The sequence below is a fragment of the Mugil cephalus genome, chromosome 7 (assembly GCF_022458985.1).
Source record: "Mugil cephalus isolate CIBA_MC_2020 chromosome 7, CIBA_Mcephalus_1.1, whole genome shotgun sequence".
NCBI lineage: Eukaryota > Metazoa > Chordata > Actinopteri > Mugiliformes > Mugilidae > Mugil > Mugil cephalus.
The window spans coordinates 13,324,783-13,394,636 of NC_061776.1; the positions used below are offsets into that span (position 1 = coordinate 13,324,783).

Here is a 69,854-nt window from a genome sequence, read left to right on the forward strand (position 1 = left end):
CATGCTCTGGGGAACATATGGGTGACTACAGTGGGAGTCTGTGCGGCTCGAGTCCGCATCCATTTACAACCACTATTCCCATGTAGCTGGTTTCAAGTCAAAAATGATTTATATTTAATCAGAACATTGAAAGCGACCCTAACTGGGGTGATCGCTACCACTTATGTTCCAATTTTTGGGGACAAAGAAAATTAAAGAAACCTGGTCATAGCCACGAAGCAAACAATCAATTAAAAAACATTTGGTGAAGGTTTCTACGGATTAATTTGGTGTAACCTGCAATGCACTTGAGCTTAACTGCAGAGAAAAGGACAAACAAAATGTGACTGCGACATTCACAAAGCAAGAGGAAAAGATATGAAGGATTAACGAGACATCCTATCAGCCTCAAAAAAAAAAAAAAGAAGTCTGCAATCAGTGGGAACACTCTTCCGATGCCATCAGGACTGAAAGCTACTTAAGTCGTCGAACCCTTGAGGAACCATCATGAACCGACTTCGAGGATTCATATTGCGAGGAAGCCATGGATCCATATGTTTGACAGAGGAGTGGCGCTCATTTCCTGCAGGCTGGCGTTTGCCACATGTGACAGGAGAAGGTAGGGCTCAGCTGGAAGTGAGGTTGAGCGGGAACCAGCCACTTCCCCTGGTTAGTGTCTTGTCCGTGCTGTCACAAGGCCTGCAGGAAAACATGCTTGGCTTGTCTCATCATGTCACCGTGAAGCTGGACGTCATGGTGGAGAGTGCTCTTTAGGGAAGCCCTCAGCGCCTCCGCTTCCTACAGGCCGAGACAACATGCAAGAGCGGCGTGAACATCTCAGCGGCACAAACGCGACGGGTAAAAAAAGAGAACTCTCCACGGACACTACACGCTGTTGCCACACATCATTATTTTTGTCATTTTTACAAGCGTCGGAAGAACAAAATTCTTGTTGGTCTTTACCACTGGTGCAAGACGTGTTGTCAATGTTAGAAATTAAATGTTTACAAATGTCGACTGGATTGTTGGACAGTTTGTCTCTGGGCAGTTGGTGTAGCTCAAAGACTCCTGCCATCCTGGTGTTGGGGGACACTGCTCCTGAGGAACAGAAACATCACAGCCACTATAAGGGAAAAATTGATGAATCAGCATTTGAAAAAGTCTTCTTGACAATATCATATCATGCTGTCACTGAGCCTTGGCATGCCGATCCAAGCCACGCTGTATGTACTGTCCTCACTTCGTATCTAATTTTGTCGTCTCCAACTGCTGCTCCAGGATCACTGTCCTGCGGCGCTCCTCTTGGTACTTCTGCTCTGCCTCCGAACACATCTGGTTTATCTCTTTCTCTCTGGAAGATTCAAATTGGGTCGTTTGTTTTAGAATCAAATATTAAGTACAAGACAAGCTTGTAAAGCTTTGGCAAACGCAGTAGATGCAGTATAAACAGGTATGGTGTATGAAAATGCAAATACAAAATCAACAATAAATGTCCCCACTGTATATGTAATATACAATATCTATAAAGTGGCTGATACAACCCTAAGTGTAACAGAGCAGAAAGAATGGGTGGAGTGAATGAAATTATACATATATACACAATGTAACATAGTAATTAGTAAATGTCCAGAGAGTAGTGACCAGTGATGTCCAATGGTGCAGCATTAAAAAATCCCTTTATACCTTAACAGAAAAGGGAACGGCAAGAATGATTTTCATTGTGGTTGTAGCTGATTTGTTATATGGCATAACATAAGTCTTTATATGAGGACCAAAAAAGACTAACAATGGATAATTTTCACACAATAAAAGCCCTTCATCGTTGATGAGCGCATCACATATAGATAATAGTAGCTGCAATCTCAGAGTCTGTACTCTGATATGGGTTTTTTGAATAACGTGTGAATTGTGCTGTTACGTATAAAGTTATATAAGTGGTGTTTTTCTGTGCTTTTCTGAGAAACGCGCAGAGAAAAAAAGAGAGAAATAAGATGGTAAATTATATATACACACACACACAAACACACACACACACACACATATATAAATATATATGTACATAGATATATATATGTACTTAGCTTACTTTGTCTGTAGTGTTTTAACCAGCTCTAGCAGTCTGTCCTTCTCCACGCAGAGGATTTTGTACTCATTACACTGGGTCATCAGTGCGCTCACATCTGCTGAACATTGTGGACATTTTGAGGAACTTAGATCCCTGAGAACAAAAGATACAAAGTTAAACATTATTTATTTATTTGTTCTTCATTAAAAAGTGGTGCACATTTGTACGATGACTTGATGTGAGGTACCAGTATAGTTCTTCACGGTATACAGTATACAGCACGGTATACAGGAATGGTAGAAAATAGAGAATCATTCTGTCCACTTACTTGAATTCTATACTACTCCCCACTGCAGGCAACACCAGTTTATGACCAAATTTAGATGCGGAACTGGAAAGAAGGTTGACAGGCAGTCACATTTACAGAAACCCCGGCGGAATACATTGACAAAACTGTACGACACCACACGTGGTCAATAATCTGATTACAAAGAGCCGCCCATTAGCCAGAGTAAATTATTAACCCACATTTGCAAGATAAGACATATGAAATCTGTGTTCCTTCAACAGATGTTTTAAGATGCACACAAGAATACAAGTTTGAAAGGAGTATTTGAGCAAACTAACAATATACCAACTTAAATTATTGTTTGGCATCAAGAGACTCAGCACACACACCCTGAAGATGGTTTTCTCTTGCTAATGTCGCCCTCTTCAGGGGAAACTTCTGAACTGCAGTTTGTTGTCTTGTGGCTGGTCTCTCCGTGCACGCCGTCTTCCTCCAAACACTGTTAACACACATTTAATAGTTTGGCAGATTTTTAAGCCGATCATGGTGAATCTCAAAGACAACACAGAACTTTTGTTTATTTTTTATTTTTTTACCTTGTCAGAGGTTTGATCTTTGAGCTTGGCCTCTTTCTCAGCAACTATCTGCCTAAGCTTCTGGATGAGAGCGTTGTGCTCCGAAGGCTTACTGCTCGACTGTTGTCTGAGGCTCTGATGGGACTCCGTGCTCTTTACATTCTGCTGTTGGCTGAGCCGTTTCAACACCGTCTGCATCTGGGTCTGCTGCTTCTGCCAGGGCCGAAAAGATAGGCAGCGGATAGGATAATCATCAGGAATTATCATAGTAAATCCTCCATTCTGTCATCTGTGGCTCATTTCAGCTCGTAAATATAAAGGTAGATCTCTGATTACTCATGTACTGTGACTGAGTTTAATGAGTGTCATTGTGACACCATAAATGAAAAGGTGGACAGGAATCATCAGTACACCTTATACTACTTTGAACATGAGATATAGAGACAGCACAAGACATAGGACGTTGAAGAACATGAATATAATTGGGTGTATCTCATCTAATGCCTTACCAACAGCGCATCCACAAGCTCGTCATCATGTTTGCCCTTCTCCAGCAGTGTGGAGATCTGTGCCTTCAGAGTCTTCACTTCACTAGACAGAGACTTGTTCCTGGCCTTAGAGGCTTCCAGCTTTTTCTTCACATCCTCGTGTTCTTTCACGAGGGCCTCGTAGTCCAGTGAGATCCTCTGTTGCGGAAGGACAGTGTTGCAGATGGGCAACGTCTAGTCTATAGTGACAAATAATACTTCCTGTAGTTATGTACACACCTCAAACGCCTCCCTCTTCTCCTTCTCCCTGGCACGGATGAAGCTGAGGTTTCTGTCTTGTGGAGGCGTTTTCTGAAAGAAACCTAGGAACTCCTCATCTTCACTCACGACACTTGACTGTCTCTGTGCGGTCGACTGGTTGAGCTGCTGCTCGAGGTCCCGCACCTGTTGAATGATTCCAAATGTTGTTCGGGCTAAATTCAGGTAAGTGTCTGCGCTTATATCTGCACTGTTGTCTTTTTGCAAAGCACATTATAAACTTTAATTACCTTTAAGAAGCATTTTATGTTTGATGTGTCTCATTTTATATTCAGCTTACCCGTGCCTGAAGAGCCAGTATCTGCTGTGACCGACCTCTAAAGTTCCCGGGGCAGCTCAGTAATTGCTGAAGGTTGACCTCCTCTCCAACCTCACTCATCAACACCTGTGGATGAGAGTCCAGAACTCACTGCGATATGTCACAGAACTATGAGACTTGGAGAAATTAAGACACCAGGAAGGAACAGAAAAGACAAGCGTTACCTTCTGAGCTACTTTCAGCTCCTGTTTTGCGGACTGAACCTGGTTGCGATATTCAGTCACTTTCAGCTGGGCAGCTGCTAATTTTTCCTGCAGAGATCTGACCACTGGACTTTCCTGCTTTTGGGAGTATGTTATGAATGAGTCTGACTGGACTGTCATCACTTGGGTTAGGGAGACAAAATATTATTTTGATTATTTTCAGGCCAGTTTACCTCGCAGTCTTCAGATGATTTCTTATCCAGAGATTTTGTGTCAATCTTCTGCCCAGATACAGAGTGAAGCGAAGAAGCCTGTAGCTACCAAAAGAAGCATAATATCACAATTAATGTGCTATTTTCTCAGAAGATATATATGTCAAACATACGTCGCGCAGGCAAAGTGTGAATATTACATAGAAGACTGCTAATTTTTGATGAAAATAGCTGCTAGTCTTAATTTGTCCAGTGTTTTAATAAGAAGTGGACAGAACACAACACTGAAACCTGGGACTAAACAGTAGACAGCAACGTGCCTCCAAATTTAGTTGTTCTTCTTCTGCACTAAAACAAATGGAGTCTGGGTTATTATTCTTACTGCAGTTACTGGTCCAACCCACTCGAGATCAAACTGGGCTGAATGTGGCCCCCAAACTAAAATGAGTTTGACACCCCAGACTTAAATTCAGCAAATCAAATGAAGCAAAATGCAAAACCTTACCTCTTTCTCTAGCTCTTTGATTCTGTTACTATTTTGCTTGGATTTGATCTTCTCTTGCTCGATTTCAGCAGTTAGCTCTCTGTTCTTCTTGGACAGCTCAACAATCTTTGTGGCAGCTACAGCTCCCGCCAAACCTGACGTGCCTGAGTGAATGAAACGAAGAGGCTGTGACGCACCTGCAACATTGCTGGACATAAAAATAAAATGTACGCCATTGTACCTGCTAATGCCAGCCTTTCCTCGTCTCTTTTCTTCTTCAGGTGTTTAATTTCAAAATCCTTTTCTCTCAGGAGTTTAAAGAGTCGCCCATTTTCATCCTTTAGCTCTCTCAGCTGGTCTAGTAACGTCTGATTTTCATTCTGCAACAGCCTATAAGGAGGCAGTTAAAATTAACACAAAAGTGCAGCACATGACTGCCAGACCATCAGAGGCTTATACAAGGAAGATAACAAAGGTTTCCAACATTAAATACTGTCCTTGTCATATTATGCTTTTATCTAATGGTTGAAGTCGACTCACCTGTCTTGTTCAGCCTGAATACCTTGCATAGATAGATCCATGTCATCCTGGGTATTAATGTCATCAGCCTTGTCCGGCGCTTTCTCCTTTTTCCTATCCAGTTTTCTTTTCTCTTGCTGCTTTTGTAGTTCTTGAAACTGAAGCCTCAAGTCATTTATTTGTTCGTCTTGCTCCATGGCCTGTGGTTTATAGAATGGAGAGAAAAATAATGATCTTACAAATGAGGGGCATTGACATAGGAAATCAGTTGATACTGGGACAAAATATTGTGTTATATCATACGTACTCATTTGGGATTTGTGCCCAGTAGCCTAATTGAGTGAAGTGCAGTTTAAAGTAACTCAGTGCTTGTGACAGCCAAGACAGAGGCCGTTTTTTTTATAACCACATTGTTATTGTTAATTTGGGCAGAAGTCCAAGCAGAGTGAAGCCACCAGTTATATAAAGCCCCGAGGAGTCATCGAGATCCGGATGTTTATGATCATGTGAGTGATTATAAATAAGTATGGGTCTCTCTGAAATCTTCGTACTACTACTACTAAGGCTTGTAGATAGAGCAATGACTCACCTGTCATTTATCCAATTGCCGTCCTTGTCCATAAAGTAGTTACGAAAGGCACTTCATCGTTTTGTGTACCAGGTGAACGAACTCCTTCCTCCTTGATTGCGACGCTTTAGTATCCATAGCAACATCCGGCCTGAGATCTGGGAAGAAGATCTCGCGGGAGTAGTAGGGACGCTGTCAAGGGAACCGATCGGAACGAGGGGATGATGTTAGCTGCTGCTACGCCACGAGTTCACCAGTGTGTAACGTTTTCTGTCCGTTTGTTTGTTTGTTTGTTTGTTTGTTTGATTGACTTGCACAGAAGACATGGGTGTCAGCTGTCAAGTAGTTTAAGGGAATTAAAAGAGGCAGGATTTTTTGAAAGAAAGCGAGCTAGCAGCAACAGGTGGACAGTTTTAATTGCCCTTAGCGGTAACTTAAATTTAAAGCATTCCTTGCTAAGACTACCTTGTTTTGTTTCGTATATGCCAACTTAATTCGCTGTAGCCTCTCGGTATTATCTTGAATATGAAATATACATATACAGTGCTGCTTCAAAGTATTTGCATCCCTCAGAATTTTTTGACATTTCTGCACAAACACCTTAGAAACGTCAACAGGTTTTCGTGACAGTAGAAGAGGAGAACACAATCAAACAAATGAAACAAAAATAGTACGTCTTAGTATTTTGCTAATTCAGAAAAATTAGTCATTGGACCATATACTGGTCAGGACCTTATCTTCCCATTTCAAAACATTAACTTTGTCCTTTTTTTTTTTCAACCATTCCTTTGCAGAATGACTTGTGCTTTGGGGCTCATATCTTGCAGCATAGCTATTTTCATTTTATCAGCTTTTTTTTTTTATTATTTTATTTTTTTTTCAGAATTCGTTTGGGTTATTAATGATAACAAGTTGTCCAGACCCAAACGGGGCATGTTTCACCGACAGGATGAGGTTCTGAGGCTGGAATGCAGCGTTGTTTTGTCTCAAAACACGACTCCTCGCATTTAAACCAAACAATTCTGCTTTGGTCACATCTGTTCTATTGAACATTTTTCCCAGTAGTGTTCTGGCTTGTGCACGTGACGTTTAGCAAATTGCAGAAAGGCAGAAATGTCCTTTTTGGAGAGCAGTGGCTTTGTCCTCAGGCTCCACTCGGCAACGCACACCATGTTTCTTCCGCTTTCTCCTGATGGTTAAGTTACCCCTGGGTTCCTCTGTGAGCTTTCAGTCTAGTAAGTGTTTTGCTTTTGGATTGATCTTTTTCGGTTGACCACTCCTCTCCTGTGCAGGGTAACAGTCACTCTCCTCCATTTGTTTACCATCCATCAACAATTTGGCCTCGAAATGACATTTTAATCCTATAAGTGCACTTACTCCTCAAAGACATGTAATATAGGGTCATTTTCCTGAATAAATACCAAATAATTCTGTTTCACTTGCTTGATTAAACTCTCCTTGGCCCGTTGTGACTTGAAACTGAAGTTTTGAGTCCTTTTATGCAGAAATATTGAAAATTCTGAGGGATGCGATGTTTTAAGTGACACTGTAAACATCAGTTTTTGTAACTGCTACAGGTAAATAGAGTCAGTCTGGATACATACTGTCTAACAGCTAAATACACAATAGTATTTTTGTTAGTGGCTTTAGCTGCATCTTGTTCGTGTGTAAAACTCAGTATTTTAAGTGAAATATTTTCCCACAGGCACTCCCAGAGGAGCTTCACATATGAAGTAAGGGTCCCCCTTGTGGATGCACACAGGAACACCAGACAGGACATTGATGCCGTACAAGGTGAAAACTGGTACATGGTAGCTGCACAGTATTTACTAAATCTCGGGTAGACTCTACAGGAGTGCAGACGGTATAATGACACAGCATTTTAATATTACAGCGCAAAGGGGGGATAGAAATGTGCCATTATAGTAATACCTGAAATCTGCAAATGCATATGAAAACTGAACTCAAAATGATTGAACAATACAATAGGGCGCTACAAAAGCTAATGAGCTTGCACTGTAGTACAGATACACCAATCAGGCATCACATTATAACTCTCCCACCGACGCTGTTGCTCGTCCATCTGAGTCCGCATGAGAGCCAGTGCAGCTTTAACTTAAGCGGTCTCCTCTGCTGGTTGTTGAAGACAGGCCTCGGCTTCCTTCCTTTTTTTCCTCTTCTGCATGGACAGCCTCTTGTAGCTTTTTACCCTGCAGGGAAACATTTCCATGCATCTCTGTGATGAAGAAGAGCCATCTCTTCTTTTGCCTCTTTTCCTTGGGCTGTGAGCTGTTCTTTCAGTTGCTCCAACTCTTTTCTCAGAGCAGCCTTTTCTTTCTCCAGTGAAGAGATCTTGTCTGTCTCTTCACCCAGAATTCTGTGAAACTCCAGCTCCGAGATCTGAAGTAAAGTGTCGTTCTTGATCCCAGTGCTGGTGAGTTCAAGCTTGACAGCAGGCTGTGGTTTCTCAGTTGTGTTTCCATGCAGCATTTGGAGAATTGGATGTTCTTTAGTTGCTGCAGGCTGCTGTGTGGCCTCTGTAGTAGAATGCAGTTTTTGCAAGGTGAAAGTTGTGCGAGGCAGCATTGACAGGTATTTATTGACACTGACAGGGCAATTTAGGTGTCGGCTCCATCAGTTTCGGCAATGCCAAAGGTTGCACTTTGATACTCATGGCATTCTGTGCAGGCTTTGGTGCAGCTGCTACGTTGAGAGCAGCAACAGTAATCTGTTGAGCTGTCCAAAGTACAAGCTGAACTGTGGCAGGCACCTCTGGAGCTGCACATTGCATTGAAAAACTTTTACCGCTGCACCATAGAGAACGTGCTAACCTATGGATGTACGGTGTGGTACACCAGAAGCACCGCGGAAGAGAAACGGCTGCAGAGGGTCATCAAGACAGCCGAGTGGATTGTGGGCTTCCCACTTCCATATTTGGACAAGATCTATTTGAGCCGTCTCCTCCGACGAGCCTCAAAGATCCATAGGGGCCCCCACTCTCCCAGGATCGCTCACGACTCATCAGCGGCCTCCCCTCTGGCAGACTCAGTCATGAGGGCACCAACAAACTCAAGCACAGTTTTTCCCCATGACTGTAAAAAGGCTGCTGAAGGACTTGATGCAGGAGAGATCTGTTTTATATTTCTGTATGTATATATATATATATATATATATATATATTTTTTTTTTTTTAAAATATACAGCTCATCTATCTTTTAAATATCTGACATCAACCTGCTACTAAAGTGTCACCCCAGGATCTTTGGAAAGGATAGTCCAGCTATGCACAAATCTTCAAGGTACCCCTAAATAGACTTCAGCCTAGCCACCTTAAGGGTAGGACAGGGACAAAAAGCCCCGAGTCTATTATTTCCACTACTATTTCCATTTAATACTGGTTTTAAAGGAATGTGACAACTATGGTGACTATATGAGTGTGCAAAGCTGTTATAGCTGAAAAAAAAGAAGAGGAAATATACACCTCAAGATAACTAAAATCCTAACAAAAGATTGCTGCCAAACTAAATTTCGTTGTAACTTGTGTGCAGTGACCATTAAATTTCTTCTCCTTTATCGGCAAAGGAAACATAAAGAAAGGTAATAAGCTGAAAATCTTGCTGGCAAAGTTTGGCAGCGAAACGTCTCCATAACTCTTGAGATGTCTTCATGCCTCAGCTAAAAAGATCTAACAGATTATCAGATTTCTGTATATTTTCAGTTCAGTTACAGTATGTTTTATGACCTACTTCCAGTTCTTTTCCGTTGTTTTGAATGATAAAGCTGATGCCGTGTTGTGAGCGAGAATGATGGGACAATACATGTGGTGACAATAGTTGTTCCTTAGTTTTTTCTTGTGATAAAAAGACGTCAGAGACCTTGTATATGTATGCTGATTACATCAACGTCAACTCCCTCACTTGGATGAGAGTGATATACATACAGAATCAGAGGGTTTACATCATGTCCTTGCAGAAAATTGTATTGTCACAAGATGTTCAATCCTATTTACTTGACCTGTCCTTGGTTTAAATGTTGTGACTGATCTGCATCAGTTGTTACTGTCTATACACGTTGTCGTATTGTCTATCCACACAGTCACGCTTACACACACCACTGATATATCCTCTCAGGTGCCGTTGTGAACTGAACAGGCGTGGCCTGCAGTACGTGCGGGACCTGGTATACCTGATAGCCAGTTGCGTAACATTAACTGCATCTCCGGTACACACTTTGGGAATTATAAAGTCACAATGACAGGGCATTTTTGAGTTTGCAAGCATTGGATACACTGCATTTCAGGTTCAATGGATAAGTCTTTCAAAGAATTATAACAAATAGAGAGGGTGAAGTGGTTTTATTTGAGCAAAGAATGAAAGTAATGTTTAGAATATGTCTATTGCTGATAGAAGAGTGGAGTTTGACACACACGAAAAGTATTTTGTACACAAAACTGGCATCTTATTCAGAACGCCAAAAAATAAAAACGAATGTGCAAGTTAACGTGCAACGACTTTTTAGAACCTCATGGCCATGAGGTTTCTGTACAGTACTGTGGAGTTGATGTCATTATACCACTAAATACAGTATCTGAAGACTAAACCGTTGACTTTAGCTGCTGTAGGTTTACTGAATAAACTGGTAGCTGGGTGTACAATGGTATAGTGCACGATGCAAAACATAAACAGTCACATACTCAGAGCTTTGGAAACAACACCATTGTGGGATGACATGAGTGGTAACAAGGCATCACAGGACTGCTGAGTAGCATGGTACAATTACTATTAAAAGAAAGACACAAGCAAAAAAACAAAAAAAAAAAAAACAATGGGGAAAGGCTAATCAATAAAATCACTTGTTTATTTTTTAACAAGAGACCCTCGATGGTTGTGGTAAAGAAACATTATTTTCCAGTTTCCATATGATGCTTTACAAGTTTGTTTTTTGTGATAAGCTAATGGAACAGTGAGGAGCTCAGGCTGTAAGCTAGCGGTTTGTCAAGATGTTTAATACCATAAATGAGCTGATGTGCAAACATGTTGACCCTGTAAATATTTATAGAGTTGTGTCTTTCCTCTATTCTTTATTTTTTATCCGACTCTCTGAACGACTGCACAAGAATTCCTATGTGTATACGCACAAATGGCAAATAAATTTTGTTTGAATCTTGAATATTATAGCTGGTATGAGACAATAAAATAATGGTAAATAAATATAAATGGCATACAATTGGTGCTCATACTACATCCAGGCTTGGCTCAATCACACTTATTATCTTTAACTTCTATACAAAATATTCCATCTTTATTATTTTCTGTATATATTTCACTTGCATCATATGAAACAAGATGATGTAAAGGAAAACCTCCTGTGCACACAGATATACAACCATCTGGGTTTACAAGCGCAAACAAAACAATTGTACAAAGTATTAAAACAGCTGAGATCAGTACATCTCCTTCTCTTCTCAATACAGCAGAGGTAGAGGGTAGGAAGTGTAGTTACCGCTATTTATTCAAACAGCACTACCGACTGAATGTGTGTGTACAAGTTAAAACACATCCGCGAGGAACATGTTCTGCACACCTTAAATCAAGGCACTATCATTTTCACTTTTGTGCCGCCAATTGCTTTGCTTCCCTGGGTTTGACAACGTAGTCTTTGTACATGGAATATATGACACCTAAAAAAGAAATTAGAGTTACATGATTGTTGTTGAGACTACAAAATCCAGAACAGTATTATATTTTTAATTATGACCAATATGTCAGTTAAAACCACTTCATGATACACACCCATAGTGATGGCTCCAACCACAAAGCCTTGTGCAGCTACACGCATGTGGATCAGGTGCACTGACATTTTTGTATCCCCTCGATGCTTCAGTTTCATCAGTCTGTAACCAACAATGGCGAAGAATCCGGCCATTCCTGCAACGAGCGACAACAACATCTCTTAACCTCAATGTCTAACTGAAACAAGATCCAGATAAGATGCGACTGAAAACAAGAGTTGCAGGCACTAAAAGTGCGATGCCAATAACAAACTGGAGTGAACAATTCAAAGAAAGAAGTACTGACCCACTGGGACGAATGGATTCTCCTTTGCCTTTCGCCAGAACTTGGACTCACCCTCTTCATAATCAGACATCTTGACTATATATATAAAACAGACAGATTAATGAACAACTTGGTATTTGCGGGTAATTGTTCTTATTTAGAGATCAGAAACAGGGAGTTCCCAGTTGACAGCGAACGCATCACGGTGATGCTAGCTCGTTCAGTTTAGTCGCCGGTTTTTTTTAACAAAATCCATTGTGTTCGTTTAATTAAACCTCCAGTACTAATCAACACAAATGATTACCAATATGCTTTAAAACCATGTATAAGTCGTTGCTCGGAGCTGACTTGAATAGCCTCTGAACTGTCCAGAGGTGACACATGAAGGGCAGACAGACGTAGCCATGCTATAACTTACATCGTAAGCTACAGTGCAGCCCTACGCTAGGATATTTTGAAGCCGGTTACATTTTAGACCTGTCAGCAAAACCACTGAAAATGAAAATAAAACCAAACAAACTGTTAAAATAAAACAACTGACAGCTACGATTAGTTACCATTAAAAATAAATAAATAAAAAATCGGATAAAACTTTAATTTTACAAATGTACAACAGGTTGGTTCTTACCTGTTTAAAGAGTACGCTTCCTCTAATCGAAGAAGAGCTTGTAAAGAAATTAACTACCTAGTTTTATAGGCGTTCACAACCACGGTTTGCACGTATCTAGGAAGCAGAAAAGCCGACAACGTGATAGATATATATGACCGTACCGCTCTTACCTTATACGTCAAGTTAAGGAATGTTAGTGACCGTAGGTGTGTTTACAACCGTTTGAATGAAAAATAGTTAATATGTGTTTACTGTTGTGGTTATAATATGGTTTTGTAGCTTTTTATCTTCTAGAATACCATTTCTGGGTGAATAAATTATAATCTGTAAACTAGTGAGTTGATAACCTTATAAAGATAACGTTTATAAAAATATGCTTGTCCTTTTTTTTTGTATTTGTTGTTCATCAGAGTAATAAGATTAGCTTGAGTCATGATTTTATTAACCCAAGTGTTGAACAACCCAACAACACCGTGAATAAAAATATGTCTTTCCTTATATTGGAAAGACATATTTAACACATTTGGTGTTAATCAGAAAGACAAAAAAATTGTGTCTTTAATTATTCCGAGATGTCCTGAATGCAACACCGGTTTTACGTCAGCGTAGACAAATGAAAACTGAGGAAGCCGATGTAAGATAGTAGCCTACTGCAGTTCCACTAGGGTCTTGTTTGCTGCATTACAAAATGAAACACAAATATCTTATATCTTCAGGTTTCACTTTGATATATTATGTAACATATTAATTTAACAGTGATTATGGATCTCCTGATATCTCACGTGTCTACCTCCTTTATGCTTACGCTTATTTTATCGTATGACTGACGCAGAACGAAGGTGGTTGTGGGTGGAAGTGAATGCTCTTGCTTCGTTCGTTCATGTCTGGGCTGATGTAACCGTAAACCTGTCACGTTTCTGCAATTTATTGTTTAGAAACGTGCCATAAATCTGTTGTAATGAATGCACTAATACTATTTACGGGCACAGGATTGTTAAGCGCATTTGATAATCAAACAAGGCATATAAGCCTAAATGTAATCCAATTATAATTTTTTATTTTTTGCATAGATATGTTTTTTTTTTTATTATTATTAATAGATGCTCAAATAACAGTGTGAATACAATACTAAAAAGAAAGAAAAAAGCCAAAATGCCAAGTATCCATTCATGCAAAAATGCAGATATATAAACATATGTCAAAATAAGTGCAATAAAACAAAAGTGTGAAAAATGGAGAATAAAAATAAAGGAAACCAGTACATAAATATAAATACAACAAAGAAAATAAATAAATAAAATTAAAAAAGAAATGTATTAAGAAAAGGTCTTGATAACACCCACATACAGACATTCACACACAAAACTAATTTAAATGGTTTAACCATATTTTAACTTAAATGAGGATACAAACTACAGTTCTCCTTTATATATTGCAATATTGTATAACAAACATCGATTAAGTAGTTTTAAGTAGAGGTAGGTCCAGAAGTAGTTACCTCCCTGTGGTCAGCTAAATCCAAAGAAGACAGCATGTTAATAAAGGGGTCCCATGTTTTATGAAAGGTTGAGGTTGTTTTTTTCTAACACTGTAATATTTTTTCAGGTGCGCAGTAAGAGGTAAACTCGTTAATCCAACGTCTTAGTGATTGACTAATATACATTTTTTTTTCACTGCAGTGCTGCCAAGAAGAATGAAGTATTTCTCATTATAGTTCATCTTAACAGAACTCATGTCTCACAATATCCATATTTTTGGACAGTTATATCTATTTTAACTAAACTATGGCATTGTCTGTCTCAAAACTGCTTTCAAACATTTCACTAACTAAATAACAGTGTGTGAGAAAAAAAGTGAAGCATGACATCCTTCTTATCCTCTTCCATGACTCTTGGGGGAGGGGGGATAAATGAAAAAATAACAGGCGAAGAGTACAATAAACAAACAGCAATGCTACCACCCACATCAATCCGAATAACATCCTCTAACAATTACAAATGCTTAACTGAAAATAACTCCATCTTATATACAATGGGAGTTTTGTTGACAAACATATTTCCTATTTAAATTATGCACAATTACACTAGAACACATAATTGTACCTAAGCTTGAGATTCGCTCGTTCTTGCCGTGTTAAGATTTAGCTTAATTTTGTGGTGAACCTTTTCTTGTAGAGTGAAATAAAGCAAGGAAGCTAAAGCTGCGCAGTTAGTCCTTTGTTTCTTAATGTGTCATCTTTTTACGAGAGCTTCTGCAGTGTTCGACTGTCTGGAAAGTGGACATCAGAAACAGCTTTGAAGGCCTAATGAGCATGTGGCATTTCCTTTATACAATTAAAGACTCTGTTCCCACCACTGATGTTGCACCAGACCCTGGCACAGTGTAAATTACAGCAGAAATACAGCATCTTGTAGCTTCCAGACAAACTAAGAACACATTCAAAATCACACATTGGTAAATGTCCTGCTTTTATATAGACAATTAGGTCTGACTGTCAGGAAATGATGGTCTTTCACTGACGTAAGTAAAATCCATGAGGACAAACTCGCTGCACTGTTTAAATTAACATTGTTTCACACAGTTCTTGTTTTTATTATTATGATTTTTTACATAACTTACATAACAGGTAACGCATTTCTGAAGGTTGGCATGATAAATGCCTACTTTTCAGTCCATTCGTCATTAAAGGATCTGTTTTCCACGTCAACTTTTCGTTTCATGGCCTTTGAGAGTGCCAGATTTTAGCTTACCTGCGTTAGAGGTATTACTATTGAATAGTGTTGGGTCGTTCACGAATGATTCGTTCGAAAGAACGGATCTTTTGAGTGAACGAACTGTATCGAATCACTTTATGAACTGATTCGTTCTTTTACTCAGTTCAGTTGAACAGAGCTCGGCCGCGAGCGCGTGGCCCGCGCGTGCATTCGCTGACTCGTGACTCTTCGTGAAACTTCGGCCAATGACGCAGTTAGCCGGCAGATAGCGCAGTGGGACGGTGCATGTGTGAGTGTGGTGTGAAGGGGGGCAAAGTTGTTTGAAATTTGTCGTGTTTATTTAGAAAGTTATTTGGATATTTGCTTTTATATTTTTAAGCTACTTATTTTCTTTTTTATTGCATATTCACACCTATTTAAGTTTATGTTATCCTCTTATATTTTTAATGCAGGTTCCATTTTTTTATGGATTTTCTTGTAATTGATATATTTGTTTTTTGCACGAAACTGAACGAGGCCTATTTTTTATTGTTAAAATGTGTTAATATGTTAAAATATACAATAGTGTTTGTTTTCTTGTTTGCTTTATATTTATTTTCCACTTTCATAATGTTTTGTATTAATTTCAGAGGCAATTTCATAGACAGTCAAAAAGGCTATACATTGTTTGTTTATTTGAAAGGCTGTAAGCGCATCTCTTAGTGTTGGGTCATAAGCCTATATTGTAGCAAATGGTCACTGATTAAGGAGAGGAATCCAGTCAGTGAATGCTACTGTTCTACTGATTCGCGTTGCGTCACTGACTCGAGTCAGTTCGCGAAAGGATCACCTACTGATTCGTTCTCCAAGTGAACCACCAGTACGTGAACGGATCACCTACTGATTCGTTCGCCAAGTGAATCACCAGTACGTGAACGGATCACCTACTGATTTGTTCTCCAAGTGAACCAGCGCACTGCAGGTCGCGAGTCAGCCTCTGTGTCTTTGCCGACCACTGGTGCCGACACAGAGGCTGAGATGCCGGAAGCCCCGTCGGTTGAAAGAGCTTTCTGGACCAAACGACTTTGGGGAATGGAACACACATTGTTTTACATTTATAATTTGTTTAAATTCCACAATTAAAACACACATTGTTTTACATTATTTGCATCTGACTGACTCGATGAACGAATCATTTTAATGAACTGATTCGAGTGATTTGGTACAGTAAAAAGAACGATGGTTCCCATCACTAGTATTGAAGCAGGTGATGACCCCACAGAGGCTTTGTTTCAGCTTTGTTTGTTTTTCAAGTGCTCTATAAATAAAGTTTACTTGAATTGAGTTGAGGCAAAATATCTCTAGCACTCCTGGTGGTTGACTGTGGTATAAGTGATGGGGCCTGGCTCATAAAGGCTAAAAATGCCTTCAGTTTTGCAATGAAATGAAAAATATAAAGAATAAATAAACACTAAATAATAATGTCATGTCAAAATTAGATTTTTATTTTATTGTCTGTCCAATAAAATTAAAATGTAGTTGGTGACTCCTGGTCTAGAACACGTAATTACTAAATTTAACTAATTATTTCAAGCCCTTCTGGTATTTGAAACTTTGGCAATATTTTATCTGTAAAAAATATATGAACAGCTGTTTTCTGGGCTTTGTTTGCTCAGATATCTAAAGCCAACCCCCGGTTATGTAATATGGTTACTAGCTGTATGGGCGTGGGGGCAGCTGTGAATGCTCTCGCATTGTACTGGACTCTGTCTGTCTAAGTGGTCTGGGTGTTGTTTCTATGTATGTTAACTAGGCCAGCCAGATAGTATTGTGTAAGTGGAGTGGAATGTATCACATAATTAGCATTTATTTGCATTGAAATGATTTGGACATTAGCATTACTTGAAGGAAACATGTTTACATTGTGAACGACGCCATTGAACCTGACCAAAATAGAGTGAGTGGCTTTGAAATGGAATCAGAAGCAATGAATCAAGTGACGATGAGGGTGTTGAGGCAACCACACCTGACCACACTACACCAAGCCAAACAACTCGGACCAATATGGAAATAAGATTTCACTGATTTTTACTGATTTCTCTGGTCCAGGCGTCACCAGTGAGTTTATTCTATTTCCTTTTCCCAATAAAATTTGATTCATAAAAATATGGCCACTGTGTGATTATTGATTATGATATTTACTGTTATAGAGCTTTGTAAGAAATCCATAGTGCAAATCAGCATTTACTTGTTGTTCATTACATTTGTTTGTGTATTTGAGTGCAAATTCACAAATTTTGCTCCCATCCAGGCCCTTACTGAAAAGTCTTCAAACTACCATTTGCCTTTGTGTTTTTGTATATACCATGATCTGATTGCCTGTGCATTGGCAATTTCAACACATTATTTTGTATACAGTATTGCTGGACTGAGCTACACAATTCTGCTCTGAATGGTGAAATCCCAAAAAGCATAACAACAATGTTGTTTTTTCATATAAGGCAAACGCAACATGAACTCAGTAGGGTTCAATCACTTCAAGATATGAAGTCAAATTAAGGAGTAGTCACATTGTATAACAGTGGCGGATGTTTGCAAGTAAGGTGGATAATGTGTGGGTGTATCTACAAGCTTTACAGGTTTCAACATGTTTCAATCTGAATAAAAGATGTCAAGATGTCATGAGGAACTAATATTTTAATTAATGGTGTTTGTGTCTTCTAACTGACGATCACATGTCACTGACTCTGCAGATTGTGTCCATTCTTTGGTTTTTGACTGTCCAACTTTAATAATGTCAATAACCAACTTCTGCTCGGCACACGAACTTCTTCCAACATCTAGACTTCGTGACACTAATATTTAGCACATCCGCCGTCACCAGTCACAAAAAGCAGAAACATTGCATAAAAAAAAAAGTTATTGTGGATTTCCCTCAATGCTCCTACTCACCTAACACATAATGGGAAATGGAGCAAACATTTTTCTCACTGTTCATCGTGGGCTTCTACACTTTTTTGTGTATTTATTTATTTTGTGTTGTAAAACCTAGAATAAAACTAAAATAGATGTTTCAAGATAAAAGTGGCCAAAAGGAATGAACAAAGAAAATCGTGAAAATCCAAATTCTTCCACCTCTTAGTATATGGTAGATTAAATGAAAGTTTGCTCTTTAGACTTGTGTTCCATTGCCATACAGTATATAATCCATTAGGTGGTGCTACACGTCCATCAACAGGACAACATGGTTGCCAGTGTCCATTACAGGGCCCAGGTTTAAATCTATTTTTAAAACCAGACGTAGTTGATAATTACATTGAAAGTAATTATTCGGGCTCTTTTTTTCCTTTTTTTCTTGTGTTAAAAAGCATCTCTCCTCATTTTACTCCTCAGACAGGATTGATGTCATCTAATGTAGTTTCAATTTCAAAAATTGTTTTGGTGTTCATGTATCCATAGGAATGTTGGAAGTCAAGTTTCGTGAGTTGTAAGGATCAGGGTTGTCCTCAAAATCATCTTACTGTACTAATTACGGACTGCATAAGGGTTTAATGTGATCGTTTTTATTAGATGAATCAAATATTTAATCTTCCTTGGCGGTTCTGCCTTCTAGCATATTTATCAACATTTAACAACAGTCACATTAATCACATTTGGTTTCTTGCTAGAAATTCAAAACACTAAATGAGTGCAGTTCAGGAATCTGGTGACTGAGGGCGGAGGTGTGGAAGGAGGGGGTGTGTTGGGGGGGAGGAGCAAACCTCTGTTTATTTTGCTGAAATTGTAACTTAACTCCATAGCACCCTGTGGTTGCTTGAGGAGAGAGTCATGGGACTGCTGCTGCCGATCCTTCTGGGCTTTTTTGCTGCTCTGATCGGAGGGCTTTACCTTCTCGGGGTCTTTCGACAGCGGCGACCAAATGAACCTCCTTTGGAAAAAGGGCTCATTCCTTGGCTTGGTCATGTTTTAGAATTTCGCAGGGACACATTGAAGTTCCTGCAGAGGATGAAGCAAAAGCACGGCGATGTTTTCACTGTGCAGCTGGGAGGCTTTTACTTCACGTTCCTTCAGGATCCCCTATCATTCGGGGCATTTGTCAAGGAGAGTCGAGAAATTCTGAACTTTAATAACTTTGCCGCGCAGCTGGTTCAGAGAGTGTTTGGTTACACGGCTGTTGAGTTCGATCACAACATCCTGCAGGCAGCCAGTGACCAGCATCTGAAGGGGGGAGGCTTGGAAATAATGACACAAGCCATGATGAGCAATTTGCAGAACTTAATGTTGCATGACATCGACTCGGCTGGAGACAAAAGCACCTGGACTGAAGATGGACTGTTCATGTACTGCTACAACATTGTGTTTAGAGCTGGCTATTTATCCTTGTATGGTAATTTGCCGCACGAGTCAGAGGGAAGTGAGAAGAAAGCCAAAGAGAAAGACAGAAAGGAATCCGAAGCCTTATTTTACGAGTTTCGCAAATATGACCAGCTTTTCCCCAACCTGGCTTACGGGATCCTCACGCCGTCGAAGCGGTTGGAAGCTGAAAGGTTAATGTCCCACTTCTGGGACTCCCTATCAGTGCAGAAGATGAAGACCAGGGACAACATCAGTCGTTGGATATTGGACGTGTACCAGGCCAAACATGAGATGGGGATGAACGAGTTAATGATAAACAAATACATGTTTGTGCTTCTTTGGGCCTCTCAGGGTAACACAGGGCCTTCTTCTTTCTGGCTGCTTCTCTTCCTCATGAGAAACCCAGAAGCTATGAGAGCAGTGAAGGAAGAGGTAGATAGAGTGTTGAAGGAATCGGGGCAGGAAGTCCGGCCCGGGGGCCCTCTTATCAACCTGACCCGCGAGATGCTGATGAAAACGCCCATCCTGGACAGCGCCGTAGAAGAGACCCTCCGACTCACCACCGCACCAATCCTCACCAGGGCGGTGCTCAAGGACATGACTCTCAAGATGAGCGATGGGCGCGAATACTTAATTCGCAATGGCGACCGAGTGTCCATCTTTCCCTACATTGCCGTTCAGCTTGACCCGGAGATCCACCCCGAGCCACATTCATTCAGATACGACCGCTTCCTGAATCCAGACGGCAGCAAGAAAACAGATTTTTACAAGGCTGGGAAGAGGGTCAAGTATTACAACATGCCCTGGGGTGCCGGGGTGTCCATGTGCCCCGGACGCTTCTTTGCTACCAATGAGCTGAAACAGTTTGTGTTCCTCATGTTGGTGTATTTTGAGTTTGAACTGAAGAATCCTGATGAGAAGAGGCCCGACTTTGACTTCAGCAGATGGGGCTTCGGATCGATGCAGCCCGACAGAGATGTTCAGTTTCGATACAGATTCAGACAATCGGCAATCTGATGAAACATTTTTTTGATGACGTCTGTAAGCCTCCATTAAGCTAATACATTCTTAGAAAACATGGTAGAAACAATTAAATGTAATAATTGAATCAACTGTAATTTGTCTTCTTTAATGAACTGCAAGCAAATGCAGCAGCTACTTTCTACATTTTATTCGTGGAAAAGTAGGATTGGAATCAAGTTTAACAGATTACTTTGAATAGTTTTGACAGCTTCTTTGAATTTTCCGGTCTGATAACTTTCTACAGTTTATGCTGCATTCTGTGTAGCGAGCTTATCAGCTTTGCATGATTTTTTTTTTCCATCTTTATTTATTTTGGTGCACCAGGTTTTATTGATTTTTTTTTTCCAGACTATTAATTTGGTTTTGTGAACAATCAATTTAATAAAATGTCTATCATCATGAACTGTGTGTGTGTTCTTCCTAGTTTGTCTGTGATTTCTTGAAAGAAACAAGTCGGTAACATTATTGTGAGAAATTTTGACTACCTGAAAGCTAAAAATAAGAATACAGATACATACATATTATACAGATTAAGTATTATTAAAATTGCTCTGAAAAGACCTCATTCTACCGTTTCCAAGACTGACTACATTTACCTACTGAATTACTAAAAGTAGAAAAAAATAAATCCATTAATTTGTATTCACACACACACATATTGATGCTAATTCTTCAATTTGTAAAGCAAAAACAATACCACAAACATTTCTGTCTGTGTGACCCAGTCAACTCAGACAAGAGGAGGCAGATGTTATCATTGAGAAAAAAAAAATGTACTGGCTTGTGCAGATTTTATTGGACTGCTTTTACTGAAAGTTACATTACATACAAGCTCTTTATCCAGAGACTCTACTTATCTTCTTCACATGTTTATGATCTTCTTTTACCAACCTTAGTTGATGACTTTTCGTAACAAAAGATAATATTCTATGATTACGAGTGAAAACAAAGTACATTTCCCTTGACCCCAATAAACATTTTTTTTTTTCCTTTTACAGTTTAATTGCTCAACAATCCACGATTCGATATAGGTTGTCGCCGCATTTTACTCCCGTAGACCACGGCTTGACGCTCGCTGGTCAACATTCAGAGTCACGTGGACAGGTGCTGGCAGCAAGTCAAACACTGTGGAACAAGAAAAATCTGTTTCTTTCTCCCTGCGACAGGACATTGCACCATCGCCCTGTTGAGAAACCGCCACGGTTATCGGTGCCGCTTTAAGCAAAGAAAGATGCATGTGTAAACGCTTTCTGCCCATGCACATGAAATTCCACCGCATGCCGATTTTCACAATCGTATTATTATGCAGAAGAACTTGAACCTGCGGTTCCCTCAAGAGCTTTTCTTTTTTTTCTTAACTCTCCGTACAGGCACGTGTTGTTTTATCTTCTCTTGTGCGCTGTAATGTACCACATTAAAATCCTGGGGTAATGAAAGAAATGTGTACACAATAGAGGAGAATTAGTTTAATCCGCTGGTTTAGAGGTAATAAAATCTGTTTAGCATCTGTTTATGAGTATGATGATGATAATGATATCCTGTATGTGATAACACTGTTACAACACAACATATAAGTACATTTATTACAGCTTTTATTGTTCCAGAGTTGGTTAACTTACATATTTTGTATGTTTACTGACATATTGAGGGTTTCGCATGTGTCCTGGTATCAGCCCCAGAAGGTTGTGTTGTTTCTACTGTGAATATTCACTGTACCCAGACAAATTCCACCTTATTATAACACAAACTCATTTGTGTATAAACATATGAGGATTATGCAGGTTGTTCATTTTCACGCACTGCCTCACATGTCCTTATGAGTCTTGTTTCTGTTACGGCTCTATTACTGATGTTAGATATTTCACAGCTGCTGTTTCCTCACGACTCGGTGACGAACTCTCAGAAAGTCCACGTTTGGGAGGTTTTCACTTGTTCACTCGCAGAAAATAGATTCTCTGGTGTGGGTCGAAGCAGGACCGGCGGACACATCTGCGTGCCACATGTTGTAGGCTTGTTTAGTTTCCGTCTGCACACACGTGAAGCACTACGGACAGTCAGCTGTTACCAAATGAAGACATTTCCTCTGTGACTTCCTCTGCTACGTAGCAGTTTACATGTAAGTGGGAATTTTAAACATGTCCACAGGCAGGATTTCCTTGACAGTTTCACAGTAACAGTAATTGTCTCTCTTTGTTTACTTTTTGTTTCAGTGAGTCCGTTACCAAACAAGGCTTGATCGTGAATGTTTTTGCCACTAATTCAGCGGGATCGTATTACCTTAGATTTAAGATGAAAACCTTTAAGAATAAAAAGCCCTCACTGAGACGGATTTACAAGAATGCCTTTAATTTAATTGCCTTTTATTGTATCGTATGCGTTCGGTTAGTCTTACACGTCAATATTATCTTTCACAAGCACATTAACTAACACTTTAAATGGCTAAATAAATAAATTGTATGTCCTCCCAGATCTCACATGGCTGCCCTAAAATGACACTAGACCCGTGTGAGATCACAGAAATGTTACCAAATAGCTTCTTAGATATTTCCACACAGATAGTGTTCTGGGTCAGCGTCCTTGATGTATATTTAAAGATTTAAAACAAATATCGAGCCAGTTGTATCCAGTGCGGCTGTATACAGATGCCCTAGTTGTTCTCTCCTTGTCCTGATAACCCAAAGATAACACTGGAGTTCAACCATCTGCCTCAACAAGGGGGCACCAGCACAAAGGAGGAAGAACGGTTAAGGCACGTTATACACTAACCCTACATCTATTTATGGATTAGACTTCATGATGTGTTCTGAGCCAGAGATCCATGTATCTCTGTTATCATTATTACTTTATTGTTCACATGGAAGTTGTGTTCTTTATTTAGACCACTTTCCTTGACCTTATGTCACCTGTATTTATGCAGTGCACACTATTACCGAGTCAGCACGCAGTTTCAAGCAAGGGATGCACTAAAATGTGCGGCATCGCAATAAATGCGCCGGAGATCGACAAAACCCATAAAACGGATCGCACTGGAAATAATGTGAAAAAACTGGCCACAACTTTAGCCGTAACCTCATCGCACACGCACACAGCTAAGTCGGGAGAGGCGAAGTTGTGGAGGTCCCGAGATACACGACTGCTAATTTCTGGGTGAATGAATGGATTTGTGGTAGGAGTCATCCCAGATTAAATAAACAGTCGGTGGCCATGGCAATGGAGGCGGAAGAGCTGGGGAACAATGGGGCCTTTGGCACTTTGCTGGTCTCCTGAGTGCTCTGCCTGTACTTGGTGGTGAGGGGTTTTGAAGAAAAATGACCCATTGTCTCTCTCATCCTGTTTCTGAGGCCGAGCATTGAAACGATGCGTGTGGATTGTTGCCCAGGATGCTCTACCATAAAGCACGAATCTCCCACTCTATCTACATGGACAGGTACGGACAGCCTTTCATTTTCAACTTTCCACTGTGCTGCTTGTGTTGGGGGGGGGGGGCTCTGACGGGATGCAAATTCATCTGGATGTACGCTTTAAATGCTTTGCGTTTTCTGTACAGTTTGTAACCCAGCTGGCTGTCACGTTTACCGTACAAGCTGGTACGAAACAACGCTTCCTGTTTTGCTGCGATCTACACTTGACTGATCGCCCTTTAGCCGACTCTTCTTGTCAAAGCGACAGTGTATTTAAGTAGTTAACGACATTACTTTTAAAATTGCCTGCTCTCCTTAAAAATGCTCTTCCTTAAACCTCTGTAAATGATTCGGCTGTTAAGTCTCGTGTGGCCTTGACAATTCAGTGACATGTCCGTAGCCACGATTCCTACTTAGCGCTACTTTCACTGCTCCCGATACCAGCACTATTATCACCTCATAAGGTCAGTGACGCCAGTCCAGACAGATCATTCACCTGTTACTGAAGGACATCCCTAGACTAGCGAAAAGGAAGTTTTATTAGGAGTCGCCTCTGTTCACCGAATTGCAATTGCCGCTTAGTAGCGAGAAACACCTACTGTGAAAAATACTGCAGGAGGATGCTTTCAAACTTCCCAATATTGTCACAGACAGTGGAAAATATCAAATGTACACTTTATTACATATTCCCAATAATCGCAGTGACCTTCAAGGTTAATATTTTCCTCGGCAAATTGGCTTTTCTTATCACTGGCTTAAGAATTAAGCCAGTAATAAACATATTTACATATTAATAGTACACCATACAGCATTTGGTCATACAGTATGGTGTGAGTCACTGTTGCGTAAACGGGAAAGATATACGGAGAGATATAGAGAGTATAACGTTGTTGCTGCAAAGGGTCCGGCAGCATCGCTATCAGTGTCGGTAGTTCACTCAGTTAGAGAAGGGCAACGGCACCAAGGCGCCTAGAAGGAAGGAGGGGCTGCAGTCACATATCTCTGATAGTGCAAATGACCCTGACTAGGTCTGCTGCTCCTTTGGGCTTGCCTCTGCCCACCCTGTGACTTAGACAGTTAAGACAAGATAATGTCAAAGATGAATGCCCTGCGGCTCTGCAAAGCAAAGCACTGTTAGGTCGTGAGTTGGAACGTAGTTATACACACACACACGCGCGCATATATATGTGTGCGAGCATGTATACATATGTATATATACTTCCAATCTGTGACCTCTTTTCATCTCGTACATGCTGCCATGATGAGCGCCTCTGTGCCATCTTTGAGTCCAGCCTTTTTCCAGGCACCGGTAGGATTTCATGGACTTCTGTTTCCTGCCAGTGGTACATATTGTTCCTGCTCCCGTGACAGTGACACATTTCTTAACTGTAAGCCGAATATCATCGTCGTTCTTGATTGCCGTCAAAATGGTGCCGATTGCTGCAGCTGTGTGGAAGATTTTCGGGTTTTGTCTTCAATTTTGCAACTGGAACTAAAGTAAAGTAAAAGTTTTTATTGTTGCAAATGCACTGCAATGCCTGCTCGACACAAGGAGCTCAGCTCGTGAGCGGGAGACGCCGAGCCCCGGCTGAGGGAAGATGTTGGCACCCACCTCAAGGCTTTTCATCTCAGTCGCTTCAGTGGAGTCTAGCCTTAGTGAAACTGGCACGGGATGCACTCACCCCTGGGGTAGGAGAGGCTCGGTTGAGAAACTGGGAGGAAAATGAACAAATGCGATGGGACTGCCACCACTCTCAGGCTGCCTATGGGATAGGCCCTCACGGCCTGGAAGGAGTAGTTTAATGATAGTGGTAAGAGAGGATGAGGAAGGGGGATGCCAAGCACCAAGCAGCATTTTTTTTTTTTTTTTTTTTTTTTATGTGTGTGTTTTTTTGCTCTGGTGTCTTGTGTCATTCTGTTCTCTGAGGGAGGGGGCAGGGGTACACGCGAGTCACATGGTGGAGCTTGATTTGTTACATAAACACAGACCTCCACAGCCCCCAGTCTGCTCACATCAACTTTGTTCAGCAAATGCATGCAGATAAAAACTCTTGTGGTGACATTGGTGGCGGCCAAGGAGAGCTGTCGAGATGCTCACTCCTCCATGTTGCATCACTTCACCAGCCACCACGCCGCACCACCTCAGAGCTCACAGTGACCTTATCAAGACGAAACTGTCTGCGAACGAAAAAGAAATATCTCTGGATTCAGTCTATACATGAAAACCCAACATATACATTTGTGAAGTAGTTTAATACAGAATCCTGGTGCACAGGAATTCTTCTTTCTTCTTCTTCTTCTTTTTATTATTATTATTATACAAGCATCCTGCTAAAGCTTTCATTAGATATATTAGCTTTATTATTTGTGCTTATATCTCACAGATGCCACCCCTGTTAAAGAAAAAAAAGTGGCCTAATTAAGATAAAACGTTAAATATAACCGTAAACTCATGAATATTAAATGCTCTCTTTTGGCTGTCATGTGATGCCAGTCCTTGTAACAACAAGCAATGTCAAATAATACCTTACAGGGGAATATTGTAATATTTCCCTGGCTCCAGGCAGTCCAATCAATATTTATCAAGATGAACTACAGTTTCCCAAAGCTAGAATAGTCTGTCTGTTTAGAGGACACAGGAGCAGTGTATTTAAAGCTAGACGGGGCTCAATAAGAACAGTCTCTAGCCCAGTATTTAGTGAAGTTTTTATGGTTTCATTTTTTGGCTGCTCCATTGTAATTGTCCCTCTAAACTGATAATAATTAAAATGCAAGGTATAAAATTAGGTCTGCACTTAAGGGTTTGAAGAGTACTTTTAATGCTCTAATCATAGACCAGACTTGTACATTAGTATCTGAGGTTTTTTTAGTTCACTCAGATGCACAGGATTTATTTATTTTTTTTTTTAATTTTTTCGGAATAAGCATCGCAACTTAAAAACACGTGCTTATTGGTACCTTAGGGATAGCACATGTCGAAACCCATTCCAGCAGCATCCCCTTCCTTCTTCCCCTCGCTGCTGCACCAGGGGTGCTCGCCACGCCACATCTCCTCATTCTGGCGGAGGGGCGAGCCTCGAAGCCGGGGCCTTTGGAACTCAGTCCTGCAGGCCCAGATGGCTAACCGCCCCCCCACCCCCAGAGCACGGCCCACTCACATCAGCATGAGATCTTAATGAAATGAATTCCCATGCAGTGGTATTGTCTCAGTCTTGACTGCACTATTGCTGCAGTTTTATTTGTAATGTTCTAACAGTACATTAAGGCACCGGAAATCTTTCTTTGTCTTTTTCTTTTTTTCTTTTCATTTAAGTAACTGAGTTGAGACTGTGGTCTGATTGATGTTGGTCTTACTGCTGTTGCTGGCCGTTACTCTCTGCTTTATAGCTGTATACACGTCATTATTAAGGGGTTATTGAGGGCCTTGTGAACGTAAAATTATAATAATGTGTTCACTGTGACAATGACCAGACACATTTCATTAATGCAAACCAGACACTTGCCCGTTTATCTGTCCTCTATTAGAAGTAGTAGAGTTTAGATCCCTTCCAAATGTTGACAGCGAGGCCTGGCACGTAGATGAAAGAGATGGCAAGATTCCTTTCCAATTTTAGTCTTGGACAAATTGCCTCTTCATCCGTGTTTTGCTCTAACAAATGTTATGAAATCCACTTAACATGTAAGAACAACCTCTCGTGTTGTCATGACAAAAACCCCTTACCGGCCCTAAGTAACCATGTGTGCTACTGCACACCTCAGGCCAAGGTGAAAGCTTGAAGTATAAACATCAAGTCGGAAAAGACGTGCAGCGGGACTGCAAAGTGCGACTCATCCACTTCTCTGTTATCTGGCCATCTGCCTGGACGGAAGATCTAAATATTTTGACACTTGATATAACTGAGCGTACCTGCTGGTAACATTCTAGCGGATCTGCGCTGAGGCAAGGTGGCTAATGTCTCTGTGACACTGCTGTCCTTAAACTCCCCGTCTGTGTCTCCCCAAAGTTCTCTTTTCGTAAGCGCCAACCACTGTAACTTGTTATGTAATTGGCAGAAAACACTGAGGTTGCTAATCTGCAGTGATTGAGGACGGAGTTGCGTGTGGAAAAGAGGGAAAAAAACACTGATGTTCTAAACGAACTTTAAATGTGATTTTATGCAGTTAAAAAATCGTTTCGTCTCACTGAGGTATTGCTGTTTATAAATCACTGAATGCATTAACCTGAAGCTGTGACGTAGGCTGCAGACAGGACAACATAAGGGGATAAAGAGTAGGATGAAGCAAGGGAAAAGAGAGAGAGAGAGAGAGAGAGGGATTCATCATCTGTGTTACAAATGTTGCACACGAGCATTGGGGGGAGGTTGACTGTGTTGCGATTAACACGCTCCCTCAGTTGAGTGTTCGCTTCAATCTGCAGTACGGTATCCTCAAGTCTGAACCCTTGGACGGGGGTCACTTGCCAGAGGAGTTTTTTTTTTTCCCTTCCTCTCTGTTTTTTATACTTCCTTCTTGGGCAGAAGGCTGGTGTAATAGAAACCAGACACAAGCCAGAATGTGCGGCATTCACGGCGGTGAGTCCTCACTTCTTCACAGAGTGGGGAAAGAGCATAAAAACAAAGTCTAGCCCAGTGAGGTTAGGGACTTTTCTTGTGTTATTTTTATTTTATTTTTTTTTTTGTCATTCTGGAAGCGATCAGTAGGACGTAGAAGGCCAGGGCATTAGAATGAAAGTGGTATTTCGTGGACCAAACTGTGCAGGGGATATCTAGAGAGGGCAAAGGAGACATTCAGGATGGAAAATGCATGTGCGTCTTTCCCAGGTGAGTTGTTTCAGCTGTCTAACTGGACTTTATAATAGTTTCTGTTAAGTAGTGTGTCACATCAGCGCAGATGCTCATTGTGTTACTTTGAATTTGTGGATGATTTGGATTTACGTGTGTCTGAATGAAGCCCAGTGAAAGATAACAACGCGCAAGTGCAAAAAATTATTTGGATATATACAAAGTAATAAAGCATATAGTAGTATAGTAACGAGCGTAAACTCTAAATACTCAGATTTACAATCTGAATATCCATTTGTAATGTGGCTATTAATATATACCTTTTTTTTTAAAATCTTTAAATTAATGAGTGACCCTAACGCTAACCCTCGACATTTAAATCCTAAATATGTGAGACTTTTTTCCTTATTTGCAAAAGAGAAATATCTCAGAATTAGTGGTCTTGCATCTTGTTGTTAAATCTAAACTGACTCATTTTAACATTTATATTTCTTTCACACGATTGAATGCAAATTAAATGTACTCCCGTGCTCTTATGGAAAGAAATGTTTCAATGGCTGAAATGACAGCAGCGCCTCTGAACATACACTTTTCAAAGCGCATCAACGGCAAAAATATAGGCGCTGTTATTGTGCTGGGAATACAGTAAATCTCTCGACACACAAAAATTTCGTTCCAATGTCAAACGTAAAGTGAAGCCGTCCGTCTGTCACACCATCCTAGGGCAGATTTGAGCTGCCCATCGTAGGTACCATCTGCCTCCGTGTAGCTGTCCCCCGTGTCAGCAGTACTGGATCCGGACGGGAGGCCTTGTGGGGAAGCGACAAGCCTCTCCTGTTCACCGAGACGACTGGGGAGATGACGGCACATCACACATGAGATCAACATGCTGCTCTGTACAGTGAATGAAGGGACAATAGTGCTACGCTGTCTCCTCATTGCAGCCTCATTCTCTTCACTGTGTCAGAGTTGACGCCGGCTGCGAGGAGAGATCTCATGTCATCTCTTTCACTGCGCTCCAGAGCCCACTCTGGTACCAGACTGAGTCAGTTTCATTACATGTCTTCAGTCCTTTGTGGTGTTGAGACAGCTACAAAAAAAAGGAGCAACATTGTCATCACACGCGATAACAGTGATTGTGGTTAAATTTTTCTTTCAGAGACTATGAATTTGGACAGAATATATTTTGTTTTGTTGATAAATGCAATTATTGTATTAAGAAAAAAAAAATTGCAAAAATCAAGTGTCCTTCGACGAGAGCGACCGGAATACGTAGCAAGGACGTATTTTGGAGTAATAGTGACATTTGAGGATGTCATAGCATAATCTGGGAGATCTTTGCTTATTTTAAAATTTGTATAGATGAAAATAATCAACTACACCAATAATGAATAGTTTATAAATAAAATATTTATCATTTTAAATTGCATCTCTATTTTGGATTAGCTTTAGGTAGATGATACAGTCTTACTTGTTAAAGGGAATACAACTGTAAGAAGTATAGTAATCCTAGAACCTAATTACAGGTCATCAAAATGTTTAATTTATCTCATGGATTGTTGTATATGTCTATGCTTGAATCTTAATAGATTCTTTATTTTTTATTTTTTCTTATTTACAGACTATAGTTGAAAAGCTTGTACGGCCAACATGAGCTGGAGCTTTTTGACTCGCCTCCTGGAAGAGATCCACAACCACTCCACCTTCGTGGGGAAAGTGTGGCTGACTGTGCTCATCATCTTTCGCATCGTGCTCACAGCTGTGGGAGGCGAGTCCATCTACTCGGACGAGCAGGCCAAGTTCATCTGCAACACCAAGCAGCCGGGCTGCGACAACGTTTGCTACGACGCCTTCGCTCCCCTCTCGCATGTTCGCTTCTGGGTCTTCCAGATCATCATGATCTCCACTCCCTCCATCATGTACATGGGTTATGCCATGCACAAGATAGCCCGAAGTTCTGAGGAGGAACGCAGGAAGCACGAAAGACTCCGCAAAAAGCCAGCTCCTCACTTGAGATGGAGAGAGAGCCACCATCTCCAGGATGTCTTGGTGGAGGAAGACGGCGATGCTGAACCCATGATCTATGAGGACACACTGGAGGTGCAGGAGGCCAAGCCTGAACCAGTAAGCAGTTCTAGCAAAGACCCACCAAAACATGATGGTCGAAGAAAGATTATGCAAGAAGGCCTGATGAGAATCTATGTTCTTCAACTCATGTCACGAGCTATTTTTGAAATTGCTTTCCTTGCTGGACAGTATCTCCTCTACGGCTTTACTGTTAGTCCTTTGTATGTATGCAACGAATTACCATGTCCACACAGAGTCGACTGCTTCATCTCCAGGCCCACGGAGAAAACTATCTTCCTCCTAATCATGTATATAGTGAGCTGTCTTTGTCTAGTGCTAAATGTGTGCGAGATGCTTCACCTAGGAATCGGCACCTTTCGGGATACCCTTCGCCTGAAGAGGACTCAGGACCGACGGATGTCCTATGGCTACCCGTTCTCTCGCAACATCCCATCCTCTCCTCCCGGGTACAACCTTGTGATGAAGACAGACAAACCTAGCAGGATCCCCAACAGCCTCATCACCCATGAGCAGAACATGGCCAACGTGGCTCAGGAGCAGCAGTGCACAAGCCCAGATGAGAACATCCCCTCTGATCTTGCAAGTTTGCACCGGCACCTACGAGTTGCACAGGAGCAGCTCGATATGGCCTTTCAAACCTATCAAACCAAAAACAACCAGCAGACCTCCAGAACCAGCAGTCCTGGGTCTGGGGGCACAATGGCAGAGCAAAATCGAGTCAATACAGTTCAGGAAAAACAAGGAGCGAGGCCGAAGTCAGCCACGGAGAAGGCCGCAACCATTGTCAAAAATGGAAAGTCCTCTGTCTGGATCTAGAGATAAGATCTAATGCAGTAACTTAACAGTAAAGAACTCCAGAACTGCACTATTACCAAGCTGGAGGAGGTGTGAGAGGGTTTCAACTCTGGACAACAGTTAAGATTTCAATCACACTAGCTGAAGAGGTACAATACACAGTAGGCCTAGTTTTTGGAAATATAGAAGATACCACACCATGCATCATATTTGTAACTGTAATGTGTCATGTGTTGCTTGCCATAGCTTTTGGATACAGTTAACGTACGCTTGCTTAGTTCAATATCTCTTATTCCAACTAATATGTGAAAGCATAAGAACACTGCTTCAGTTTAATTTATAGGATTTGACACTGACGGCTGCTGAACTGGAGAAATTTGGGGAACTTTGAAAGCGTGTGATTGTACCCTCAATCAAATTTGAAAATGCAGTGTAAAAACACCCACACAAATGCACAATGACTCCTTTCTGAAGAGTGATGATTTTTGTTAGAAAGATGCATGTTTAATACTTTGGATGCAGTATGGAGGAGTGTTCCTTAAAGCAAATTAAATGTGAAATATTTTCAAAAGAATAATGAAACAAGGAGCATCACTAAAGGATTTTCTGTTAGACATCTGCTCAGTCATTGTGTGCAAAGCCTTTATTTACTGAACTGCGTTTCAAGCCCCTGCAGTGTCACAGATGAAGGGAAAGAGGTAAGTTAAAAGAAAACTAACATTATATTGACTTGATTCACTAGGAACATAGAGTCTACCCTTAGGCTACCATGAAACTTCCATCCGTAGACACTCAGTGAGCACTTATCTTGTGTTTAGGTATGTTAGATGAGGACATTTCAGTCTTTCTGTCACTGACGCAGTATGTTTCTAATACTGGTTTTAGAGTAATAGTTAATCCTGCCTTCACTGTTTTCATACTTCAAAGTGCCTCGAACTTTTAAAGACTGTTCTACTATATTCTTCATGACAAAAATAAACGTATTTGAAACTTCTGATGTTGCGCTTCGTAGCAGCTCTCTCTGCTTCTCAGCTGGTGTGTTACTGTAAGTTCAAATGTTTTTTTGTTTTTTCATTTTTATTCAAAGTTAAACATTTGCAAGAAATTTAGATTCATACAAATGGATTCAAATAGTTTTATTTCATAGCTGAGATGAACTTGAGATTCAACTTTTCCTCACCAAAGTTAATTTGTCTTAAGGCATGTGCATTAAGTAAACTTTTGAAATGTACTAATTGTAATACTACAGTATAGCACCATAAGGAGTATATAGTGTTACAACCTCAAATGCCATAGGAGATAATTGGGGTCATGGTTAGGGTTAGGCACTTAGTTTAGAGAATATTGGGTTAGAATAAGTGGCTTAGAGACACATTTTGTCACTAGATCTTCCAAAAAGTAACTCTGATAGTAACTGAATTACTCCACTATAAAAGTACCTAATTACCTGGGAAAGTAACTATTGCGTTTAAAAAAATAAAAAAATCAATAAACACCTTTGCAGCTCTTGTCTGAGAGCCAAGTCAGAGGGCAGCTTCAATGAGTTGCTCCACTTCACACTTCGCACCACATTTAATTGTTGGTAACTTCGTTGCAATGATGGAAATAGTAATTAGTTATATTATCCGATTTTTTTTAATGCTGTTATTCCCATTACTGTGAATGAGTGTGTGTGTGTGTGCTTACGGGCAAATGCCCATTCTTTAACCGATTAATGTTAGAATAAGTACCTTAAGATGTGAAGTGCCACAGAATCAGAAAATACTTTATTGCCAAGTATATTTGTGCACACAAGGTTGTGCTTTTTTTGATGAGGGCACAGATGTTTAGCTCCCATTTGAGGTCCTAGGAGATGACGGTGCCCAGGAACCACATTGTTGACTGTAGAGTCACGCAGGGTGATAGGGAGGAGTGGGGCTGTGTTCTTCCTGTAGTCTCCAGTGTCTTGGAAGTGTTCAACTGCAGATTGTTACAGCTGCACCAAGTCACCAGCTGGTCTGTCTCCATCTTGTAGGTGGTGTCATCTCCATCAGAGATGAACCCAGTAAATGTAGTATCATCCGCAAACTTCGAGGGTAAAGTAGAGGGAGAAGAGCAGGTATGTGAAAGGACACAGCCTTGGGGGGTAACCTGTATTGATGGTGAATGAGTCAGAGATGTGTTTTCCCAGTCTCACATGCTGTCTCCTGTCAGACAGGAAGTCTGTGAGTCAGAAACTTAATCTGCTGCACATTGAAACTCCCATTGATGGTTACATGCTGCAGGCTACATATTCTTATTTCAAGCATGAATGAAAATTGAAAACATCACAAACCCCTTCAACTGTCACCATTCCACAAGACTCTGTACAAACAACAATATTTATCACAAAATTATCATTAACAGACGCTACAGCGGGTCCAACTTTAAGACAGTCATCAGCTTCTTTTGTCAAATAGTAAAATCAAATAGTGAGGAATGTACAGATTTGTACATTGGGGAAACATAGCAACCCATCCACAAACGCATTGGCCCAACACAGGAGAGCCAGCTCATCAGGGAACGACTCAGCGGTCCACCTCAACCTGAAGGACAAAGGACACTCTTTTGAAGATCCCAATGTCCAAGTCCTGGCCAGAGAGGACATATGGTTTGAGAGAGGAGTAAAGGAAGCCATCTATGTCAAAGCGGAAAAACCTTCTCTAAATAGAGGAGGAGGACGGATATTTGATTTACCATCTATTTACAATTCGATATTGACTTTGGTCCCCAAGAAGTTTCGACACCATTCACACCTTGAGCCTCCAGGCTCCCATTGACAATAGCCTCGTTAGAGTTCTATTCATAGGATAAGTTAGCCTAGGCACACAGTTCCCCCCATTCAACGACAGGCAAGTACCAGTCATTATGGAAATTAGTGACCCCAGTTTTTGGTCAAGCATGTTTCAGGTGAGTGGTACCCACAGAGTTTATTCCTATTAAAACCTCAATTTCCCACTAGTCTATCAGAACTGAAGAAGCTACTCGGATGAGTGGCGAAACGTCTTCAAGAAATACTACAAGTCCAGCTGACCTTATTCAACGCTTTTTTGGACTACTGTTTGTCTGCTTCCTACCTTTTGTGTACTTTCAACAACAGGAATAACATTATAACCACATTCCTAATATTGTGTAGGTCTCCCTTGTGCCTCCAAGACAGTTGTGACTCATCAGAGAAGGGACATGTAGCTTCTGAGGGTGTCCTGTAGTGTCTGACAACACAGTGTTTCAATGGGTCTTGTGGGTTGAGGGAGGGGCCTCTGTGGATCATCCCTTTTTCTTTTTTTTCCTTTTTTTTTGAGTTATTCCTAAACGTTTTTTGTGTCTGTGTTTGTGTCAGGCCGCCATCAAGGAGTATCATTGTTATGCAGTGGGGGTGCCTGGTCTGGTCTTTTTCTTCATGAATTTTGTTTATGAATTCCACAGTTTGCTTCATTGTCAAATAGGACTTGCCTATTATTATGTCGCCATCATAGTGGCTGCTCATGAATAAAATCCGATTCCAAAATATCCTAACACCTATAGTTCATGATATCTTGATCCCAGGTATCAAAAGGAATTTTTCACAGTTTTTCTTTCCCGGGTAATTCCAGCAGCACCACTATGACTGGTCTTCTTAATCACAAAAGGCTGTGTTGCGTGGAAACTTCTCTGGACGAAAGTCCTGGGCCAGGTCTAGAACTGGAAGTTATTAAATTGCTTTGTTTTTACTGTCATTTCAGTCCCATTCCCAAGAAGTTATTCTCTCCTTCCAGAGAAGAGATAATTTACATTTTCCTAGGTAGCATGACGTGTACTGTAGATAACCCACCACTGTGTATAAATACTGTTTATTTTTTCCGTTCGGGGAGCTCCCCTCCCATAACCTGGCGTTGTGGGACATTCTGTGCGCTGCTGGATTAAAGAGACACTGACTTCAAGATCCTCAATGCAAGAATGGTGATTTCCTTTTTCACCTCACACACAATCAAATCAAATTTCAGACAGATCATAGACTACACACTTAACTGTCTATTTGTTTTCACCAGTGTGCCTAATGTTTTGTCAGGTGAGTGAACGCTCTGGAGGCATGACGTTCGGTTGGTCATCAATGACACAACTTGAAACCCCCTTCACTGCAACAATGACACATTGGGAGTCTCCCTGGTGGGGCCCAACCTAAGTAAGCAAAACCTCTCAGTACAGGCAAAAACAACAACAACAAACAACAAGAGGAGGATGGAATTTTTTTTTAAGTATGAATGTGTGTTACGTTAAAAGTAGTTAATGCTACATGTCACTTTGTGCCAGCCCCACCAAGCATCACAAAAGTTTAGTGTTCAATGCACAACAGCTAATGCTAGTTAGACAGTGGACCAGCTTGAGGCTTTTAAACTCTTGAGACTGTTTGAATTTGTTTGAACAGAAGATGTGTATTTTAAAATGATGATAACACACACACACACACACACACACACACACACAATTAATAAAGTACCTAGTTTCATTACTTGCTGACAAATAGCACTTGATTCTGTCAAGGACCTTCAAACATCACATTCTGAGACTCAATGAAGTTATTGTTATTGTTATTCTCACCTGACCTCTAAAGTCACTGTCAGCTTAGATTATCTTCCTCCTATCTTTATTTGTTGAGCCAACTGTAGAGGACTGTTATGTTTGATGAGCATTACATGCCGTTTTCATAAAATAAATATTTAAAATTTAATATTTGTTTAATATAATAAAACATTTCTTTTGAATTCTTAAATGTTGGGGGGGAAGTGGAAGATTTTAAATATCTTCCACTTCTATCATTGTATGTATTGACTCCGTTGAACATATATTAACGAATGAAAGGGAATGTATAGTAATTGTTTTTTTTTTAGTGTGTGTGTTTTTTTTCTCCAAAAATCAATTAACGGAAAACAAAACTACGCGCACGTGCTGAAATCGTTGAATGGCTCGGGCTCAAATATTATCGAGCAATGCATTGTGGGAATTCAAAATGGAGGTCTATGTTTTCTGCTGGTAGTTAGTTAGCCCTTATGTCCTATGTTATGTAGCCGTCCGCGGTCACTGTGTGTTTCTACGAGGTACACGCTAATGTATTTGTGCAACATGGGGACGTTGTCCTTCGCCCGTAGAGCGTTCACTTCCGCCGCTGCCGCCGGCGTTTACTCCAGAAAACACGCCGGTTTGTTTGCATCGTCTCTCCCCGACTTTTCGACACCTGCGGGGGTCCGGGCGAAGAGGTACGCCCAGGATTCAGCGACGGGCAAAAATGACCCGGCGAAGTTTGTGTGCTACCACCTCCCACACAGGACCCTGCTCAAAATCCAGGGACAAGACACGAGCCCGTTTCTTCAGGGGATCATAACCAATGACATGGGGCTGCTGGACGAGCCCGAGCACAGAGCCATGTACTCACACATGCTGAATGTACAAGGAAGAACACTATATGACATCATGTTGTACAGGTAGGAGAGCACATTAATGTGTTATGAAAATGCTACTGTCAGAACATCCTGGCTGTTTATTTTACTCGGTGGCACAAATGTGCTGTACTGGGTGTTATGACCTGATTTGACCTGATAGTAACTTTGCCAAGTGACCCCTCCCTCCTGCTTCCTAATCTCTAGCGACAGATGTACTTGCAGTGGAATTCGCATTATAGTTTTATCACACAGATATACAGTTTACTATATGTAAATGCAATAAATGTGGATATAAACATTATGACTAGAGAACCAGATTATCTTTATTGGCCAAATGTACAATGTACACAGGAATTTTACCTGGTGTATCAGCGCCATATAACACTAAGTAAAAGTTGACTTGTATTGTACAATATATACAATTTAGAAAGATAAAAAACTGATAGATAAAAACTTTATTCATCTCTTTGAGAAATTCACCTGTGATGCAATAACTGGACTAATTACAGGCAAGGAAATAGCTGTTGCTGTGGATGGTGCATGCAGAAATGGTTGGTGTGTGCTAAGGTCTGTTCAGGGGAGAGATGGCCTAGGGAAAAACTGTTCAAGTCTCTAGTGGTTTTTGTCCCGATGGACCTGAACCTGGAACTTGATGGGAGTTAGGGAGTGAGCAGGGTGTGATGGCACCCCTGCTATTCTTCCAGCCCTATGTCTGGACCAGGCAACGTGCAGAACGCACACAGGCTCCTGTTAGGGGCTTTGAGGCGACTGGCTGTTAACATGATGCGTTCCAGTCTGTTCTTGGCGTGGACAGAGGATGCGGGGTACCACACAGTGATGGAGGTGGTGAGGACACTTTTGATGGTGGCTCTGTAGAACTCGGTGCGAGCCTTGGGGGAGACGTTGATTTTGCGGAGCAGCCTGATGAAAAACATCGTCAGAGTCCACCACCTGTACGGCAGTGTTGTTGATGAGAAGTGTGTGTGTGTGGGGGGGGGGAGTGTCTACCGAAGTCAATTACAAACTCCACCGCTTTGTTAATGTGTAACTTAGCTCCAGGTTGTTAAGTGTGTCACCACGCTTCCGGCTGTTAGACCGCGTTCCTGTAAGCTGGGTCGTCGTCCTCCTTGATGAGTCCCAGGAACACGGTGTCATCCGCAAATTTAACCAGCGTGATGGAGGGGTGGCTGGAGGTGCAGTCATTTGCGTACAGGGAGAACAAATAAGCGCATAGGACAGGACCTTGTGGAGCTCCGCTGTTGGTGGTGAGGGTGGCCGACAAGTGTCTGCCACCCCGCACCTCTTGCTTCTTGTTGGTGAGGAAGTCATCGTGTCATGTGATGGTTTTTTCCAGAAGTGATTAACATTGACCATCTTGTGACAATACAATGTTCTGCTGGGAACCTTTTGTATCTGGCATTTATGTGGATGTCAGACATGTACCACCCACCTAGACCACCCACCACCCCATAGCAATGACATTCCTTGATGGCAGCAACTGGCCTCCAAATTCACTAGATGCCAAACTGATCAAGTATCTGTGGGATGCACTGGAACAAGTCCAATCCACAGGGGCCCCTCCCATCAAGTCATAGGACCCAAAGACCCCCCCACTAACAACATCCTGGTATCAGACACCACAGCACACAATATTAGGAAGGTTTATAATGTTAGGCCTGATCTGTGTATAGTGACAGCATCCACAGTCTAGCTGTGTCCTCGCAGAGAGGCGTCGTAAAGTCGTACGTCTTGAAGGACAAACGGCCTCCTCAACCTGGAGGCGATTATGTTGTCCTATAGAGGGTGGTGGACGTTGTTCATGAGGGCTGGAGTTTATTCGAGGTCCTTGCATCTGCCACTGATGTCAGGGACTCCAGCTCTGCTGCAACCACAGAGACAGCCCCCCTGCATCAGCTTGTCTAGCCGCAAGGTGTCCTTTGTCTTCGTGCTTTCTCCGCAGCACAGCACAGATAAGGACACTGGCAACGACAGTGTGAGAAAACCTCTCAGACAGACTTCATGACTGTTATAATCTTCAGTTTATGTTAAGACTGTGTCCAAAAGGTTGTAAGCCAACAATATGATCATGTTACAGGATTAATAGCAGTGTTGTTGTTATTCAGCCAAGACCACTGACCAAAAAAGGGCTGTGAAAATAACAAAAACTTGTGTCATTACAACACACTACGACTCAATAGTACTACAAACCACAGCTTAACAGTCATTGTTCAGAAATGTACATAATGAACTGACTGTGGTCTGGTGTAGATTTAATCCAGTTGATAAATTTCCTGTTGACTTTGTTGCTCTTTCTAGGTCAAGAAACCTGTGACATGGAGTTAAATATTTATTTCAACCACACTCCTTTCTGAAACTTCAGTCAAGATTATATTCCCACCTATATTCTTCCTTAATGTTTATAGATATTCACAATTTATAATCCCCATTTGCATGTTTGTTAGATAATTTTAGTATAGAAGTCCATAATTGCAGTTTTCTAGTCATGCCCATCGAGGCTGTTTTAGTAGTCTTACTATGTTGTTGCATGATTCATTGTAAAATTATAAATATCTAAAATTATTTATGGTAGTATTAGATACTGAAATAATGATTGAAACTGAGTTTTTTTGTTGTTGTTGTTGTTGTTGTTGTTGCTTATTGACTCTGTTAACAACATATGTTTCACATCATAGTTCTGAGCAATGTTAACTGGCCAGGAAGTGAAACAGCCGTGTGGCATTTCATGGTGGATTTTTTTTGGTGTTTCATTTCAGCCTGAAAGAAGCAGAGGAAGGACACGGTGTCTTCCTGGAATGTGACAGTATGATTAAGGACTCGATCTTAAAGCACTTGAAGGTGTACAAGATCCGTAGAAAGGTCAGCATTAGCCCCTGTCCAGAGCTCTCTGTGTGGGCGGTGTTTTCCCAGAAAGACGACTTGGGTCAAGCCACCAGAAAACCCGAACTCTCTTCCCCCGAGAAAGCTCTGGTATGGGAGGCTGATCCTCGAACTCAACAAATGGGCTGGAGATTGGTGTTGCACAATCAAGCTGATCCCCGGGACGTCGTTGTTGCATGTGCGAAAGGAGACACAGAGGATTATCACAGACATCGCTATGCAATAGGTATTAGCAGTCAATTACCGTACACGTCGTTTTTCGCCAAAAATAAACCGTTTGGGAAGTGCTGGTTTGTATTAACGTGTGCTCTTGAAATGTTGTGACAATTCTGTTTGTTTCCTCTGCTGTCATTGTTCTGTAGGACTTCCTGAGGGAGTCAAGGACCTTCCTCCTGGGGTGGCGCTACCTCTAGAATCAAATCTCGCCTACATGCAGGGTATCAGCTTTAGCAAGGGCTGTTACATCGGCCAGGAGCTCACAGCCAGGACTCATCACACGGGGGTGATTCGGAAACGCCTGATGCCAGTACGCTTGTCGTCTCCAGTCAGAGACCTGGAGGATGGAGCCGCACTGCAAACGCAGTTAGGCAAGCCAGCTGGGAAGCACAGGGCAGGGGTGGGAGAGCTGGGTCTGAGCCTGATACGTGTGGCTCATGCCAAGGAGGTATTAACACTCAAAACTTCTGATGACACCTCAGTGACACTTGAGGCCTCTGTGCCCGACTGGTGGCCTAGAGATGAGAAAACCGGCTGAGGGGAAGGAGGTTTTGTAGCTGCCTAAAATGTGATATTCATCAAATGTGACAAACTTCGTAGACAGAACACCGGAAATACACTATGTTTCACTGTCAACACTCCACAGCTGCATGGCACTGATCCATGCTCATGAATTCTTTTGCTTTGACCTACTTTAGAGTGGTTTTATTAAATTGTAGGAGTATTATTTATTACAGAGCTTTATTGTCTGTTATTCAATAAATACGCCAAACACAAATACACAGAGATTTGTATTTTTTTTTATTTCTCCAGTCAGTGCAAAAACTAAATGCAGACATTCACAAGCAACATTTAAGATTGATGCCATTCTGCTCAAGCTAAAGTTCTGGAAACAACCTTATCTCTGCACAACTTGGCACTTTTCAGTCAAGCCATTTCCAGATGGTGACAACGTCAGTGAGACTTACTCCTGGTAGAGGAGATGCTGCCCCCTGGTGGACTGTATGGTGTCTCGAATTTGCTGTAACATGGTTTCTGGCTGTAACGTCAGCGCTGAATGATCGAGCCGCTTAAAGTCTTCGTTGCACAGTAGGCATTCAATTACGTGGGCCACTCTTTGTAGGTCAAAGGCAGCATGGTAAGGGCCGAGTGTGGTGAGCGTCTCTGAAAGGTGCCGCGAGTAATCGGAGGATTCCCCGGAGGAGCAAGCGTTCAGGAAAGACATTCGGTTGTCGGCAATGATTTTCAGGAAGGAGGCAAATTCCCCATAATTGATACCAGAGCAGGCCTTCATGATCACCTGAGAGGAGATACACCCAACAATCATCATTATATTGTATACATTCAGTACAGCTGCGTGGACATGCTGACCAAATAATCCCATGTGCATAGTACCTGGCAGTGCTGATGCCACGAATCCATTGTGTTCCTCCACTCGTCTATCTCTTTCTGAACAGATGACAGCTCATTCTGAAGAAACTGCCACATGATGTCAATGTTGCAGCCATTCAGCCAATTATGATTAATGGAGATGGTGTCCTCCTTAAAGAAATAATAAATAAATCACATCACAAATTGATATGAAGCGCCATAATTTGGGAAATATTTTTGCCGAGTGCATCCGTCTTCTCCAGTCTCTCGTCCTGGACCACAGGCTGAAGGTCCAGACGGAATTAGACAAGAAGAAATTGGATTACTTTGAAGGCAAATGTGACACATCCAAACTCCCGTGATTTTTTTTCCACATCCTAGCCTACATAGTTCTTACCAGATTATAAACTTGATGATGCCAGCCGCTGGGCACAAAAATGATTTCACCAGCTTCTTGAATAATCTCAAGAGGCTGGCAGGCTTCTTCGGAGTGAGGGTACAGGCCCGTGTCCTGAAGTTCAGCTGATGTAACGTCGTAAGGTAGGTTCCCGTGAGTGTCTCGTAAAAAGTCCTCCTGACCCGGAGGATACAGCAGCCACTTCTTCCTGCCACAGATGTTCGCAGACCAGCTGTAGGAACGGAAAACGTCGGCGTGGAACGGGGTCCTGGAGAAAACAAGCGCATGGGATGGTATCAAACACCAAATACAGTTGGTTGATCTGCTTTTATTTTCGTAACAATTGTGTTTAATTTTCCTACCATGAGCCTTTAGGCCCCATGTAGATAAACCGGTAGTCGTCCACTTCAAGTGTATCCCAGTATTCATTTAGCCAGTCAGAAGAAAAAAAGACTGGTGTGGTGTAAACACTGTGTTCTGGAAAGTCCCTGCAGACAAATATTAAACAAATGATGCATAATATTTCGGCACTGGGAATACACGTTTAATTAAATTAGTATTAATATAATACCTTGACATATGCCAGTCTTTAAGATAGAGGCATCCTTTGGGTGATGAGTGTCCATTCTGGATGTATTCCTTCCAGTAGTGTATAAATTCTTTGAAAGGCATGACTTGTTTAGGGTTGGCATTATATTCCTTTGCATTGCAATTTGCAACAGGAACAGGAGTTTCATCTGCGATAAGACAAAAATAATGATAATTAAACGTACATAACACCAGTAAATAATTAATCAACCAGTCTATGATGATGAGTAGTAGTCGCTTAAAGGCTCATTTACCAAACTCTTGAAGCAATTTCTGGAAATTAGGTTTCCCCTCCTCAGTGACCCACTGTTTTCTACACTTCCAGTCCTCTGTGAACCTTCTTGAAAACATACACGGGTGATTGGGAAGCAAGTATTTCCTGAAAAACTTTGAGTAGCTGAGCTCCTTGTCAATGTAATCTAGAAAATGTGAAGACCAAAACTGCTCATAGGACTGTCTCGGTATTTTGACAAGGCTGCTGCAGTTGCGGTACGCCTCCCGATCCATGATGGTAAACAACACCTCGGCTAGCTAGTTAGCAAGGTTAGCTGTCACGGTTCACACAGCAGGAAACGTTAAGTAAAAAATTCTAACGGGTGGTTTGCAGTTTTCAGCTACATAGCGGACGTCTTCTCACATGCTCGGTTAAATATGAAACGTGGACACGCTAGAAAACCAAAAATATGGTATAAATCCATTCAAGTCCCCGTAATTTGATAAAGGGTCGCACGATACGAGTGCAACCAGAAGACTGTAGGTTATGGTTCCTGGACAACTGACGTAAAACGAAAACCGCTGTTTCGTCATATACGTATAAATGTTAACATTATATGTATATATATATATATATATATATTTAAACTGTGCGCAGTCTTAACTAATCCAGAAACCACTGTCCAAGCTAACCAATTATTTTTCAAGGACCTTACAGTCATAGTGTTTTTTTTCCCCTGACAGCACAAGTTTCCAGTCGGACAGTAAATACGGCCGTGCTCACGGGAAACGTCACTTCCGTAATAAACATCACAGACTGAGAAGGCTACAAGGTAACGTAGCCTAATGCAAAACCCGGTGTTGACGATAAATGTGGATAATTTAATGTAGAGGAAATTAAAAAAAAGTATTTTCAGCGGTTATCACTTTATAATGACGCATTTATAAAGCTAGCGGGAGCGCTAAACTGTTGGTGCAAACGTCTGACCTGAGCTCATCTGCTGCCTGGATTATACTCTGAAGTGAGTTTGTTCACCAAAAAGGACGGGGGGGGGGCTCGTGATGTAACTGTAGATTAAAGCATCACTAGTGTTTGCATGTGTGTGGTATTTATGTAACACTGAAGCCTATTTGCCCATCTTCCAGGCCAGTGTGTGCATCTCCTTCCAAAATGAGCCGGGACGTTCCCATCCACAGCTGGCCTGGCTCCTACTACATCAATAGTGAGAAGCGGTGGGAGAACGGGACGCTGTCGCTCACCAGAACCACGGTGCGCTTCGTTTCCAGCCAGAGTAAGGAGAGTCTTGCCAGCTTCCGCCTCTCCCGGATCATGGAGATCAAAATGGAGTCATCTAGCTTCATCTTCAGCACTCTCACGGTGCTGGAAGAGGGCAACGTGAAGCACTGGTTTGGCTCCCTTAAGCCCAACAGGGTGGTGGTTTATAACGTGCTGGAGCATTTCTGGAGAGAGCGGCTTCTTTCTCCCAGCTCAGAGGCCAGAGGAGCCGAGTCCCAGCCTTCTAAAGGGAGAGAGCTCATCAACCTGGTGGCAGGGGCCCAGAGAAGACTGGAGGACACCGGCAGAGTCCTCAGCCATCAGGGAGAGCAGTTTGACAACATGATGCAGGGACTGGAGAAGATTGACTCTGACTTGGGGGTGGCTGACAAGTAATTATCTTAAAATTATGTTACTTAGTGAGACTTTTGTGTCGTGTTAATGTCGTTAACTGGACTGCCAGTGGTAACGTGAATTCCTCCTCACACTTTCTACTCTGTCTTTCAGACTTTTATCAGAGCTGGAGTCTCCTTCCTGGTGGCCTTTCGGTAAACTGCCCTGGAGGATTCAGCAGGAGGCCAAGGCTGAGGACGCTGCAAGAGCTGCAGCAGCAGCTGCTGCTGCCTCAGCAGGAAGGGGGTCCAGTAAAAACAAAGTGATCACAAGCATCCCAGCAGTAGTCTCCAAAGGTGGAGACACAGACTTGAAGCCCGGATGTTTGCTGGTGCTGGTGTCCGCTCTGGAGGTGCGAGACACAAACTGCCAACTCCTTCACCGCTTTGAACGGAATGAAATTGATGAAATCAGGGTTCACAGTCCCTACGAGATTACTGTCAGACAGCGTTTTATCGGGAAGCCCGATATATGTTACAGGTTCCTGTCAGCTAAGATGCCAGAGGCGTTGTCAGTGTTGGAGATGCAGTACAAAAAGAAGGTGGAGTTCTCGAGTGAATACGCGTCTTTTAAGGCAACTCCCCTGTCATCCCCCTGTGATGCAGAAGGGAAAAACTGGAATGAAGGTATGGAACAGATTAAATACATAAATAACTAAAATCATATTTTAATGCACTTTCCAGGCGTGGCATAAATGTGACCACTAAGTGGCAGTAAAGGTCCACGTTTCCACCTCCATATATTTATAAGTCTGTGGCCACATGTAAAAACATTTCATCATGGTTGTCGGTGTCTCTCCTTGACCGAAATGTATTTTGATGAGTCACTTTGCTCCGATTGCCTCAGTTGCTGTACTTTTGAGAGCCTTGTAAACAACATATGCACTCTGCACTTTTTCACCATGTCCGCCCATGGAGTCAGATTTGCTGCAGAAGTGCCAAGAGACAGAGCTCCCAGTGGAGGTCCCAGCAGGAGAGCTGTCCCAGTTGCAGGTGCATGTCCTCCAGCCATCTGTCAGTCAGGCTGAGGCCCAGGAACTGAAACAGGTGAGAAAGTTGGATCCCCGTCGCCTGTGGAAAAGTATGACTGCACTATTGTGGCTGTAAGATTTTTTTTTGTGTTTATATACACAAGGCCGGCGATGCAATGAAAAGCCCGTGTGTGTAGCCAGCAGGCTGCCTCGGTAGCGTTAGCCGCTATTGTGAACGGCCCTACGTTTTCGGCCACGTGTATTTTGATATTTCCATTCCAAACCACACTTCACTATAATGATTTTTATTTTTCATCCTGTATGTTTAAAATGTTATTTGGTGGGACCACAAACCGAAGTCCATCCTGCTTTTAAGAGAGGAAAAGAAACATGGTCAGTTATTTGGTCAGACTGTACAGTGTCTTTCCATTCAGAGCCTCGCGCCACCGAGAGCTGTTGCAGACATGGTCTGTGGTGGCAAAACCTACACAGTGACGCAGATTCAGACCTATGATCCGGACAATTTTTTTTTGTGAGTCTGTGACTCACTATCACAGGTTGCTTAGACTAAGATATTTCATGTAAAACCCTCAGCAAGTAATTGTATCAAGCAATGTTTATATCATATTATGTCATATATATATATATATATTTATACAGGCCCAATATTAATAAATGGACTGACAAAATAATAAAATGGCTATCCATGGCCATGCACGGTGGCCAGTCAGTTGCTGACATTTCCTAGGTGATCCAGGTAAATATTTGAGTTTTAAAATCTTCTATAGATGGAATGGTCGATATTTTTTGTTTTACGCAATCCTGAGTAAACATTTCTGATATGATATCTACATTTCATTACTAATTAATGCTGTATAATTAGAAAAAAAAAGAAAAAGTGGTTTCGAGTTTAAGGATTTGCTCGCGGCCTTATGAGACTTACACTTGTTGTAGTGTTTTCAAATCAAATGTCCTTCCTCATGATCTACTTATTATTTCCATGCCTGCACACTTCATGAATGATATCTGTAATGGCTCATTGTTATCCTGAGATTTCTGTCAATTGCGGCGCATAATAACAATAATCAGTAGTTCACTAAATAATCATTTCTCAAATAGATTTATCAGAATCGTAAAAGCTCCGGGGCCATTCATAAAGCTCAGCTCGTCTGTTGTGTTTTTAAAAGGCGTGTTGTCTGCAGCTGATAACGCTTTATGCATTTTAACGGCCGCCAGTTTTTGACGTAATGCCTGGCTTCTGCACACACCCTGCTCTTAATGTAATTCATGTCGAGATTAGAATCTCCAAAGGGGCAGCTTGTTCAGAGTTTCGCGTCGCGATTTAAGTGCCGTTGCAAATATCACCCATTGTCCCGGGATTTTACGCAGTTGTTGTTTGAAGTGCGCATACAGTACAAACTGGGCCACACAAAAGGACGGCTGTGGTTTTATAATTCAGCGCACTGTTAAAATTCAAAATCCTGCTACCACGTCATTAATTCGCAAGACATTAGGAACTTTAGATCATGTATTTTCGCTAGTTGTAGCCTAAATGTTTAATTTTGGGGGGGTTCTACATGACTTCAGTCCTCTGGCCATTGTATAAGCAGAAGCTAAAAATATTAAACTTCTGTGTTTTCCCCTGACACATCCAAACTCCCGTGAATGTTAACTGCAAGGTGTGATTCAGCCATGTCACTCCCAGTTTAAGCTGTAAAGTCGCAGACCCGAGTGAGCGAACGCAGTTGGTCCCTGGCGTGTATTGACATACTATCTGTTTTTCAAACCAGTGCCTATTGCTGTCTTTTTTTTTTTTTGCTCAGTTGAAATGTCCACACGGAGCAGCCAGTGAAAACTGACAGAATGTCAGTGTGGGAGCATGTGTAGTGTAACACTAGTTTAGAAACCATGGTGGTGGGATGTGAAATGAGTGTTTATTAGGCTTTGCTTGGCACATTGCAGTATATTTAAGCCGTTCCATCAAGCATAACTTACACAGCTGTTAGGTCATGGATATATATATATATATATGTAGTGACAATATTTAACCTTAAACCTGAAAACTAACAGTCTGGTATGATATCAATGATCTCAGACTAGTAAAGACTTCTCTTTCAGTTCTCTTTCAAGTTTTATCTCCGGTTTAATATGAAATATGTTCATTAATATGATACTTAAGTAAAAGTATGTAGGTATTATCAAGAAACTGTGCACAAGGATGAAAGTTAAAGAAACGTTTACTCTGCGGCTTTAATACTATTAGATCCATGGATTATTATTAGTCAGGGCCATTAGTGTTGATGGAGGTGGAGATATGTTTTTGTATGCAGTTACATTTAATGATTATTTTCATTGTGAATAAAGCTGCAGATTTTTTCCCTTCATTTAATGATTGATTCAAAATAGTACTCTAAGAGACTAGTTACCCACTTTTTCTTTCCTCTCTAATTAATTAACTAATAATTCCAGATGGATAAGAGACTTGTGTAAGCTGTTGAGCAGTTTACTTTATAACAAAACTCTGTCATTTATACGTCCGTCATATGATTTATGTGCAAAAATCGTCGGCCTAACTCTGTAATTATTGGAAAACAAATGAGCGTGTGCGTCTCCATGTGTGTGTACTTCATGGTTTGTGTGTGTTGTGTGTGTGTGTGTGTGTGCAGATGCTGATGCAGCTGAAAAACCTTGCCCTGGAGGCGGAGACGGAGCTGGAACGGCAGGACGACGCCCTGGACGCCCTGACGAGCTCAACGGACCGATCCACCATGCACATAGAGAAGCACACCTGCCGCATGAAAAGGCTGCTGTAGTCCCCCGGCCGGATCTGGAGACGCGCGGGGTCACCACGTCCTCCTCGTAGTCTACGCGGAACAGGTACTTTGGGAGAACACTGAACTGCAGCAGAAGGGACGCGTGTGTGTGTATAGTCGTAGAAATTAGAAGATTTTACTTGTATTTAACGGTGTAACTGCATGGGTTCACGTGCGCCGTCAGTGATTTCTGGAAAGTATCACAATATTCACATAACACTAAAGATATTCACTTTCAACACTCGCATCATCAGTGATGACGACTTCAGATAAGGACATGCCTAAGAAAACAACTGTATTTTCTTTTTGTGGAAATAAGGCGAGAAAAGTTAACATCTCCTTTCACTAGTTCATTTGTAACCACTGAAACACGTCGCATAAATCATCCGACTTCGTGAAGAGGTCCGAATGCATGTGTCGCAACTGCAGCTAGCGTTGCCTGCAAATAGAGTGCTTGCATTTTGGAAATAGAATAATGAGACAATGCACTTGAATCGCCTCTCGGTTAAGATTTTGTGGAAAGGAAGAAGTGCCCTGAAAACCAACATGCGATCATCACTGAGGACAAAAAGGAAATGACCTCTTAATCATCTCTACTCTTGGAGTCTATTAAATCCTGTTGAAAATATTTTAGGTGGGAAGCCGGTGAGGGATCATATCCATGTCAGTGCCCCAGTGAGTCACGCTGTTGTGTCACTTGACTGGGACCTGGGGAATTACATGAAACCTCTGCACATGACACGTGCTGCTGGTGATGCCAGCACGTGAAAATAAAGGCAGATTTGTGTTATTGCATCAGATCTACCGAAGCATGACCCCAGAAATGTAACGCAACAGCTGTTATTGATCCTAAACGAATTCCCTCATCCTCCCACACACCATCTACTATAAGGTGTCTTCCGTTATTTTCTGTGTTGCAGTAATTCCGGTAAAAGCAACGACTGTTCGGCATTTATAAGCTCTGCCTCCAATTTGAGCTGCTCAGTCGCAACAGTTTGATGGACACACGACAAACTCAACACAGCTGATTTGTGTTTTATTGGAGTAATTACAAGGTACACAAGTATAAATGCCTCCACCTGCAAAGGGCGCTACCGAGCTTCTGGTTACACATGTATCAAAGGAGACACCATTTCGACAACTACAGGGAAGAACAGAAGGAACAATGAGAAAGGTCGAAGTAAATATACACTACATTCAGTTTGCACAAACTGATTTCAAATAAACTGCATATTGTTTCCATTTATTTAATTCTAGGGATAAACCTGACTGGAACTTTAGAACATTTTCCAATTAACCGTCATCCCGGGAAAAAATGTGTCCCTGACCATAAACGGACATGTTTTTATTTTATAACCGTTTCTCTGCTGTTGAGAACTCATCTTTCAGGTCGTAGCTGTCACTTATCCTCTCCCGTTTCCCTGTGGCTTAATGCGGCATGTCTCAATATTACTGCTTTGCCTCGCATCAAGTCCAAATGTCCCATCAGTATCAATGTAGACAAGTAGACTATATAAATATTCAGCTAAGAAACCGAATACAAAACGCTCCCTCTTGTTTTTAAATATTATAAATACTTAAATGTTAAGATCCGCATCTACTGACTGTATATGCCTCGCTAAGAACTGTTAATACTCTAAATCTGTATGAGCTGTAAATAACTTTACGACGAATGGCACGTGTGTCGTTGTGATGCTGTTGTGGTCTGTTGTCACTTGTAAATTAGCATTTTAGTCAAAACTGAAACATCTGTACAGACATTAAAAATAGCCCGAGTGCTCATTTTTGCTGATAAAAAAATGATTTACAGGTAAGTGATTTGCATTAATGTTGAAAGGCAGGACTTTTACACATAAATTAATAATCATGACCGTCAAGGACCTGCAAATAACTTCACGCAGTGGTGATTAACACAAAATCTGTTTTCGGTTGGCACGTTCTCGTGCTGTTGCGCCCGTAGTGACGCATTTAATTTCAACCAGCAATCATTTCAATTATTGCTCTAATTAAAGAGGAAATTAACTGGAGATTGGCTAGTCTGGATTGACTAGAAGTGTGGTGGATATTAAGACGGAAAAACTAACAAAGGGAATATGAACTCATCGTCTGGCAATCAGCAACAATGGGTTAGAATTCAGGAAACCTCTAAGATGAATTTATGCTACTCAATATACAAATAAAATGTTCATGGGAAGAATTATAGTCCAACAAAGAAAACAAAACACAGAATTCCCACAGATTGGTGTTGTTCTTTTTACGCCTTTGGAGAGAAAAAAAAAAAAGAAGAAGAAAAAGCTGGAACTGTGTTACATTCACTGCCAGAAGGGGGAGACAAAAAATCTGCATTGTGGCTTTAAATATAAAAGAATTCCACCTGTGTTGTTATGCTACTGTATGTAATGAATGGATTCCTTTTTATCAGCTAGAAAGTCATCATCGCCATGTAGAGTCTGTAAAAGAATCTTATTTGCAATTAAAATGAGTGAAATGAGAAGTTTGATTGTTCACTCTTTTTTTTTTTTTTTTTTTTTGAGGGGGTTTGGTTGGGAGTCCCTGGGTGGATCACTGAGTTTGTGAAAGGTTTTTTTCCGCTGCAGCTCCGTGACGAACGAGGAACCCACCAACAATCATCCACTGCATTTTTCCACGGTGCGGAGCATGTTGACGTCTTTGAGCTCATTGTTCTGGTTCACGTTGGCGTCAACAGAAATTTGAGAGTTTTTGTGTCATAGTAAAAACACATAAAACAATCAGAACAGTTCAGTATAATACCCTGACATGACGTTATTATTACAATTTATTAACTTTAAAACAAAACAGGTTTATAGACGTGTGCAAAAATGTCAAAAACTTTTTAAATCATCATCTTTCCTTTGACCAAATAGTTGAATCGAAGCTAAAATCCACATTTTTTTATGGATTAAATCCACTGCTCACACTGAAAGTTAATGTTAGCCAAGCATCCACACAAATAGAATAAATATAGGCCATTCCTATGGTATCGGGTTACATGATCACATAGTGACGTTAGCTAGGAAGTGGTTGAATGCAACCCTTGGTGTTTGGCTAAATGTTGTTTTACCTCAAAAAAACAAAACAAGATTTTTTTCACTGTTTATTGCCTTTGCAGTTACTGGTCAACGGGGAAGCAGTGAAATGATAACAACAAGTTGTCAGATTCCCTACATTTACATGACTTGAAACACAGCAATCCATTATCATTGTGCCCTGAGCGTGACATCAGAGGGAAAATGGGTGCTATGTATAGAATATTGTCTGTTATTTTGAGAAATACCGAAGCCGGTCAAATTAGCTTCCTGGATTATAACCAGGCTTTAGCAAAAAAAAAAAAAAGTCTTCAGGCGGCGCCGCTCGTAGACGACTCCCATGTGACAAATTGCAACAGAAAATATCAAAACACACGCAAACTAGAAACGGATGTTAATTATGGATTCAGCTGTGGTGTGGAAGTGGGTTACTTTTGTACCCTCTACTATTATAACATCCTGTTGGCACAGGGACTGTTGGCATCAGCTGGCCGCCCCTGTTGGACAGCGTTCAGCAGAAGGAGGGACTACTTCATATCAACAGCAGACCGCATTTGATTTGGCAAGTGGCCGGGTACTCAATTATGAATCAGGAAGACGCCTAACATAAAGGGCCTTGAAAGAAGACCGACAGGCTCATTCAGCGCTCCGGTCCCAGTTAGCGTGAACTTATCACTTCCATTAAACACAGCCCGCCGCGAAAAGATGTCATACTGAAAAGCGCACAGCAGCACAGCACACCAGGGACGCCTCGCATGACATTTTTGAAGCTCTCTCGTTGCGCAGTCGAATATGTTTTCACTGTGGCGTATTTATTTTTGTTGATTTCAGCGATAAACAGTGGGATCTTTGAAAGTCCCAAACTCCAGAAGCGCACCACATGGTTATGTGAATTCCAACCAAAAAAAAAAAAAAAAAAAAAAGGTTAGGGAAACAGAGCGGCGTGGTTTTGAAGCAGCCTTGCAATACGAGGAAGTGGTGGCGGTTCTCGTCTGACCACAGATACATGAGATCCGGCTTTGCCTTCCTAGCGGATGGTATGGAGACACGAGGGATTTTGTTGGCCTTGACTTCCAAGCCTGTTTACTCGATAGCTCTGTGGTGAGCGCTCTCATTCAAGGAGCGTGTCTCCACTGATGGCCAATCAATCAACTCTTGCGAGGAGGGGAAAAAAAAAAAGCAGCCCAAGTTTGTGGGCTACCAGGGCACATATGGGTTGCACTGCGCTCCAAAATATGGCATCATATATCTGCAGTAGAAAAGCTCTTTATTCACCCCCCCCCTCCAAAAAAAAAGGTCATTCAATGTCTCTGTAAAAATTAAAGCACTTTTCTCCATTCTCCGTGCTTTATTTGGCAGCGTGTAAATGATGCAGTAATTATATTTTCAAATGACTTGTGCTTTTATTTAAATCATGTATTTTGCTATTACACATCTAAATTTATGAGTAACTGTTGCTGTGCAGCAGGCCTAGAATACATTAATAAATTATTAGAGAAATTTCACTGCCATTGCACCATTAGACCATGTCTGAGTCTAATGGGCTCGCTTTTGACTCACGTCCTGGACGGCTTCGTACTCGCGCAGGTGTTGCTGGGTTTCCTTTTGCCGAGGGAGTTTCTGGTTTCAGGAAATAAGGCCTGTTGGTTAATGTTAGAATTGGGAGAAACGTTCCTGGAGGGAAGGTGCTCGAGTCTGTCCAAGGGGTTTATGTATATTATTGGACAGATTATCATGCGGCGCTCCACGTCCCTCTCCTCGTCTCTGGCTGTCAGCGTGCTGTCATCTTCTAAGTTTTGGACAAAAGATTGAGATTACGAGCGCAGACGAACCTGTGGACTAGGTTTTCGGTGAATGTATAATGTTGGATTTGAATCCTTCCTTTGTTTAGGTGAACTGTGAATGTGCTCCGCGCGGCTGTTAATATGGTACTTTCCCAGATGCTGAGCTGCATGATGATATCATGTGCTGTTGCACATCGTTTTGTTTTGCTTGGTCTTTCAGGCGCTCCTTGCTTCTCTGGCTTTTGTTTCGAGACTTTTTTCGTTTCTGTGCGACAGAGTTAACAGCTGCGCGGCCAAGCCAAACTTGGCTGTGGGTTTTTACAGTAGTATCAAATCAATTCTAGGTGAAATCCCACATTGGAGCCTACCTGAGCTCGGCTGAGGGGCTTTTATTTCGCACTCGAACATTATGACTTGTGTGAGGTGATTTAAGATAAGATTCTTACACAGTATAGAGTGCACTGAGTAGCTATCCAGGTTAAAAGGGCAAATAAGCGATAAAAAGAGACATTGGAAAATTGTGCGGCACAGGAGCAGAATCATTTAGACCTCTCGAGCCAGGCCGTTCATCCACACCTACTCAATCGCGGCTGATTAAGGCGATCAAGCCCCAAACTCCACCCGAGGACACGTGCACTGCCGCTGCGAGGCCTGTGGGGTGGCGGGAATGCCTCTGGAAACTCTGTCAGGTCTTCCAGCGCATGCAAGAGTAGATGCTTTCACAATGCGGGGATGTGTACTCTTATTTCAGCCCGACAGTAAAGTGGAAAAACATTCAATAAAACATATTTTAACACAGTTATTGTTCATGTCTGTGAGGAGGATTCAGTAGAGGGCAGCAGTGAGTTGCCGGTGAGGAGTTTGGGTTCAACTCATTGAATTATGACCCTTTGCACTCTGTGTGAGGACAGTATAATTGCATTCACCTTGTGGCAGGTCTGCTGGAATACTGTGCCGCCTGCCGTCGATGAGGTACAATTATACGTGCTTAAAAATGTCTTGATGCGTATCACTCTGTCACATAATCAGTTTAATCCATTTCACAGGAGCCACGGCCTCGTATACCGTCTCATTAATTAAAACTAAACGTCTACTCCGCATATCTACGAGCACAGCAGCAGTAACCAACAACAGAAATCTCTTTGCAGGTCTTATTTATTTTCTTTGGCGCACCTCTTCTGAAAATGTATCCCGTTTTTCTGCATAAGGTGAGTGAGAATGCAACAGTCCAGAACTGCAACCTTAGCAAGTTTGAGGGCTCCTTTTTTTTTTTTTTTTTTTTGTGATGACTGGATTATGTATTCATTAAAAGCCCATCTATACAGCTCCCCAAACAGGTTGTCAGGCCGTGAGCCAGCTCACACCGCATCAGTACTTTTACAAGCAGGCCCCCCAGAAACCTTCAGCGAGACTGTTTTTAGTGGCTCTTACTGCAAATGGAAACACTTAGCTCCCACAATAAATTACCCACCCGACTGATGCCACACTGCACAGACCCCCAGCCAGTTGCAGACAGACTGTAGATTTATATTTTAACATTAGATCCTTTCGGGGATTTGCGAGGCCGCGGCGACTCTACTGATAAGAGGGCGGGCCGAAAAAATTAATCAGGCGAGGGTTGTTGTACTAGCGTGCAGCTTGCAGGGGCCGGGCGGCTTGATTAAAGTTAAGGATGTGTCCCCCCGCCACCTCCATGGGGCTGACACCGGGGTCATTTCAGGATAAAAATAGACTTTCTTGGTTACTCATTTTCTCTGGAAAGTAAATAGCCATTAGTGCAGCAGGCCAGTGATCTCAAGGGCAACACAAGTGTTCAGTCTAAACTATTGTTTATACTGCAGCTGAATTATTAAAAGAGACAACGGGGTATAGCAGGCCCTGCTGTTAAATAGAGCATCCATAGTGAAAACAGTAATGATGGCGCTCCTGCAAACACAGTCCACTGGGGTCAAGTTCAGACACTGTGAAAACATACTTAAAAGCACTCGACTTAAACCCCTGTATTAAATGTCGACGCGCGTTAGGAAATAAGAACCTCATCTAGCACCCTTGCAAGTGCCTGTGAAATAATCCTAATTATCATTCCAGCAAACTTATGTGTTTGACCACCTAGTGATGTAATTGCAGCTGACCAAATAGATTGTTGTTGAAATATTGCCCCGCTGTTATAGGTGCGTTGTGACAGCGTTGTGTGTTCACCGAGGGCTGGCGCAACCATAACAAACACAGCTGAATCTGGGGTTTACATTTCAGCAGGATGACGGCGCACGCAGCGTCTGGGTGGAACTTGGGAAAAGGAGCCCGGGCCAGCAGCCTCGTCTGGCTCTCGGCCAGCTCGGTAAGAACAGCCTCGTCAGTGGGACCTGTGAAGTTATTGTCCAGATGCAGGAGTTCATGAAGGCAAATTGCTCCGCACCAACGCACGGCGTGAAAGATGTTTGACGGAGCGGGTGAAGCCATACCAGGACAATAGACTCTGGGTCTGTAATGTGGGTGTGGGCCATCGAGTTCAGACTGGAGTATTTGTGACATTTTCTTTTGAGGAGCCACTAGTGTAATACCACGGGCTGCGACTTTTTGAAGTCAAGCTAACCTCAGAACTAAAAAAAAAAAAGTAATTGTGATCATCTTCGGTTTAGGAACCATGGAGCCGTCTTTAGATATAAAGAGAAACGTCTGTTGTGTCATTGTTGTCCTGACTTCTACAGTGCAACTAAAAACTGAGATTTTTCTCGTGTTGTGTTGAGATATTTTCTCCTCAAGGAGACAAGCAAAGAGCAACGGTACCGTCTCTTTAACGCTTTCTCTTTTTGTGGGTTTATTTCCATAACTGTGAGGAATTTTTGGACAACACCTATTTTGTGGAAACTCCTTCCGCAATCCCAAATGGTTTGTCCACGTAACCTCAGGGGAGCAGCCAGCAACTATGTAATTGGAGAAGATTGAGTACACACAGCGAGACCATAGCCTGGTGAGCTATTGAGAAGCTGAAACAAAGATTACCAGATGTTTACCCAGCCCTGCCATATGTGAGGTGGATATAGAGCTTATACACAAAATGTGTGAGTGGCAGACAGAAGGAGTGTGAACCTTTGACCCAGTGTTCATTACAGGTACAGAAAAAAACGTAATGCCGATTGACCATGAAGCCAGTGAAAAACAATGACGTGTTACTCTGTTTGGTTTTCCTCTAAAAGGAAATCTAGTGTTCCTCAGGATATCACTCAGGAATCCCCTTCTACTGATGGAAACCATGGAGCCGTCAAAACAGAGACGGTCTGGTTTCAATTAAAGCATTGAATATCAAAGACAATCACTCCCATTTTAACGTGCAATTTTTATGTGTTCCCGGTTTATTTTGATGGAAAATTTGTGGGTGGAGCGCTTACTAATTGGTACGGAAAACTTGCACCTGTGGTAGACCAATGTTTTGAGAGTCAGAGACATTGAATATTTGCGTTCTTTTTCTTTTGAGAAGGAGCCCAGCTTTATCCGAAAAAACAATTCCAGGCAGGATGTGATGTGTGAAAATGTCTGGAACAATACCGTTTCATAGTGGTTCCGAGTTTTTCGAGCCTCGACTCCACAGTGCGGCATAATTTGTCATTCATCCTGACCGACCTTTTAGCCATTCATTTAACATGAGATGCAGGCAGTGAAAATAAACATAACACATCTTTTATACCAAGCAAATTGTCTTAACAGGCAAGTGGTATGACATTGATATTATCATTAATGGCCCTGCCCTGTACTTAGATCAGACCATCCGCTGTCAAGATTGACTGTTAACGGATATTGTGTCATTGTTTTCTCACATTTTCTCTTCTCACAGCACTTAAGCAGAAAATTGATTTGCACCGCAGCACTGGCTGTATATTATTCTATTATGTAGTATATTAGTCTATGATTAATCCAAAGTCAAAAGATTAATCATATCATTGTGCCTTATTGGAAAAATGTGCTTTCTAGCAAATGCCAGAAGATGCTGTGGCAAAACTGAGTGGCTGCTTGGAGCTGTTCAAGATTACCTCCATTTTTCCAAGACAACAACCCTATGTAGCAAGACTCAATGAAAAGAACTGGTAATACACCAATTGGATGTCATTATGGGCCATACCAAGTAAAAATGTCCTGTGCAGGGCAACTTTGGTCTGGCGTCCTGGCTAAAAAGCCCCAGTTCCAGCTGAAGAAGAGCATCTTCCAAAAACTGAAAATGATGCTGCAACCACCATGCACATAACCCCTGTCTACTATATATGTTCTATGTTAAACTCGGTCTAGTGATGTTTATAAATACACATTATTATTATCATTTTGCATTCAATATTAAGCTATTCAAGCATTGCACGGGTTCAAATATTCATTATTTTTTTTTATTTCAAACATGCACAGTAGGGTGGCCGTGCAACTGCTGTAATCATAAACATACCTGACATAAACATAGATGCATAGACTCTCTTTAAAGGAAATATATATAAATGTCTAATCAACCAAATATTTTGCGACCCCCCTGCTGTACCTCCACGGACCCCCTAGGTGTCACAGACCCCCTGTTGAAGACCTATGATCTACTATATTAGTCTTCAGTCCATAATTCCTGTCTGCAGATTTGGACTGTGAACATACTTGCATATTTTTAAGTAATTGCTGCGTGGAGATGATGTCTTAAACCACTTTTAGTGTTTAATGGTGTCACAACTTGCTATTTTATAAATGTGGAGTTTGTTTAATTGCGTAAATGCCACAAGGGAGAAATCATTCGATCACCGCTGCCATCATAGGACCCGGCAAATATGATATTTGCACATATGCTGCTTGTTTCATTTATAAGCTTCCTAGCAACGGTATGAAATGCACGTTTAAAAGTCTCTCACGTCGGTGCTATTTTCCTGTGTATGCACACACACGTGAGGTTGATCTATAAAGACATTCCTTCCATTCTGGTGAGAGAGAGGAGAGTGGAATCACCATGTCTATATATGTAACAAAATGAGTCACTCTCCGCCCTCCTTTGTGGTTTTCAGGACTAGCAGCGGATCCATACGTAACTACGGTGTTCTGTCATTAGTGGTGAGCTTCACTCTCCAAATTAGAGGGACGAATCATTAAATATCGCTGGCATCTTCAAACAAAAAGAAATATGGTGAGAGTTCCCCTTTTAATGACAAGAAAACGTATTTGGACCCTGGAATTACCTGTTTTTTTCTGCATTGACTTGTTCTTTTAAGTGACACTTAAATAATGTCCTTCAGCTGATAACAACCAAGTAATTATACCTTTTAATTTTAGCTTTGCTGATCGAGCATATGCATACAGGAGAACCATTTAATAACTGGTCAAAATGCCTTTAAATGCAGGTCTTTCTTGTAGCCGTGAATCAGACCTGCTTAGTATTGTGGAGGAATTTTGGGTCATTCTTCTTTAAGCATCTGTTTCACCCCATCATCACTAAACTTATCTTTATGTTTAAGATAGTTTTTCTGACAGCCGTCCCCTACTGAACATCAGCTCTGGAAAAGCTGCTCTGACATTGTATTGTGAGGATTATTCTCGTTTAACTTTGAAAAATCCACAAGATAATGTTGAGCTATGCAGGCCCAGAGGCCAGATTAGCTTTCTGATGTTCATGATTGTTATTTAACTATTCTATGTTGACTTGCATTGCCCTGACAAACATGCACTCAGGTGCGTGGAATAGGCTACAGCAGCTTCTCCTGGTGTCTTACCATGAACACTGTTATACACAACCATGTGCTGTGATTAGATTAATCAGAACATGAATGTCAACCAGTGACTCTCAATTCTTTTTCCCTCGAAAGTGATTATATATGATTATAATGTTATATTAAATTTAAAACTTTTAGTTTTAGGTATAAACTAAAGAAGATCCTCTAATAAGCCACAATATTATGACCACTTATAGGACAAGTGAATAACATTGAGCATCTAATGACAATTTAATGTTCTGCTGGGAACGTTTTGGACCTTACATTCGTGTAGATGTTACTTAGACACCTACCTAGACCAGACCAGACAGCTCCCCATGACCCCAGCATGATGCAGCCTGACACAAACACACAAAAAAAAACGATTTAGGAACCACTCAAAAAACGCACGAAAACAGCACGTGTTGACCTGGTCCCAAATTCCCTATATCCCAAACTGATCAAGTATCTGTGGCCTGATCCACAGAGCCCCCTCCCCTCAACCCACAGGATACAAAGGTCTCCACTAACAACTTTCTGTTTCCACACACCACAGGACACCCTCAGAAGGCCCATGTCCAGGAGAGAGGCCTAGGCAATGTTAGGAAGGTGGTCATAATGTTATGCCTGATCAGTGTGTACCACATTTAATGTTCCGCGCTGTAATTAATTCTCCAGTGAGTGGTAGACCAAAGTTTTGCTGGGTTACTTACTCACTCCCATTGTTGTCAAGTTCCTTAACTTGATTTACAGCCGTCTAACGTTTCACTCTGTTTTAGCGCTTGAGTTTATTAGCTCGGTGCTCACAATTTGTTTTCTGCAGAGATATGACGGACTTCTGAGAGAGAGCAAGAAGTAAATTTTGTTTGTTAGCTCAGTTGCAGGGTTACGAAGTGGCTGGAGACATCACAGTCTACAGTCCTTGGAACACAGAAACAAATTGCTCGCTGACGACATGAGAACATGACGCTGAGGTGATCCTGGAGTCAGCCGAGCCTAGATGTCGCTGCTTTGCGTAAGCAGCTAATTGGACCCGACCATTCACAAGAAAATCACGTTCTTTGTTATGGACTCGCACGATATCTGAACTGTTTTGGACTGCGTTACAATAATATTTCTCTTCATGGCTATAGACCCCTATTAACCTCCTTGGATGATTGTTTCATATGCCCACTGCGCAGTATTATTTTATTTTTTTTCCAGGTGTCAAATAAAATTATTTAATCTCTTCATTTCTGCAAGTCATATATCCTGGAGTTGTGTTATGGTTTCTATGCGCGCACACCTGCTCTTGATACATTCTCCTTGCGGTCTTCGGGGAGGTAATAACCACCATCGATTATGTGAAATCGGGGGAAACATCCTGCATTTTTACACTCCGCTGAAAAGGTACTGAGAACCAGAGAAGCAGTAAATGAGCGTTCAGACACCATGTCTGGTTTTGTTATTACCTTCATATGTCAGTTCACACATTACTCCCTTATAACAAGTGAAAACTCATCACTTAAAGTAACTGCTGTGCATCTGATTTTACCCTTGTAATAAATATTCCTGTTGGAATCAGACCCAATTTTTCTTTCCTCCTCAATGATCGAGGGATTCACTCCATCGTGTGCTCTTAAACAAGCCCAGTTCCTCCGTAGAGTGTTAAGCGTGATCAAGTGTCTCCTCGCACTGAAGTGACACCTGGGGATATTCCTCCGCAGTAACCAAACCGTAATCTAAGACTTGCAACTGACTATTGGAGATTGTGACCTCTTGTGATCTGGGCTCATGCTGCTGCTTACACAAGGCAGCCACGCCAGAAAGCGGGAGAGGGATTTGCAGGCCCACCCGCAAGGAGAAAGAAACTATTTCCTCTCCATAAATCAAAACGGACATGCTCTGTCTGGGGGCTTTTAATAGGAATTGACCTTTTTCATTTTTTAAAATAAAAAGTCAGAAATTTAGACTTTAAAATGTGAGTAACTGACTATTTAGTTACAGTTACACGTTAAACAAGTCAAATTCGGAATTCAGTTACAATCTTAAAATCAATACACGAAGTCCATGGACACCATGAACCTTCAACCTTCAATGTTTCTCAGACCAAGGACCCCCAACCTGATGGAGAGATCAAGTAGGGACACCCTACTATATGTGTTCTTTATTAAACTCAGTCTAGTGCTATTAATAAATATATATTATTATTTTATTTTGCATTCGATGTTAAATCTTGTCAAAAAAAGATTAAAAAATTGTGGGGGGGGGGGGATTTAAAGAAAAAAAAAGTCTAATCAACCAAAGATTTTGCGACCCACCTGCAGTACCTCGGCGGACCACCCAGGGGTCGTGAATCTCCTTTTGAAGACCTATGCCATAGATAAAGCCGAACCCTCCAAAAGTTTCTTTAAGAATGTCTTTAAGCTCAGCGTGCTGTTTCCAGCATTGTGTCGCTGCCTAACTCCCAGCTAATCCAAAATTGGGCATAGGCGGTAGTGTATCTCAGGTATGTGATTGTGATTCCTGCACAATTCTAAGCCTTAATACAATTTAAACACGGAGAACTATATGAAAATGAATCCCTATATAGTTGTCATGAAGGGTGTAATTAACCATGAAGAGCAATGGTTATTTCTGCTGTAAAGTTGGGCCATAACATGGAAGTGTACTGGGGTGTAGCTCGCTTTTGAAGCTAACCTCAAGTTGTCATTCAAAGACCTGCAGGTTTTGACATTATTGACAAGCGTTGGCTTCATTTTGTGGTCACTGTTTGGGTGATACATTGCTTGGGCACAAATGCATATTTGTCCTGGTAAGTGACCAAAGACTGTTGCAATATCACCTGATGTGTGCTGGGCGATTTCTCCTTGGCACAAAAAAGGCTTCTGTTCACTTGCAAAGTATCCACAAAGTCTCAACATAATGAAACAAGTTTTATTTTTGTCCTGTATTTGAATGTTTGTTAGCTTAGTACTTAGGCAGTTAGTCTATCTACGTTGCCCTGTCGTTATCCAACCACAAATTAACCTGTTAGCATTGTTAGCATTGTAGCTAGCTTACAAAGCAGTTCTAGCTAATAAACAAACTGGAGCAGGAGTAGGAAGTCCAGACTGTGAGTGGATATCATCAGTGGTGGAGACCAGTCAATATGAATTACAAATAGAATGCATACAACTACCTAAAGGTCTAACAACACATAGCTCAACTATTGCTAACTAGCATAGCTAGCATTTAAATGTTACGTGCAATACTACTCTTTATACTGAAATAGGGTGATATTATAACACATAAAACAACAAGGGAGTCTTTGTAATATATGTAATACTAATAGTCACTCTATGTTTTGCTCTGTTTTGGTTACCACCCCTGAGTAGTAGTAGTAGTTCATATTCAACTTACAGAAAAAAATTGGAAAATTGTCACAGCAACAGAATCTTAGGTTTTATCGGGTCGTTAATTTTTATTATTTGTTGCAAACTTCCTGACTTGGTGTAGCCTTAGTCTGCTTTGACATAAACTAGACCCTTCCTCCCATAACACATATAAAAAAATAAAATAATAAAAAAAAAACACAATCACCACAATTTTCCGTGTAATGAGATTCTCTGCAGGGACCAGGGGTTATGGAGCACACATACAGACGAGTCATGACATGATTCACCCCACCAAACAGCGACTACAAATATGTGCCTGATGTCAATGACACCATGTCTCGGATGCTAAAAGCATTCGTATCCCTGAGAAAATATCAGGCGGTAATTACACATTTCCTCTGAGATATGGAAATTATTAAAATGTGCTCCGTACGCACGAGCAGTGGTGTGTCACTGACTGCTGCTTTAAGGGAAATCGTTCTCCCCAAAAACTAAATTTATGTCTATCAGCCGTTTGCTGCAACTGTACAAAATCAATCCTTCGCGCCCTGTGTGATTGTCCTGCTGATTAAAAAAATGTCAGTCGATGGCAGACCATATTTCCAATATAAACCCACAGGAGGATGTCCTGGAACAATTCAGCGCCTGGCTGAGACTCTGCAGAGCTGTGGGTAATTGGTCGAGCAGCAGAGGAATGACCTTAAGTTTAGATTCAGGCAGTTAGGAGACCTTGGAGACAGCCTTGATCCCCAGGCTGTCCCTCACATCATTTTACATGAGTCTCTGCTTGTACGTTGCCGCTGGGGGAAGCGCGCATAGATATTATGGAGCCTGTATGAAGGCTGCGATATAAATGCTGCAGTAATTCCTTTATCAATAAATTATTGTTTTTATTAAACGGTAAAGGAGCGACGTGGTTTAATTTTTCAAGCTGCAGAGCGTGCACTCGCTTTTGCTGGCTCCCCTGGTGAGCGTATGAGCACATTGTGCATTTTCAACACCAGGATAGTAGAGGAACATCCATCAAAAAGGAGTAGAGCCCAGTCCTCCCACTGAATCAAGTTCGTATCTGAGTTGAGGAAACAGTTTCCCCTGGATGACCCTCAGCGTTAGGCCTTTATACAGTCTGTGCAAGACGTCCAGTTAAATGCAACGAAAGCTGGCTCCCACTCAGAAAAGAGCTTGATGGAAGAGCAAATCTCGCCCCCCCCGGCACCCCCCTTCCTGTTCAATGCAGTCAATATACAGCACCAGTGGTGGCTGTAAGTGCAGGGAGCTCCCCATCGATCAGTAGTGGAACAGAATCCAGATCCAGCCAGCTGAGGCTGTTAGCTGGGGAAGCCGTGTTCTTTGCAGTGAGGTAATACTTCAGACATCTGCAGCAGGTTCTAATTATGCCAGAACAACTCAGTGTCTGGCCGCGTTTGGCTAGACGGATAGCCAACACAAGCCATTCTACTCTTCTCTGTGCGTAAGACATAAAGGCCAAGGGGATGCCCTCATACCGCCCAGCTTCGTCACCGACTGTGTGTGAAATTCTCCTGAGAAAAAGACGTCTCATGCTAAAAAATGTCAGTAAGTACTCTTGAGGTTACGTGAGCCACTTCTAGGCTTTATTCTCTTAATGGCATTAAGCACTTAGCCTTAGTGGAGGGAACACTTTTACTGTGAAGCTGCAGTTACGTGCAGTGTCCTCTGTGTCCTGATTCGCAGTGGACAAAACGTAGCATTTGATAAGCCTAAAGAAAATACCTTCTTTTAGACCTTTTAACCTCTGGCTGTGCCACAACACAAGGTGGTGCTACTGTATCTGTCCTTCTCCGTTCCTGTGGGGCGGCAAGCTTGCAAAGCAGCCAAATGAACAACAGGGTAAAGGCCATGTGTTTAAGGTCAGGACCGGTATAATTTAAGAAGCCAAAGTCCTCTTCTCGAAGAATGAAGTGCCGGGCAAGTTTTAGCTTTACCTCGCTCAAATGTTTCTCTTGTAGAGTCACAAGCACGCGTTGTGCTCTCACAACGAAACTGATATTTCCTTGCCATGTGACAAAATGAAAGGTCCGTCGACATCATGCCAGTCTCAAAATAAAATGGTAACAAGAGGACAAACTGCACTTTGCAGCGAAACCCTTGATTTGAGTGAACTGTAAACCGTCGGTTGACAGTGATTAACACGAAAACACGGTTACCATAGCAACCCATCAGCACAGTGTGCAACAGAGATGAGTGTGTTTGTGCAGACACACATGGTAATTATGTTTAATCTGTTGCAATTGCTCCTTGTAAGAAACTATAATTCCGCTTTGTTAAAGTGTTATAAATTTCCCATCAGTCGACTTTGCGGTAATTCGGCCGAAAAACTTCGCCCGACATGACAAAAATCCGCCACACAGGAACACCTGAGCAAAATGAGCCTGCAACGCCTCGTGCATGCGCATACTTGCCGTAGCCCACCGGTAGCTGCAAATCCAATCTCGAGTTTTGATTACACACATGGCGGAATGGCTGACTGGCTTCAAATATCATCATTACCAGAGCCACAGCGGACGAGAGAAAACCCTCTGTAGTCCCACTACAGAAATAGGGTGGTGACAGTTTAATGGTCTCCGAGCTCGGAGCACCACACCCTTGCCACTCCATATGAAAGACCCTACTCCCACCCCGGCATGTGACGTCAGGTGCTCGAACCTGCTCTGCAGAACGTTGCGAGGCCGTTAATCTGCAGGGGGGTGAAATTCCCTTTAAGCGATGACATTACATTGCGTGACTGCGAATGGAAATTTTTCAACCCTCCATCACTGTCAAGGTTCCTAACGCTAACATTTATGTCTCATTTATTTATGCTAATCAATAACAAATTGATTTTTTTCTTTTCTTCTTTAAAAAAAAAAAAAAAAAAAAAAAGATGTGCAATTTGAGATGTCTAAATGATTAAAGGCTGGAAGGACATGTGCATTTTTTTTCATGCTTTGGGAATTCTCTCTCTGCTGAGATGAGGGGCTCATTCCATTGTAATGAATTCTCTTCGCCTGCCTCTGTCCCCTACATCCATGCTAAATATTCATTAATTTTCCCCTTCAAGGCTTTTCCAAATAATATGGCCACTTTTTCCTGTGCTCTCGGTCAGCCATGTGTGTGGAGAATTACAACTTGCAGACTTTCTGTCTCTTTGAGACCCGTGTTCCACAACACGGGGACCTGGTTGATACAACTGCTGAAAGTTTGCTGGAGCCACAGCAGCCTCCTTGGCCTGACAGCGTTCCTTGTGAGACACACCAGATGGGATCCCACACTGTGAGCTGTCCTAATGACCAGCAGTATCACCAGAACCTTAAGCGAAAGCCTCTGATGTGTCAGAGGAGGAAGGGGCATCATTAATAAAAATAATGAGGCAGATGGGTGCTCTAATGGGAGACAGAAGTACACAGTGAGAAGTCAGTCAGAGGTGAAGACATTGGGTGTGTTTGCTGAGAGACGAACGGATATAGAAACCGGATGCTTGGGTGATTTTGACCCTAAATAACCACAATAATAAACACGTGTCAGCCAACTTTGCCAAAGATGAGTCAGTGAATACAAATCTCATCACCTTCGTGGCCTGTTATAACAGTTTTATAGCTCGGACATGACAAACAAGGGAAACAAATTAAAAGACGCACTTATGTCCATCAGCTCATTTTCCATCAATGCCAGAGTTTTTTTTCTTTCAAAGTCTCGTTTGGAGACTTTCACTGCTAGTAGAGCTGTGGAACAATACTTTTAAATCTGCTCCATGTTTTTGCATTAGCTGATTCCATCTGCTGTTTCATTCATGTGTTGCAATCACTGGCTCATTCACAGCTATGTGCCTATCAGCTGACTAGTAAAGTGCAATCATGTTCATGGAAGTGCGCAGCATGCCCATTATAGCCAAGCACGCTCATTATAGCCAGGCACTTAACACCGTTGCTGATTTCATTCAAGCCTGTGCTGTTTGCTGCTTCCTTACGTGATATATTATTAATCATTTTAGTTTTATTGTGTTTTTAGATCTCGTGCCCCTGCGTGGTTGTTACGTTCTGTTTTCTGGTTCATTAGAGAACGCGGCCTCCTCTGGTCCATTCGTAAATAAAGCGTTCAACTTTAAGCCTCGCCTGCGTTTCGAGCCTTGTGTACAGTATGGCTTCACATTTTTAGCTCGGGGGCCAGGAGATAGAGCCCTCTGAGAAGGGAAGCGGCGTGTTGATACGCCCAGGGGCAGTGGAAAAAAGGGCCTGTGTGAACTGTCAGCACCAGATAGACACAGAAGCAGCTAATCTGCTCCCAGACCACCAGTTACTACCATGTGCCACTTGCACTCTTGCTGACTGGCTTCCTCCGTATGCACGCAGAAGGCTGCGGAGAGGGTCTGGGTGTACCCGCAGGTGGAAATCCTGAGCGTGAGATGTTCGTGCATGAGGAGATGATTACCGACGAGGTGCAGCCGAGTTTCTGGGAAACACACTTTCTGGCGAAGGACCACCACGTTGTGAACTTGAGTGCGGGTCGTCAGTAGACTCGAGATGCAGTGACATGTGAACGCAACTGTATTATCTCATGCCGTACACCGCGGGAAGTGTTGACATGCCGCTTGTGTTTTAATTAAATATACCATGTTCCAGACAATGGAAAATGGATCATTTAATCAGCCCCTCCTAGCCGAATGAGAAGAGCAAATAAAGGATTGTTTGCTCAGTGAGTAAGATTTGGAGATGGATTGGGGATGGATAGCTACAAAGGAGACCAAACCCCATGATATCATATCCTTTACTGTAAATCTTGTGCACGAAACTTACTTCACGATTCATTAGTGCTAGACAGAGTTTGCCTCGTCATTAAGGCTGTTTAAATCCTTTGATTGCCGCGCAGTGGCCACTGATACATAATGCTTGATTTGGACAGTTGTCAAGATACAGAGCAACACATTAACAACATTTTAACGGGATCAGCTCCACCTGCTGCCATTGCACTGGTGTTTTTGTGTTTTATCTAAACAGGTGCTGACCAAATCATGCCAGACCCTTTGTGGCTGACACAGTGACCCCATGGCTTCTGCTGCCCACAAGGCGGTCCAGGAGCTGGTCCGCAGTCAGATCAAAGTGGAAATCATGCCCCACCAACAGAGATAAATACACACTTCCTCTATTCCCTTTCACACTGGTTTTTCCCACACTCCTGCAAACCCCCGTGCCGTAGCGAGGCCAGCTCAGAGGAAATGACAGACCACATCAAGAGGCTCGCTGCCTCGACACGGGAGCTCGCAACAGCCTCCAGGACACGGGGAGGCGCTTCGGTGATCTTCAGGCGCGCTGCGAGATATTTGTGTGTCTTTCGCAAACGCTGAGAGCTGCTGTGCGGCAGATCCAAACGAAGCAGGTTTCACGCTCATTTGGAGCCGCGCAGGACCTACAGCCAATGTACTCACAGCTAGATGTATGAATACCGTAAGACGAGTGCACAATTTACCGTAAGCCTAACCTAATTATATGTCATTACTTTATGTTGTTTGTTATTCTGTTCTATCCATACTTTACAGAATGAAAAGAAGTAAAATAAATAAATAGAAAGTATGGTTGCTGGCAGGAAATAAGTGAGCGAGGCAGGTTCAGTCAGAAAGGTAAAATATTGAGTTTTTATGCTAAGCTGAACTAACCAGCTGCAGCTTTCTGGACAAATATGCACTTTCCCCAAAATGTTGAACTGTTCATTTAAGCCTTATTAACTAAGATTAAATGACAGCAAACGGAACATTTGCAATTCATGTAACCTCTGAATGCCCTGACACTTTTAAAAACATTTATTAGCTCCACCGCTGGAGTAGTTGAGTGATGTTCCTCCCACTGAGTGGCATATCACAAGCAAATAGCCTCCTAATAACTTGGTTTTACTGCCTATTAGGCTGCTGGCTCTTCCTGGGTATTGCAATGTGGCACACCAGTGTGTGTTTAAATAGGATGTAAATCCTGCACGTCTGATCTCATCTGAGCCCCATAGACTCAACAGGCCTCAGTGGAAACATGAAACTTGGCGCAACGGTTCTAAACAAAACTTTTGGGGGATGAATAATGGGCGATTTTGTTCTTCCAAGGCTCTTAGTCATTTTACTATCTGTCCTGTCCCGACTTTCCCAAAATGTCCATCACATGCTGCCTCGCCGCAGTCATGCTTCTGTCTTTGGCATTAAGAAACAGTAGCTTGCAACATGTTGTTTTTTGGGTTTGGCCTTGATGCTTACCTGTTTCCTCGATCTATATCGAGCAACAAAAGGCCCTCTCATTTTGAACAGCTCACAGTGTAAATCAACTTTACGTCTGGCCAGTGTCTCTCTGACATGATCCTTCTGAGACATCTACTTGTCATGGCAAAATACAGAGTTTGCAATGAAAGTCCTCTCCTCGAGCAATGAATTATGTTTGGGCATTCCCTAAACGGCGGCCGTTTATATTTTCTCATGGGCATATGCAAGGCCACCCAAAACAAAATTGTGTAATGCTATATTATTCCACTGCTTTACTACAAACAAGAGAAAACGCCAGATCCTCCTACCAGGGCTGTGCTGCTTTTCCAGCTTTCTCCTCTATTTTATGCTTCTCCTCAGGAAATCCGCCCATGCTCATAAGTTTCTCCACCTGTTTGGAAATATCTTTGAATGGTTTCTGGTCCCTGTGAAGGATCATAAGCAATGCCCTTAATGAGCAAATAAAGTTTGGCAACGCTTTGCACCCAAAATCGGAGAGAATGAATCACCGCACAGATTCATCTTCTGCAACACCTAATATTGTTTGTGATTCATGTAGACATGTCCAAAAGGAACCTGTGGGAGAATGGGAAAACTGAGCCTTGATGTCCCGTAACCGAGTCCAGCTCCATTAAGCCTAACTCAACAACTGAGTCCAACTGCATTAAATCTAAGAGACCATTTCGCGTTCGTACTTCCAATGGCTGCTTTGCCTAAGCTGGACCAAACGTGCTTGATAGTGAAAGTAGGTTCTTTAAGAGACTTCTAGTCTAGTAACTTGGATTTAACATGGTAATTTTTGACATACGAGAACAATAGTTAATTGTAATTCATCAGTCAACTGTGACTGAACATTTTAAGTAAGTCTAATGAGTTGTGACAACACAAACCTGTAATAATAATAAACGTGTAATAAGATATGTTTACATATCCTTAAGTTCTGATGTGGAATATCTATTCTTTCATCATATCCGTGATATCTTTAATCCACCCTGTGTTACTCTCATACCTGGAAATCTTTTAGGTCAAATAGAAATCAAGTCTCAGTGTCAAATATTTAAGACGTTTAAGATATTTCCTGAATCCTGTACAGGCTGTACAAATGTTTGCTGGGTTAATCAAGATATTGAGGTTAAGGTTGAGCTGTGTTATCTTGACGTTAATGATAAAGACGAGATTAAGCCAGTTTTCATGCTTAAAAAAAATAGTTGGTTGTAACTGGTCAAAGACATCTGTGTGCTGTGTTAAAGTCTCATTTTTAGTTGACCCTGACCTCCTCCTTGGGCATACTTTATGAGACTATCACTGTATGTTAATGGCTACTTGTACTACAATTATTATAGCCAATGAAGAATTTTCTTCATTTCTATAAGGTAG

The 69,854-nt window shown here is 41.7% G+C and overlaps 7 protein-coding genes across 11 annotated transcripts; 4 read left to right on the forward strand and 3 right to left on the reverse strand.

Annotated features, from left to right (window-relative positions):
• Positions 1–869: 869 nt before the first annotated feature.
• Positions 870–6,109, reverse strand: ccdc13 (coiled-coil domain containing 13). Of its 3 annotated transcripts, none has more exons than XM_047588900.1 (15): positions 5,981–6,109; positions 5,413–5,591; positions 5,114–5,262; positions 4,894–5,036; positions 4,410–4,493; positions 4,198–4,314; positions 3,995–4,099; positions 3,676–3,840; positions 3,418–3,594; positions 2,930–3,121; positions 2,723–2,832; positions 2,373–2,435; positions 2,066–2,197; positions 1,220–1,330; positions 870–1,102 (listed from the first exon to the last, which is right to left on the reverse strand). In XM_047588900.1, exons 2-15 carry the CDS (start codon positions 5,586–5,588, stop codon positions 976–978), a joined length of 1,851 nt encoding a protein of 616 aa, XP_047444856.1. In that variant the 5' UTR covers positions 5,589–5,591; positions 5,981–6,109; the 3' UTR covers positions 870–975. The 3 variants fall into 3 exon arrangements, with proteins under 3 accessions (XP_047444856.1, XP_047444857.1, XP_047444858.1); XM_047588901.1 differs by having other exon boundaries at positions 4,198–4,311; positions 5,981–6,108; XM_047588902.1 differs by having other exon boundaries at positions 870–1,077; positions 5,981–6,107.
• A 35-nt stretch (positions 6,110–6,144) lies between these two features.
• gjc2 (gap junction protein gamma 2) lies at positions 6,145–32,756 on the forward strand. Of its 2 annotated transcripts, XM_047588904.1 has the most exons (4): positions 6,145–6,215; positions 7,665–7,753; positions 24,039–24,124; positions 30,501–32,756. In XM_047588904.1, the coding sequence occupies exon 4, from the start codon at positions 30,530–30,532 to the stop codon at positions 31,781–31,783; it is 1,254 nt and encodes a 417-aa protein (XP_047444860.1). In that variant the 5' UTR covers positions 6,145–6,215; positions 7,665–7,753; positions 24,039–24,124; positions 30,501–30,529; the 3' UTR covers positions 31,784–32,756. The 2 variants fall into 2 exon arrangements, with proteins under 2 accessions (XP_047444860.1, XP_047444861.1); XM_047588905.1 differs by lacking the exons at positions 6,145–6,215; positions 7,665–7,753; positions 24,039–24,124 and adding an exon at positions 28,519–28,918.
• On the reverse strand, positions 10,297–12,789 carry higd1a (HIG1 hypoxia inducible domain family, member 1A). The gene is made up of 4 exons (XM_047588906.1): positions 12,644–12,789; positions 12,037–12,111; positions 11,752–11,886; positions 10,297–11,639 (listed from the first exon to the last, which is right to left on the reverse strand). Exons 2-4 carry the CDS (start codon positions 12,104–12,106, stop codon positions 11,566–11,568), a joined length of 279 nt encoding a protein of 92 aa, XP_047444862.1. The 5' UTR covers positions 12,107–12,111; positions 12,644–12,789; the 3' UTR covers positions 10,297–11,565.
• Positions 19,121–21,100, forward strand: LOC125010344 (5-beta-cholestane-3-alpha,7-alpha-diol 12-alpha-hydroxylase-like). The gene has a single exon (XM_047588903.1). The coding sequence runs from the start codon at positions 19,147–19,149 to the stop codon at positions 20,689–20,691; it is 1,545 nt and encodes a 514-aa protein (XP_047444859.1). The 5' UTR covers positions 19,121–19,146; the 3' UTR covers positions 20,692–21,100.
• A 3,977-nt stretch (positions 32,757–36,733) lies between the features above and the next one.
• Positions 36,734–41,093, forward strand: iba57 (iron-sulfur cluster assembly factor IBA57). The gene is made up of 3 exons (XM_047589144.1): positions 36,734–37,239; positions 39,972–40,321; positions 40,458–41,093. The coding sequence occupies exons 1-3, from the start codon at positions 36,815–36,817 to the stop codon at positions 40,847–40,849; spliced, it is 1,167 nt and encodes a 388-aa protein (XP_047445100.1). The 5' UTR covers positions 36,734–36,814; the 3' UTR covers positions 40,850–41,093.
• Positions 41,094–41,095: 2 nt separating this feature from the next.
• Positions 41,096–43,174, reverse strand: jmjd4 (jumonji domain containing 4). The gene is made up of 6 exons (XM_047589141.1): positions 42,922–43,174; positions 42,651–42,816; positions 42,442–42,567; positions 42,080–42,347; positions 41,707–41,853; positions 41,096–41,611 (listed from the first exon to the last, which is right to left on the reverse strand). Exons 1-6 carry the CDS (start codon positions 43,172–43,174, stop codon positions 41,276–41,278), a joined length of 1,296 nt encoding a protein of 431 aa, XP_047445097.1. The 3' UTR covers positions 41,096–41,275.
• Positions 43,175–43,574: 400 nt separating this feature from the next.
• Positions 43,575–50,826, forward strand: snap47 (synaptosome associated protein 47). 2 transcript variants are annotated; one of them, XM_047589143.1, is made up of 5 exons: positions 43,575–43,713; positions 44,027–44,548; positions 44,664–45,175; positions 45,471–45,595; positions 48,186–50,826. In XM_047589143.1, exons 2-5 carry the CDS (start codon positions 44,052–44,054, stop codon positions 48,330–48,332), a joined length of 1,281 nt encoding a protein of 426 aa, XP_047445099.1. In that variant the 5' UTR covers positions 43,575–43,713; positions 44,027–44,051; the 3' UTR covers positions 48,333–50,826. The 2 variants fall into 2 exon arrangements, with proteins under 2 accessions (XP_047445099.1, XP_047445098.1); XM_047589142.1 differs by having other exon boundaries at positions 43,687–43,902.
• The last annotated feature ends 19,028 nt before the right edge of the window (positions 50,827–69,854 follow it).

Excerpts from the sequence above, each read along its gene's own strand:
- gjc2 (XM_047588904.1), top strand. The coding sequence starts at position 30,530 with ATGAGCTGGAGCTTTTTGACTCGCCTCCTGGAAGAGATCCACAACCAC.
- snap47 (XM_047589143.1), top strand. The coding sequence starts at position 44,052 with ATGAGCCGGGACGTTCCCATCCACAGCTGGCCTGGCTCCTACTACATC. Across the intron at positions 44,549-44,663 it reads GACTTGGGGGTGGCTGACAA|ACTTTTATCAGAGCTGGAGT; the intron begins GTAATTATCTTA and ends TCTGTCTTTCAG. Across the intron at positions 45,176-45,470 it reads AGGGAAAAACTGGAATGAAG|ATTTGCTGCAGAAGTGCCAA; the intron begins GTATGGAACAGA and ends CCATGGAGTCAG.
- higd1a (XM_047588906.1), bottom strand. The coding sequence starts at position 12,106 with ATGTCTGATTATGAAGAGGGTGAGTCCAAGTTCTGGCGAAAGGCAAAG. Across the intron at positions 11,887-12,036 it reads GAATCCATTCGTCCCAGTGG|GAATGGCCGGATTCTTCGCC; the intron begins GTCAGTACTTCT and ends CGCTCGTTGCAG. Across the intron at positions 11,640-11,751 it reads GGTTGGAGCCATCACTATGG|GTGTCATATATTCCATGTAC; the intron begins GTGTGTATCATG and ends TTTCTTTTTTAG.
- iba57 (XM_047589144.1), top strand. The coding sequence starts at position 36,815 with ATGTTATGTAGCCGTCCGCGGTCACTGTGTGTTTCTACGAGGTACACG. Across the intron at positions 37,240-39,971 it reads TATGACATCATGTTGTACAG|CCTGAAAGAAGCAGAGGAAG; the intron begins GTAGGAGAGCAC and ends GTTTCATTTCAG. Across the intron at positions 40,322-40,457 it reads CAGACATCGCTATGCAATAG|GACTTCCTGAGGGAGTCAAG; the intron begins GTATTAGCAGTC and ends ATTGTTCTGTAG.
- jmjd4 (XM_047589141.1), bottom strand. The coding sequence starts at position 43,174 with ATGGATCGGGAGGCGTACCGCAACTGCAGCAGCCTTGTCAAAATACCG. Across the intron at positions 42,348-42,441 it reads ATGGGGCCTAAAGGCTCATG|GACCCCGTTCCACGCCGACG; the intron begins GTAGGAAAATTA and ends TGTTTTCTCCAG. Across the intron at positions 41,612-41,706 it reads CGTGGCATCAGCACTGCCAG|GTGATCATGAAGGCCTGCTC; the intron begins GTACTATGCACA and ends ATCTCCTCTCAG.
- LOC125010344 (XM_047588903.1), top strand. The coding sequence starts at position 19,147 with ATGGGACTGCTGCTGCCGATCCTTCTGGGCTTTTTTGCTGCTCTGATC.
- ccdc13 (XM_047588900.1), bottom strand. The coding sequence starts at position 5,588 with ATGGAGCAAGACGAACAAATAAATGACTTGAGGCTTCAGTTTCAAGAA. Across the intron at positions 4,315-4,409 it reads AATCATCTGAAGACTGCGAG|CAGGAAAGTCCAGTGGTCAG; the intron begins GTAAACTGGCCT and ends TACTCCCAAAAG. Across the intron at positions 2,833-2,929 it reads AAGATCAAACCTCTGACAAG|TGTTTGGAGGAAGACGGCGT; the intron begins GTAAAAAAATAA and ends GTGTGTTAACAG.